The sequence below is a fragment of the Pleurodeles waltl genome, chromosome 4_1 (genome assembly GCF_031143425.1).
Source record: "Pleurodeles waltl isolate 20211129_DDA chromosome 4_1, aPleWal1.hap1.20221129, whole genome shotgun sequence".
NCBI classification, from domain to species: domain Eukaryota; kingdom Metazoa; phylum Chordata; class Amphibia; order Caudata; family Salamandridae; genus Pleurodeles; species Pleurodeles waltl.
In genome coordinates, this window is record NC_090442.1 from 319,531,544 (window position 1) to 319,603,632 (window position 72,089).

The following is a 72,089-nucleotide window of genomic DNA, read 5'->3' on the forward strand; positions in this document are numbered from 1 at the left end:
TCCCTGTGTCCATCCTCCCCCCTCCAACTTCCACTACCCAGACCCCATCCTCTCTACCTCAGCCTATCCCAAGCACACCATCAGACCAGCATGCACACACAGCAGCACACAAAAGTAGCTCAGGCAAACATAAGCACCACACATCCCACAGGCACTCACACAAGCACCATACCCATGCAGACACACACAAACATCCACTTCCTCCACTGTGTCCCCCTCCTCCACATCCTCCACCTCCCTCCCAGTCTCGTCTCCACTCACACCTGCATGCACTACATCCTCAGCCACTCCCTCCATTACCAGCATGCCCATCACCACACACCGCTCATGTGCAATCACCACCCCACTACCATTCACACGTCCCCTGTTTCCCCTCCCAGTATGTCTGTGAGCCCTCCTCCCAAAGTACACAAATGCAGGCACACACCCACTCAACCGCCATCCACCTCACAACAGCCTCCAGCCCATGCACCTTCACCCAAACTCAGCAGACGTACACCTCCTACAACCACTACCTTTTCCTCCACTCCCAAACCCCTCCATCTTCCCATCCCAGTGTGTCTAAAAACCTTTTCCTAGCTGCCATTGACCTCTTCCATACACCCCCCCAGTCCTTACCCTAGGGCCAGGATGTCCAGATCCCAGATCCCAGCCCAGCACCTCAGCCACCAAATCCTTGTCCAGTGTGGTCCCTGCAAGTCCGGGAACATCAAAGGCACCACCCATCAGGGCTGCCAGTGTGACACCTAGTGAGGCCAAGGACCACCCTAGTCCGACACCTGCCAAGGTAAAGAAGGGGCCCACATGCCGAAGGAAGAAGCCGCACCAACCACCTAGCAAGGCCTCTTCCAGTACCAAAGAGGACAGTGGCAATGTCCCAGCAGCAACTTCCAAGGTGGGGAAGGGACAAAAGGGCAAAGAGAAGTCAGCACAGGGCACGGAGCCCCAGGGTGAGGAACTGGTGTCACCCCTTATGCAAGACAGACCAGCAACCTGTACCGCGTTGAGCACCGCCGCAACAACCGCCACTTGCACCGCCACCTGCACCGTCACCTGCACGTCTGCTGCCTCTACTACAGTCACCAGTATCATCCCCAGTGGGCACCCTTCCGAGACTGCAGGAGACGGCCTGGTGTCTCCCTCCACAAGTGCAGACACCTTCACCACCGGCAGCATCTCCGCCGCAGACACCACCGCAGCCACCGCCACCTGCCCCGCAACATGCCCAGCCAGTGCCACTACAGCGGACATCAGCAGCATCCCCAGTGGGCAGCCATTCGAGGCTGCTGGAGACGACCTGGACCCTGCACACACTACATGAGGCACCACAACCAGCACTGGCACTACCAGCAGTTGGCAGGCTAAGTCCCCACAGGGTGGAGTCTGTCTCTGCCTCCATGGAGTATCATGCTACCTGTTCCCTGAAAATCTCGTGGCTCAGACACCAAGGTAAGGGAATGGAAACTGCCACACCCCAGGTGCAGCATCACTGGGTACCAAGCCCCCTCCAGAACCAGTGGAGAAAAGCATCCACAACCTCAGTCCTTGGCAGGATGAAGCACTCTGGGCACAAAGCTCCCTCAAGAACCAGTGGAGAACAGCATCCACAACCTCAGTCCTTGGCAGGATGAAGCACTCTGGGCACCACACCCCCTCCAGAACCAGTGGAGAACAACATCTACAACCTCAGTCCTTGGCAGGATGAAGCACTATGGGCTCCAAGTCCCCTCCAGAACCAGTGGAGAACAGCATCCACAACCTCAATCCTTGGCAGGATGAAGCACTCTGGGCACCAAGCCCCCTCCAGAAACAGTGGAGAAGCCACCCACTTGAGAGACTGTAGCCTTGCACTCCCCAGGGCCAAGCAGTGGGCAAACCACCCACTTGAGAGACTTGAGAGACTGTGGCCTTGCACTCCCCAGGACCAAGCAGTGGGCATACCACCCACTTGAGAGACTTGAGAGACTGTTGCTTTACACTCCCCAGGACCAAGCAGTGGGCAAACCACCCACTTGAGAGACTGTGGCCTTGCACTCCCCAAGACCAAGCAGTGGGCAAACCACTCACTTGAGAGACTGCAGTCTTGCACTCCCCAGGACCATGCAGTGGGCATGGAGCCCCCTCGAGGAGCAGTGGCGTCGTCCCATCATCTGGCTGAAGTGCCCCACTTCCACTTCCCCCTGAAGTGCCTGTGTTTTTTTCAACCTGATGCCCCTGCATTGTTCTCTCCATTTTGAGGCAGGTGTCATGTGTGGGCTTCACCCATGCTTTTTGGGACCACTGGTCCACGGACATTTAATGGAACAGTATACAGACTTATGTACTTGCTGTAAGTATTTGTATAAACTGCTCATTTCAAGTTATCTTGCCCTACCTGAATTTTCAATTATTACACTTGTTACAATCATTTAATTTGGTCCTTGCGTTCTTCCAGGGTTTATGGGGTGTACATGTAGTGTTGCTGCATGTGTTAGTGTGTATGGTGTTGTGCATGAGGGTGGGGGGGTGGCGTGTTGCGTGTGTGTGTCACTCTCTTTTTCCTCCCCCTCCCCTGTGTACTAGGTGCAGTACTCACCGTGGTCGCCGCCGCCGTCTTTGATGTTCCTGGTAAATGAGGAGGTAAACCAGCATAGGTAGGACCTGCAGCTCGGGCTCCATGGTGTCCTGGTTCTTCATTGAGTGTCGAGAGGTGAGTGGTTCAGTTCCAAAGACTGTTTCCGCCGTGCTTTTGATGACATTGGTACCGCCCCGGAAAAGCTGGCGGATTGGTGCCTTGTAATCGCCACTTTATCACCGACCACCAGTGTTGTAATGAGGGCCTTAATGTCTTACAATCAGAACGTATGAGTACAAGTGTCCAACTATGAAGTGTAATGTCCGGGTGATTTATAGATTGTGACACAGGGTTTCAGTTACAGAATCCTTAAATGTTGGGGAGGCAGATGAGAATAGAGAGGGGCAGTGAGTACCTCAACTTGCAGGGTTTGAAAGATGTTTATTGAATAGTCATATCACATACATGTGCACTTTATTTCTGTGTGCACAGTACATGATTCAACTACTTGAACTCAGAGATATTTAGCAATGAAGTGGTGGCATGCATATAGCAGATTTTTACCTAGTTGAATTTGTTGGGGGAAGTTACATTATTGACATAGTAATTTTTTTCCTGGATACCATTCGCGCCATATATATCTGATACCAAAAATGCCAAGTGTTAAAACTAGGACAACTGAAATTATGTGGCAAAAGAAGACAACTAGCATTGACTCATTTATGTGGCATGAAAAGGCAAGGGATGCAGAGAGGTGAAATATTTCACCTCATTAATGCAATGTTGACACATAAACACAGCATTATGCAACTGAAAAGTGGCCACTTAAATGTGGGTAAGGAGCTGCCACTGAGCAGCACCGAGTGTTGTACATTTTTTATTACTTATGATGCATTTGAGGGAAAACCACTTTATTGATGGTTTACATAGCAAGTGCAGTAAATCTATAATTCCACATAAATCACCATGGCCACAGAATGCGATAATTAGCTGGGGTAGAATTTAAATTACACTAGAGTAAACGGAGTAATTTGGGTAATTCTGTTACTGTTTAATGGGGAATTTCCTATAAAAATGAGATTACCCACTCAGTTTCATTAAGAGAAATTGTGGGGAAAAAATGCTTCAGTGTATATTTTGCTGCATTTAGCGATATTTTCTTAGTGCAGAATGCACCCTAGCGTCCATTTGGAATTTAGGGGTGCATTTTGAGCGAGAAAACCAGCATTAAATGCTGGGAGTAACTTGGGGGAAAATCATACTTCAAATGCATATCTAGGGAGAAGGAGCAGCGCTCACGTTTGCTATTCATGTTCTGTTGCATTTAGTGCTATTTCTCAGGGCAAAATGCATCCTTGCATCCAGTTAGGACACGAGGATGTATTTTTGGACTAAAAAAATAGTGCTAAATGCAGAATTACTTTTCTTGAATAATTCTACATAATCTTGCAGCATTTTGGGGTAATTCCTTGAGACTACGGAATTACGCTCACCATTTCCATAATAATACCACATGCTCTGGTTACAATCTAACATTATTACGCAATAATGTGGTATTAGACAGTTTACTTTGTAATTTTACGGATGGTGGCTGATGTCAAACATTGTTAAATGCCCTATCACACTCGCACTCTCTCTCTGTCACTTGTCAACACAGGATAGGAGTGATGGGATATTATAGTCAGAGAAGCGTTTTCGATGAATGTTTACCTGTTTATTGTCAACACTCCATGCGAACAATAACTGAGCTCATTCATATTGGCATTGCATTAATATGAAAGCACCGTTAATAACTCATTCTTCTGTAGTGTCTGCAAGTTTTGAGTGCTGCTTTAAGAGAGAGAAAGCATCCTATTAGCTAATGGAAGTTCAGAATGTCAGCTGTGAGTGAAAAAACATGTTCCCGGTGGGATTCAATGCATGCTTTTATGCATTTTTCTTAAAACTGAAATGACTGTGTTAAAAGATTTTAGAAAAGATTGCATTTTGCGAAACAATATGCTCTCTTTAGTAAAAGATGGTTTAGCTCTTCTTTGTATTAATAATAATTCACAAAGAAACTCGAATGTTCTGTGCAGTTTTTGAAACCTTAGTTACTCCAGTATAAATTTTGACATATAGGGCCAGATGTATCAAACCATTTTGCATTCGCAAACGGTGCGAATCGCAGAATTTGGCCGTTTGCGAATGCAAAAAGGTGGTCTGCGATGCATAAAAAAGGCATTCGCAGGCCAAAAACAAGGAATCGCAAAATTTGTGATTTTTTGCGAAGCAACATGGTTTTGTGTGTCGCATTTTGCATCTTGCAATTTGCGACATGAAATACCGAATCACTATTAGCATTTCGCAAATTGTGAGTCGGAATAACGACTTGCAAATACCGATTCGGTATTTCACGTCGGAAATTGCGTGATGCAAAATGCGACACGCAAAACCATGTCGCAATTCGATGCATAAAAAATTCACAAATTGCACATTTTCGCAGAATGGCCTTTTGCACATGCAAATTACCACGGAGTGAAACCAGGTGGTAACCAGGTGCAATCTATATAAAGAGGCCCAGAATGTCTCAGACTATTTTTTCACAATGGCTGCACTGTACGTCATGGTGAGGAGAATTTGCTATTTGTCCTATGTGTTGAGCGCTGCAGTATGGGTTGTAGCTCAGCTATCAGGTCAAGTATCATGGCTGAGTTCAACCTGTACTTATCATATATCTCCTCCTCAGCCTGGTCAAAAAGGGTAATGCACACTGAAAATGTGATCCTGTCTCCTCCTCCCTCTCCTAAAACCTGCCAAGATCCTCATTCTCCTCGCCATGACTTAGAGTGCAGCCATTGTGGAAGAGAGTCTGAGGCATTCTGGGCCTCTTACTATAGGTTGCACCTGGTTACCACCTGGTTTCCCTCTGTGGTAATTTGCATGTGCAAAAGGCCATTCTGCGAAAATTCGCAATTTGCGAATTTTTGATGCATCGAATTGCGACATGGTTTTGCGTGTCTCATTTTGCATCTCGCAATTTCAGAAGTGAAATACCGAATCGGTATTTGCGAGTCGCTATTCTGACTCGCAATTTGCGAAATGCTAATAGCGATTCAGTATTTTATGTCGCAAATTGCGAGACGCAAAATGCAACACGAAAAACCATGTCGCTTCGCAAAAAATCACAAATTTTGCGATTCCTTGTTTTTGGCCTGCGAATGCCTTTCATGCATCACAGACCACGTTTTTGCATTCGCAAACGGCCAAATTCTGCGATTCGCACCGTTTGCGAATGCAAAATGGTTTGATACATCTGGCCCAATATTTATTTGATTCTTGACATGACCCAAATTATCTCAGTTTTTGTAAAAGTAATGCTATTTGGAGATACGACTTTTAACTTAAATCTAATTGTACGAAGAGTAGTTTATTATCATCCATTAGGTTAAATGTAATGTAAATATTAGAAAGTGATATTTAAAAGGAAATCAGTCAGAATGATGCATGTTGTGTTTCTGCTATCATGATAGAGTTATTTCATTCGCAGTAAATGATTAATATCATCAGATGAGAGGTTTGCTAGCTGGTGATGTTAGCTCATAGTTCGTGTTACTCTTCTTTTTCGGGTTCTTTACTAAATGGAACTGAATTACATGGTAAGTATTGCACTGCATGCTTGTGCAATAAACATCATTGTAAACGAAGCGCATCTTTTTTATAACTAAATTAATTATATTATTGATTGAAAACATCAAAACAGTATACAGCTTAATTGCCACATGTGAACGTCGACAGTTGATACTTAGGGTCCAAGAGGCCCGATATACAATGACAGTGAGATAACCAGGCACTAGAACAAAGCAATTGAACCTCCGTAAAGGAGCATCCCCACATGTCCAATGCATAGGATGGGGAACTGCAAACCTGGGGGCACCAGAAGATTCCACATCAATATTGCATCATTTCAGTATTGAAATATTGCAATAATTGAATATTTCAGAGCCCGCCCATATCATAGACAGTGAATGTGTTGAGGGCTGGAGAAGGGCCGCTATGGGTGGGGCTGGGAAGTGACTAGTTGTCATGGGGGTGGTGAAAGGGGTAAATGATAATTCACAGGAGCAGGAGGTGGTGTCCAGGGGACACAGGACATTATCTTTCAAAAGAGAGCCCTACTCTGTATTATGTACTCATTTCATTGTATAACCCTCACCCACCAGACTCATTGATTTCACAGTGTCCAGGGTGACTGTGGGTACAAAAAAAAAAAAATATCCCAGCCTCATTGTGAAGCTTAGTGGGAAGACACTCACAGATAACCAAATAAGGGTCCTGGAAAAGGGTCTTGGTTTTGTACCCACAACAGCCCTGGTTAAGTCTAGACTACATTGTGAAATCAATGAGTCAATCTGGAAAATCAAACTAAGAGTGGTCTTTGCTGGAAAGGAAATGGATGATGATGCATGAGGATTTGCTGGATTAAGAGTTAAATCAACATTTACCCCACTGCCCTTTGCAGTCCGGGTGGAGGTACAGGCGTTTGAGAAAGCAGTGCTAAACGACATAGGGAAAATTGACCGGGCTTCATCAGAACCTTCCACAATACCACAAAAGAGGAAAGTGCAGCTGTTAAGAAACTAGTACACACCATAGACATTGGGATAAAAGCAGCCGACAAAGGATGAGCCATACTCATTCAGTTGACGAGGCATATCGCAAGGAGTGTCTCTGCCTCTTCAGTGACAAGATGAATTATGAACACCTCAAAACCAACCCTACAGATTTTCCTATAGAGAAACTCAGCAGTATGACAGAGCAAACATTAGCCAATGCATTGATTACAAAGGGCGAAAGGGATATTCTAGTCAATAAGTAACCCACTAACCTACATTTCTATACTAATCCCAAGATTCGTAAAAAATTAGAGAACGCTCGGAGATGCCACTTTGTCTCTGGCATAGGTTTGGTCTTGAAACCACTATTGCGATTTTTCAATCCATTTCTGAGACACACATTGCAAGGCACAAGCACGTATCTCAAAGATACCAAAGATGTTCTATGCCTCCTGTATGATATTGATTTTAACCCTGAATCACAATGACTGCTGGGACTTGACACAGAGAGCTTATACACTAGCCTCCCCCAGCAGGAGATACTGGATATTGTAGAGGAGGTACTATTTGAGGTGGACTGGGATTATCAGACACCAAAGAACGTAATCATGGAATGCTGCAAATGGGCCCTGACACTAACCTTTTCTGAATTTCAGGGTTCCATCTATTTACAAAGACATAGGGACTAATATGGAAAGTACCTTTGCACCGAGTGTTGCCAGCATGTATATACACCATTTAGAAACCCACAAAATGTTATGCTCTAGCAACCGTTTTTTGGACAAAATCACCATCTGGAAGAGGTGCATAGAAGATGTTCTAGTTTTCTGGATGGGGATGAAAGGACTGTTTCATCAATTGGTTGAACACACAAAGGGCCAGATGTAGGTAAGTTGGGTTTTGCAACTCGCAAATTGCGAGTCAGGGCGACTCGCAATTTGCGAGTCGCAAAACCCTATGCACAACAGTGTCCCTGACACTGTTTGCGACTCGCAAGGGGGTCGCAAATGCCCAACTCATGAATATTCATGAGGTGGGTCGCAATTTGCGACCCCCTTGAGACTCACAGCACTCACAGGGATGGTGGCCTGCTGGAGACAGCAGACCACCATGTCTGTGACTGCTTTTAAATAAAGCAGTTTTTTTTTTTTTGTAATGCAGCCCGTTTTCCTTAAAGGAAAACGAGATGCATTACAAAACTAAAAAATGAAACGTTTTTGTTTAATTTTTTTCAGAGCTCTGGAAAAATGTTTTTAATGCCATTCACAAAGGGGAAGGGGTCCCATGGGGACCCCTTCCATTTTGAGAATGGGTTAGCACCCATTTGAAATGGGTGCTAATTGCGATTGGTTTGCAACCGCTTTCGTGGTCACAAAGCAATCTGGCATTGCACTGCGACTTTCAATTAGGAAGGGGATTCCCCTTCCTAATTGCGACTCGCAAACCCGTTTTGCGATTTGGTAACCAGGTTACCGAATCGCAAAACGGGTTTTGTGCATTGCACAGTGCAGTTTGTACGTCGCAAACAGCAAAAATCGCTGTTTGCGACGTGCAAACTGTTTCCTACATCTGGAACAAAATGAGCTCCTCAAGTTTACTTACACAATGGGTAAAAAAACATGGTATTCCTTGACTTAAAATCGTTGCTGACCAAGCATTGTTAAAGACAACCACACACGAAAAAAACACAGCCAAAAATTGCCTATTGCTGTATGATGCTTTCCATCCATGTCATCTGAGGGAGAACCTCCCCTTTGGACAATTTCGTAGGCTAAGATGCAATTGCTCTGATGTAAGTGATTACAAAATACAAGCGACAATTCTAGAAACCAAATTGAAGGCCTGAATTTTCCATCAAGAGTAGTAGAAAGGGTAATGAAACTAGCCCGTAATCACAACAGGGAAGCATTGTTGGACATTGTACCACAGATAGACAAGGAAGACAGGACAATCTATATCACTACGTTCAATGTAGTATCAGATAAAGTGAGCAAGATTATCAACAAACATTGGTGAAACCTGAACAGCGGCCCCTTGAATTTACCAAAACCTATGTTCTTTCATAGATGAGGCAGAAGCTTGAGGGACTAACTGGTGCACAATGGTCTACAGAAATCCTTAACCAGTACTAGACAGACCGTGGGTACACTTCCACAAGTAACAGGTCACTATCCATGTGGGAGATGCAATGTATATTACCTGACCAAGGCCACCATAAAGATCAACTTTAACAATAATACCTAAGGGGAACCAAGGAACTTCCCCAATTGTAACACACCAAGAGTAGTGTACATGTTTGCTTGGGATGACAACCCCAAGGTGAAAACCAGATTAGGGGAAAACCATAGCAACCTCAGAGACGGTAAAGCTACAACAAAAATGTCTACCCATTAAACAAAAAACATTTGGTGTCTGATTATTATTGGGAGATCCTTGAACATGTACATGAAGTAGTCAACAGTGAGAAAAGGCTCCTGGAAAAGGAACAAAGATGGGTTTTTAAATTGAACAATCGCAAAACTGGTTTGAATGATAATATCCTCCGGAGCCAATTCGCAGAATAAGACATTCCAGTGTAACTATCTCACAGTGGAATAGTTCAGAGAATATACCTATAACATATTAATAAACTAGACAGTAGTAAAATGAGTCTTCACTACTAACTTTTTTTGTTTTATTGACCTACGCCCCCCGTTTTCAGTTCCAGTGCCAGTAAATTTCTTTCAAAATAACCCCTCCGAAAAGTGACCCCCACCAGGCCCTCACTCTCATATTCAGAGATATGATTTTATTTCAACACTTAATACCAGGCAATCAATTTTAAACTGAGTCTGTTTTTTTTTAGCAGTTTTCATTATTCCACAATGATGTCACTGTATTATCCACATCGTCTGCCTCAGGAGGGGGCTGGAAGCTCCAGGAAGAGCGTGCACTCCACTAGCGGCTCTCCCAGCCTAGCAAAACACAATCAGAGCACAACAGCGGGGTGGGAACCAGGAACTGGCTCAATTCTGCCATTTTGCAAGGGTACATGGACTAGTGTTCTGGCACTCTCACAGTGAAGTAGATCATGAGCTGCATGTGTGCCCGAGTCACCTGATACAGATAAATTCTGATGAACAGGGAAGTCAGTTAATATTCAGTATCCATTGCTGTTGAAGTAGGTTACTAAGCCGAGATGAAACCTTGGAGTAGTAAGTATGGCATAGCAGATACATCAGCACACAGGAGGACAAAGTTTTCTTCATTGACAAAGAGTGCTCCACCAGTGACTACAGGCTTGTCTTGCCGCTAACAGTTCTCTGGACCAAAGTCCATGATTACTATATGTGTGTAATAGTCTATCAGTGTCTGTAATGTCTGGTATATGTGTATTGTTTTCTAAGTGTGTGTTGCCACAGAGTGATTACTCACTGGTTTATCACTATTTCAAATAGAAGTGCCCACTAGGAAAATCTTTAGATGTGTTTAGTTTGCATGGGCTGTAATGACCTCAATGTGTTGTCCTTAAGCATTTTGGTTCAGTGTCCCACACTTTTGTAATGTAGGAGGTGTTATAATATTGGGCCTCTGGGCCTTGGCTGACCAATTTCTCCCATTGTATGTTACAGGTACAAAAGAATAATTCACCAAGTAGGTGTTTATGTTTATTTAAATATGCATAATGTGTGAAGCAACTACATTCTGCCGCCATTGCACTACCTTAAACTAGGAGTTGAATCAGGGAGTTAGATCCTTGGTCCTGAAGAAAGCCTTGGGGAATATTGGCTTGAAACATGTAGATCTAGCAGAAACTTAGATCATTACAACCACATAATCTTTCTGTGCATCTTCCATTTTTAATCATACCACTTGGAGGGCGGAATAAAAAGTAGTTTTTCTACCAGGCAGGTATTTCTTTAATTTCCCTAACAGTAACCCCTCCAAATCCTATTCATCAATAATTTTGTGTTGACCATTCAGTGCTCCCCTGTCTTACACGGGTAGTAGCATATCCCATTCTGGAGCGGAACAGGACCAACCATCTGATGAAGCATGCCACCAAGGGATAATCCTGCTGGGTAAGGACTATAAATCAAAAGCAGTGTGCTTTTCCTACCTGTAGGAGTTTCAGTACATAATATGGATTAGGGCTCTCTCCTTTTTCAATATGTAGCAAAATAGGAGGCCAAGCCCCTCTGGGTATCCCTCTTATCCCCCCCCATTCTTTTGATACAACAGTGGACAATAGACAGTAAGCAATAGGCAGTGGATAGTAGACATTAGGGGTGACAGCCTCCGTCCTCAGGAATGGAGCTTATATGACAATGAAGAGTCCCATGTGATGGGCTCTACATGACCTTTTCATACAGCGCCACTTTGCGCATCCCAGTCATCTACTCATTGCAGGTGGGTGATCACGGTGACTGCCAATGGTGCATAATACAGAGTTTTCTTAAGGCAGTGGCCAGCATTCTACGAGTATGATCCATGAGGCGTGGTATATCACCTGTGTTGTACATCATGAACAACGTCCTGGGGAGAATGTGAGGTAAGTCTATGGAGCCATTAAATGTGGAGCTGATTTGTGACCATAGCCGGATATCCAGGCAATCGTAAAGCATATGGTTAATAGTGCAATTAGGGGCAGCTCAGTGCCAGAAATAGGAATGGCGGAGTAGGCCTGAAGTCTCTCTGCCTAAATCCCCGATCAGCTCTGCCTAGTTCCTATCCTTGTACTACACTTGAAGTCATCATTGCCATTTGGTATGTAAAAGATTTAGAAGGAGCCTCGAGTCTACGTGTTGAACAATAAGCTGATATAGGCCAAACATAATCCCTTTGAAAGGGCTCATTAATTTCAGATATTGCATAATAGGAGAGTAAGGAAGGTTTCACAGTAGTGCCCTGTTAGACCTGACATGCCTTAGGGTGGTCACCCCTAACTTTTTGCCTGCCTCCCTCCACTTTTTGGACACTGTTTTTGCTGACTTTTAGACTCTTTACCACTGCTAACCAGTGCTAAAGTACATATGCTCTCTCCCTTTAAACATGGTAACTTTGGATCATACCCAATTGGACTATTTAATTTACTTATAAGTCCCTAGTAATGTGCACTGTATGTGCCTAGGGCCTGTAGATTAAATGCTACTAGTGGGCCTGCAGCACTGATTGTGCCACCCACTCAAGTAGCCCCTTTACCTTGTCTCAGGCCTGCCATTGTGTGGAGTTTCACTGCCAATTTGACTTGGCATTTAAAAGTACTTGCCAAGCATAAAACTCTCCTTTTTCTACACATAAGTCACCTCTAATGGGTGCCCTAGGTATCCCCTAGAGCAGGGTGTGGTGTGGGTAAAAGGCAGGACATGTACCTGTGTAGTTTACATGCCCTGGTAGTGTAAAACTCCTTAATTAGTTTTTACACTACTGTGAGGCCTGCTCCCTTCATAGGCTAACCTTGGGGCTGCCCTCATACATTATTGAAGTGGTAGCTGCTGATCTGAAAGGAGTAGGCAGGTCATATTTAGTATGGCCAGAATGGTAATACAAAATCCTGCTGACTGGTGAAGTTGGATTTAATATTACTATTCTAGAAATGCCACTTTTAGGAAGTGAGCATTTCTTTGCACTTAAATCTTTCTGTGCCTTACAATCCACGTCTGGCTAGGTTTAGTCGACAGCTGCTTGTGCATTCACTCAGACACACCCCAAACACAGGGTACCCAGCCTCACTTGCATACATCTGCATTTTGAATGGGTCTTCCTGGGCTGGGAGGGTGGAGGGCCTGCTCTGACACAAAGGACTGCCACACCCCCTACTGGGACCCTTGCAGACAGGACTGAACTGAAAGGGGACCTGGTGCACTTCTTAGCCACTCTTTGAAGTCTCCCCCACTTCAAAAGCACATTTGGGTATAAAACAGGGCCTCTGCCCTACCACCTCAGACACTTGCTGGAGAAGAAACCTGAACCAGAACCTGCATCCTGCCAAGAAGAACTGCCTGGCTGCTCAAAGGACTCACCTGACTGCTTTCTACAAAGGACTGCTGCCTTGCTGTTGGCCTGCTGCCTTGCTGAGCTCTTGCCTTGCTGCAGAAGTGCTCTCCAAGGGCTTGGATAGAGCTTGCCTCCTGTTCCCTGAAGTCTCAGGACCAAAAAGACTTCCATCTTTCAACTGGACTCCTTGTGCACCAAAAAATTAGACGCACAGCTTGCTCCGCAGTGAAAAATTCACCGCACGCGGATCCGGAAAGACGCCGCTCGACCCCGCAAGGAAAAGATTGGCGCGACGCCTGCAGTGCGACCGGAACTTCAACACACGGCTCTTCTGGACAACGCCGCCTGACTTCCAGAGAGGAAATCGACACGACGCCTGCCGTGAGGTAGAAAATTCCACGCACAGCTCACCGGAAAGCCGCGCACCAGGACAACAAGCCCAGGATTCCACGCACAGATCCCGGAACATCTGGGAATCCCGCGACCCACAGAGGAGACCTGTCCGCGAGCCGGAAAATGACGCACGTCTTCCCCGCGTGAAAAATAACGACGCAAGTCCGTGTGTGAAGGGGCGAAACCGACGCACACACCATTTTTCCACGCATCTCCTCTTCTGCGGCCCTTTGCGGAGATTTTCTACTCGAACCCAGGTACTTTGTGCTTGAGAGCGACTTTGTTTGCTTTTTAAAGACTTAAGACACTTCATATCACTTTTCAGTGATATCTCTACAATTTCTTATTGCATCTTTTATCGTTTTGACTTGCAAATATCTAGATAAATATTATAGATTTTTCTAAACACTGTGTGGTGTATTTTTGTGGTGCTATATTGTGTTATTGTATGACTTATTGCACAAATACTTTACACATTGCCTTCTAAGTTAAGCCTGACTGCTCAGTGCCAAGCTACCAGAGGGTGGGCACAGGATAATTTGGATTGTGTGTGACTTTCCCTGACTAGAGTGACAGTCCTTGCTTGGACGGGGGGTAACCTGACCGCCAACCAAAGACCCCATTTCTAACATGCCCCTATTACGCTGTGTAGGCAGATGCTCATCTGTAGATATTGCCATTGCTGGGACTGGAGAGGCTGAAACTCATTCCACTTAGCCTCAAACAATGTCATCTCATGAGACAACAAAAGGTCATGTAATGTGACACTTCCAGCAGCGCTCCCCACGCCCCAAAGGACAGGTTAGCCAGCAGGCTTCAGTGCTGTATTTTTCCAGAGAGTGGCATGGGAGTGAAGGTGTGCCTGGCACTGTAGGAGTTTGTGGGTCAAGTTCCGATTCCTGAACATGGTCTGGAAGATGAGATTGGATATCAGTGTTGAGAGAGTATCGCACTGGTAGAGGAAGGCCAGGCTGCAGCCGCAGTGAGCAGTGTTGCGTTCTAATTTCACCCAGAAAGGGTGTCTTTTGTTCCAGGCCAAAAAGAAAACAGCTGGCCAGATGGAGGGCCATGTAATAATGTTCCATGCAGGACAAGCCCAGAAAACTACTCTGTCTGAGGGCAATCAGTTTGGAACCATTCAGGTGGAGACTCATGTGCCCATCACAAAGGAACAAATGCCTTTGTCGATAGAACAAAGGGCAAAGGAGTGCAGCAGAAGCGGTAACACGCTTTGGACATATGTGAAGCGGGGAACAAAAATCACATTCACACTTGGAGGCATCCCCACATCGGCAGGTTGAGATAGTTCCACTTTGCATACTGTGTTGTGTCAGTTTTCCAATAAGCAGATCAAAATTACAAGTGTGGTGATCTTAAATCTGCCACACTCGAAGTGACAGTCCGGACTGCTGTGGTTGCGGCAGTTCAACTGCCACATTACAACCCTGGCAGTTAGACTGCCAGAGAACTACCACCTCCGCGAGGATCAAGGATGCCGGCGGCCTGGCAGTGGTGATTGTAATCCGGCAGGGCTGCAAGCGGCACTATCCTGCGGATTATGACTTTGCCATGAAAAGGCTGGCAGAGAACAGGTGCAGAGGGCTACGGGGGGCCCCTGCACTGCCCATTCACTCAGGATGGGCAGTGCAGGGGCCCCCATGCCTAGCACCATTGCAATGTTTACTGTCTGCTTTGCAGTCAATAAACATTGTGAGGGTGCCGGTGCAATCTGCTGGCTACAGCATTGTGCAAAGCAAAACACAAATGATGGACGGAAAGCGGAACCAATCAAACGTTCACCCCTAGTCACAGATCAGGGTTTAATCCATCGTTCTTTTGCTCACTATGCCGCCCCAGTTTAGACCCAGCCATATGCAAATCAGTCTTGACCCTGTTCCTCATGGGAACAGTACAGCCCGAACTGCCAGGCCAGGTCCTCCCTGGACCGGAAACAAGCATCCTGGGACCGGTTTCAGGGTTTCACCCTTCATCAGCCAGACTAGCTTGAATCCAGTGGCATAGTGAGCCCAGGTCCCACGTCTGGGCATAACCGGCGCACTTATGGCGGCAAAAGCAAAGTAAAATACAAATGATGGACGGAATGCGGAACCAATCAATCATTTTTGCACTGCATAGTTCATTGTAGTGACTCTATATTAACTGCTCCCAGACAGATCTACATCTACATCACAACACATCACAATGAGGGAACAAAGTATTTCGTGTGTGGTATATTACGGAATGAACATATGCTTAGGTGCTTCATGTGGCTAGTAGGGCCTGCATTGTTTTTTTTATAGATGCATAGTTACTGCCAAAATGTCTGCCCACTGTAATACAGGCCTTTCGTTGTGGAAGTGCCCACATACCGCTAGCGGTTGACGTCAGAGTGTAAGGCGGTGTTTACCGCCTTCGCACCGTCATTGGTTAAGGTGGATGCCAATGGGGAATCCTGGTGTATCATGATCTCTGCCGGCGGTGACTGTGCACACCGCCGCGGGACGTATGCAAGTTTGTCATCGATTATTCACTTGACTCCCTGATCTTGTGGGGACAGGTACTCCACTGTGTGTACTGCTGTGGCCTGCCTCTGGCAATGGATGTGGCTTGTGTTGCAGGGGAAAGGGCCCCGGCCTTCATCCAGGAGGAACTGGAGAGGCTAGCGGACGGGGTCCTGCCCCTGTATGCAAAACTGTACGGACGGCCATAGGTACAGGTGAGTCTGGATTTGGGCCGTGGTGCATGGCATGCTGCGTGCATATGGCCTGTAAGTCTGAGAGTACTCTCCGTCACATAGTGGACAATTAGCCAGCTGTACCTATCTTGCAAGTGCCTGACCTCTGTGTTCCATATCTGTGTCACCCTTTTAGGTCAGCCAAATTTGTTATAGAGTGCTGCTGCTAGGTTTGAACTCCACACACTGGGATACTGTTGTTTACTCCCCAGTTTATATGCTCTGACCTAAAACATGGTAACATTGTTTAATCCCCAATGGGCATATTAATCTTTCAAGTAAGGCCCTACTATATAATGCTGAAAAATACACAATGGCATAGAAAGTTGAATGTAACCTGTATTTAGTAGCATCTGCTGTTCCATTAACTAGGTTGACAAGGACAAAAATCATTCATGCCTGACTGTGGCACCTTTTAAATCAGTATGTAAGCATGTCAAAATAACCCTTTTTGACAGTAAGAAATCCAACTTTCAAAGATTAAGTAAGTCATCCCTCAGCAAAATAGTTTTTGCTCCTATAGTGGCTAGCCTCCAAACGCCATTTTCACTGTTCTCACATTAGCTGGTCCTATAAAGAAAGTGCTAAAGTGCTGGTAATGTGTTGATTCTGTATTTTTGGTTTGGAATAAGATAAAAAAGATAGCTAAATCACTGTTGTGATATATAACGTGAATCAAATTCAATGGTGAAGTTGGCTTTTTGATACAGGTACAGGAAAAGTAATTTTTATAAGGTAGTACTTTTCATACCTGAATCTCATACTAGCTAATTAGCATTAGTACACCTGCAGCTGGACTGTCAGTGCTGTTTTGGTGAGGTGTAAATACTGCCCTTGAGTCAGAGACAAAGGATTAGGTTTGTCATCTGACTGGTGGGATGAATGTGGCACAGCTTAACCCAAGTCAGACAGTTAAGGAGGATCCAAGAACTTCACTAACTTGAAAGCGACCAGGAGTAGACCTGTACTTTTACAGTTGAGTGATGTGGGAAGCCTGGAGAAGAGGGATCACTCTTTGCTTTCTCAGCAGAGGAGGGAGTTGGCCTCAGCACCAGTTTGGAGTGGTTGAGTTGGAGAAGACTCCTCATTGCCTTACACACATCCCTAGCTGTGCCATGTGCCGCCAGCTCTCCCTATGGGCAGACAAATTCTGTCCAGATAGATATTACTGAGAATGGGACACTATGGCATGGTGTGCAGTGAGGCAAACAGGATATGCTGCATAAATGGAAAGGATTGCCCATGGGAACTTTTTGCTCAATAGTCAGCAAGTGTCCATCCACTGACTAACTGACTAGTGAATTGAACAAAAATAGCACCTCACCGCTAGCTCCTCAGAAGACTTTCTGGATCAGATGACAGACAGAACCTGCAGTTTATAACATCTGGGGAGACCTGAAGGTCTGAATGTGCTCTCACTTATACCCAGAGCTAAGTGGACTCCAAGGGTCATGGTCATCAAAAGCTGCAAGATGAGACTTCCAGGAGTTGACGGGGAGCTTGCGATGAACCAAGCCGACATCATTGTATCGCAAGCTGGCCTGAAGAGGAAACACACTCAACGAACAGAGAAAAAGCTCCAGAAAAAAGACTAGGGGTCTGATTACGAGTTTGGCGGTCCAACCATAAGACTGCCAAATCCTTGGGAATGAGGGCGTCGTCAATCCGATGATGACATTTCTGCCCATCAGCCCTACAGTGCAGCGGCATTGGCCTTGGCTCCCTGAAAGGAGTTGAGGCCAATGCCAGTGCACACCAGCACCATCACAACATAGTTGTGGGCAGTGCCCCACAATGGTTGACCCTGACTCTGATCGCCGCCATCCCAATGGGATCCTGGTGGTGGGAGCGGTCTCCTCTGGTGGTCTGACTGCCAGGAGTGCAGCAGTTCAACTGCCACCACAGGTTTGGCTGTCCTCGGACTGCCAAACTCATAATAAAGCCCTAGGTTTGAAGGTAAAATTGTGTATCTGACTTGGGCTCCATTTCGGTTGGCCTCAAACATTGACTTTGCCCGATCAAGCACAACCAGATGTCCACGATTGATGCATTTTTCTTTTAGGTCATAAAAAGCACATTTTTACATTTTATCTTAAAAAATGGATATCTCTGTTTCCCTACATTCGATTTCTTTTCTTTTGTTGGCCTTTTAAACATAAATATATTTCCTATTTTTCTAAATTGGTGCTGGTTTTCTACTATGTGCAATGCTTAACCAATTTACTGTTTTGATGATATTAAATGCTTTACATATTTGTCTCTTAAATTAAGCCTAATTACTCGGGGGTCAAACTACTAAGGATTGATCAAGGATTAATTTATTGACCCTTGACTGGATCTTTTGTGAGATTGTGGCCTATTATTCAGTGTAGGTACCTACCTGCCCTTACTAATAATTCACTTTCCAACATGTACCATGAAGGGGGCCCATTTTTTGCGTGTTCTTATTTCTAGTTAACTTTTTATGTCACAACAATAATTTATGACATCATCATAAATATTGACACACAAGCAATGCACATAAAGAGCTCTGGAAGGTGTAAGTTTTGCACAAGGTGTATGATGATGTGTTTTGCCTACTGTTTTGTGGTAAATGTTGCCACTAAATTCCTTATCACTACCAAAGGACTGTTTTGAGCAGAAACATACCTGCCTAAAAAAAATAAGTACATGGATTGTGTCTATGTTATGAAGGACAGTTGTACCTAACAGGCCCTAGTTTATGATTGTGTCAGGTGTGATGTTCCATCACAATTGTGATGAGGTTATATTGACCCTATGACAGATGACATAGTATACAATGCACTTATGATATAGTTGATGTTCCAGACTTCACATTGGTGAGTTGGTACAACAAACAAACAATAGTGGGCATGTGATCAAAATGACTAACAACATGAGAACAATGGCAATATTTCTTAGAAAAAAACATTTTAAAATATGTTTTCACTGTAAAATTCAAGTCAGTTCAAGTTAACAGTTGCAGATTGGCACAAAGCTGTGCTCCTTTACAAATGTGCATGTAAGCCAGTCTGTTTCAACAAACATGAATTTGGTAGGAAAATATCATTAAATTAAACAGGCAGGAATGTGTACGTATTGTTGATAGAGCAACACATATACAATACACTATTTGTGTGTCTTTTATTATGTAAAGATGCTAAATCAATATTAAAGCAAAGAAGTTATTGAAGGGGACTTTTGCAGACAGATAATGTACATGGTACAAAGGTTTCCTGCTACATATCTATTTTTGTGACATGACTTCACTATTCAAAACAGCCAATCTGTACTATTCCGAGATGTTAAACAATTCCATGAGAAATCTAAAGTGTTTAAGAGAAATCATCAACAAGGAAACAATAGAAATTATGGTAATTAACAACACTGTGAGCAAATGGGTCAATAATATGCTCCCTACATGTATTGGGTAATGGTAAAGTATACCTGAGCTTAACAGTTTTGAAGAAGGTGAAACATTAAAATTAGGAAATGTTTTGTTAAAGAACCTTGTGATAATTTTTATTTGCACAGATATAATAAAAATGTTCGATGTGCCTTTTTCGCATTTTCAGTAGTAGATGAAGAAGACATTGGCCATGAAGGCAGGAGGCAGCTGGTTCCTGTGTGTTGGATGGAGAAACATTGGACACTGACGGACACAGGGGCATGGAGGGTGAAGGGACTGACACAGAGGTCACCAGCTTGATATCTTCATCGGAGGCCTCCCAAGCTACTTGTCCCTGGTGGTGACAGACCCTACAGCACTTGTTCAATCTGCATCCTTGTCTGCCACCCAGATACCCCTCTCCACCCTCACTCTTGCTCTCCCCCATTTGGCCAAACCCACCCCTCTAAAAGGGCTGGGGTCTTCTTTGCTGCAGGTACCTCCTCCCTGCTCATCCTCCATGCTGCTGACAGTGAAAAGGCTATTGACCTCTTAAGCAGCATCTCTGTAAGCCAGACAGCGATTGTTATGGCATTCAGGGGCATAGTTTCCAAATGCAACAGATGGTTGCACTCCTAGATGCCATTCGTAGTTCCATGTCCGGCATACAAAGATCTGACTACATCCCACCAACCAGCCCAAACTTGTGCCCCTACTCTGGTCCCTTCCTCATTCCAAATTACAACTCCAACCCCAATACCAAGCAAATTCACTTCTCTGTACACACCCACTCCAACAGGCACAAGCAGCACACCCACACATAAACACAAACAGACAAAGAAACACAAACATATACCCATCTAACATACATACCCTACTGACACTACACCCACAGGTACTACAACCTCCACCACACCTCCAAGCACCACCACCACACCCAAAAGTACCAACACTACACCTCCCACCACCACAGAGACAAGCACCACCATACCCACAACCATCAGCACACCCGCAGTCACCAGCACACCCACACAGACCACAACCACAACATCCACCTCAACAGCACACTCATCCAAACACACACAGTCTCAGATACACACACATGCGCATACACACCTACACACAAATCAACACCTACCAAACCCACACATTCACAGTCAATGGTGTACAAACCACCTACAAAAACACACACATCAGAACATACAATAGAAAGACATGAATCTATGATAGATACAAACACACGCACCACACCAACCATCTCAATAGCATATTCATCTAAACAAGCACACTCACAAAAAACACTAACCAAATGCAAATGCACACACTCACCTGAACACCATACACCTTCTATGAAACACACACCCAAACATACACCACATACACCAGACCCATACACCAGACCCATATGCACATGCAAAACAGACAGACACATAGGGCCAATTAAGAGTTCAGTGGATGGTTTAGCCCGACCGCTGAATTTCCAATAAGGAGGTTGCCCCCATAGTGACTGCCTCCCTGCGGGCCCATTAAGGGTTTCCCGCTAGGCCGGTGGGTGGAAACCTGAGTTTCCGCCTTCTGTCCTAGCGGGAAACACCCTACAGCATTCTCACCCGCTCGTAATCGAGCTGGTGGCAATGCTGTGGGATACAGGGTGCACCAGCTCCCTCGCAATGTTCACTGCAAAGCAAAGCAGACAGTGAACATTGCAACAGTGTTGGCAAGGGGTGCCCCTACACTGCCCATGCCAAGGGCACCCGTTCTCCACCAGCCTCTGAAATTGCTGGCGAAGAACGAAGTTGCACTCCCCAGTGCAGCGCTGCTTACAGCACTGCCCTGGTGGATTAGGACTGTCACGACTGCCATATCACTGGGACGACTAATCCTGGTGGTGCTGGCAGTCCAACCGTGGCACGACTGCCGCAGTCATAATGTGGCGTTTAGACCACCACATTTGGTGGCGGTCCATACACCACCGTGAGTCTGGTGGGTCAATAGACTGCCAGACTCGTAATGACCGCCATAGACATCATCCACTCCAGCTCTCTCTACATCCCAAACCCAATCCTCTCCCACCCCTTGTACTCCACCCACATTTACTGCTTACCTATCCGTAACCCCAAACCCATCCCACCCCACCTAAGAAGGATATTTGAGGTACCAGCCCTGCCCACTAGGTTCCCCTCACTGGGGAGGTTACCCCTTGACAGTATCATTTAGAGGCATGTTTGGGGCCAGAACCCTAACATCACTTTTTATAGACAATTATTATTTTTGGCTCAATAAAGTTATTATAAGAGAAGTATCTCATTTGTAAATAAAATCTATTTTCTTTTCACAAAGTTTGTCCTCACATAATTTTTGGATTAAAAGTAAATGATTGATGACAAAGTTATTTATGAAAATATAAGTAGCATGCACTTAATCTCATTTATGATAGTGAATAAAACAGGTTTATTTTTTACATATTTGTATACTGTGTATACATTACTGATGAACATTTATAATGGACATGTTAATTTTGCTTTCAACCATTCATTATGATAATGGACACTTACATCAAAATTAAGCATGTTTATATTTTTGTAACTTGCGAAGGCAGGAGTGTTTATTTAAAAATTGTATTAATAATAAACACATATTCACTACGCATAGAAAACTTTTGAGTTAAATAAAATATAATGATTAACAGAAAATGCACTAGACAAAGGGACATGTGACATTAATACATATATGAAATGTTTTAAGTTTAGAGGGGACATTGAATGTTCATTTCTTGTACTCACTTGTTGCATTACATAGTGAAATTACATTTTATCAGATTTCTGCTGTTCAAGTAACATGTAATGCATATGTATGTGAATTGGTAGTTTAGGGAAAATAAATAAACACAGCTGTATGGACACATTTTGAATTTGGGATAAATGTGACTTTTTGTGTAGGTGTCCATTAGCATAAAGGCAGCTTTGATGAAACTGGTAAATGTAAATAAAATATATAGGAAATTTACACTACCACATTGTAAAATTGTGTGAAACATCTAAACAGAAAATACAAAATAGAAGCAATGATACATTTTTACAGATATGTAAATATATAAAAAACTAGCCTGAGCATTAAAATTATTCATATACATTCTTACTATTACACTACTTTCAAATATAAGGACAGAAAGCAATTACTAAATCACGTAGGCTACACCTACAGCCAAGAAAGTGTATTGTCAAACAAATATGAACTGGAAATGTACTAAATATTATTCTAGTGCATGCTATGGCAGGGCAACTAAAAAAGATGTCACCACCAATGCACATCTGTCTCATGACATAGGTCTAGACTGCTGGAAAGAGGTTAAGTGTTGGGAAATGATGGAAGCATTAAGATGAGAAAAATAATGAAATGCTGCTTGAAATAGCAAATTCAGGGAGTGGATACAAAAAACACAGTTAGGAACAAAGCAGAAGGAAGGTAGACTTGAAAATAGCCACAAATGAGGGAAGAAAGGAAATGAAACTAATACAGTTAAGTAGCATTGCAAAAACACCAGCCCCCTGATTCTCTTCACAGACCAGAAAAGGGTGAACACTGACGGCCAATGATTTTTATAATATTTAAAACATTTGAAAAAAAAAAAAAAAACTCTATGAAATTTACAGCAAACATAAACTGAAAACAGTAAAGTTTAATCATACTTTTGCTAGCCCATCTGCTTTACTAAGCAGTGCATATCTACGAAGGTGTCGATTGACTTATTGGCTCCAGCCCATGAACTATGTCCAAAACGTTCTCCAATGTATATTTGTAACAGGATAACTCATTTGGGAAGTTCCTGAGAAGGTATACATGATACAAGAACAATGCTACAAAGTATAGTGGGTGGATGTGCACCATCCATTTTTCAGACATTTTCTCCATGTTAGGCATGACACTCCATCTTGGAAATACACTGATAGGATGTATAACTGATGTGCTTTTATATATCATTTCTTGTACTTTTTTGACTGCTACGCTGTTTGCTTCCACATGAATGCATGTCATTTCCTAAAGAGTGTAAATACCTAACACATTTGTATGCTTTAAAGAAAGTACAGTGGGAGATGCTAACCAGCTTGCTTGGCTCAAAGCGTCTCTTAAAATTAAAAAGGAAGCCTCAGCTAACATTTTTCAGATCCTGTCCCATTTTGTTGATATGGTTTCATTATTTCATATTCAGAGTGGCCAATATCAATTCCTAAGTATTTGAATGTATCAACTATCCATACTATTGGGAAGCGTTGTGAACTAGCTCATCTTTGTCAAGTAACAATGTAAAGAGACTGTTGTTGGCTTCATTGATGAAAAGCCATAGACGATCCCCATTTTTTTTTTTTTTACTTCTAGCATCTTGAGCATAGCACATTTTACAGAATAAACAACCAAGAAGAAATCAAATTCTCTACATTGAAACAGAGGTGGGGAAACAAGGAGAAAATGCGTAGGGTCAGTTTTCAGATTAGAGAGACAGTTGGACAAAACTGTCAATTGTAGGGGAAAATATGTTGTACTGACTCACGGGAAAAGGAGTTAGAAACAATACTCCGTGATTATTATAAATATCTAACATTAATTTAAAATTATTATTTGACATAAAATATATTTATTTAGTTTTCTATGTAATTCAAGCTGGCTAGATCGCTGCCCTGGTGTATTGTGAAGTATGGGGGAAAGTAAAAAAAAGTGTATTAAGCTTGAAATCAACTGATGAAAATATGAAATTTTAAATAATAATGTAAATTCATTTATATATTTATTGTAAATGCAGAACAAAACGAAAATAAAATGCTTCAGTGTGTGTAACTTTTTTTAATTTAAAACTTCATTATTTTGAATATATAAAATTAAATTAAAATTATGTTTCTGAACATTACATTTAGAAAACAATCATAACTAGGGTAAAAATATATATTTTATTATGTATTCAAAATGATTAAGACGGATGTATAGAATAAACTTAAATATTTTATTAATATTTAATAAAACATACACTATATTTTAAATTAAAAAAGGTTATTGAACATTTTAAACTAAAATAATGTATATTTTGTTTGATGATAATATTCTACCACTGAATTAAATGTATTTATATTTTCAGGTTATTCAAAACATAATTTAATTTACTATTAGTTACTATAGGATTACATTTTAAGTCCATATCTCAATTATTTTCTAAGGGATGGTGTTGCATTGTCAACTTTTGGCCATGTGTGGTGCTGGATTCACTCCAGCACTTAGCAAGAATACATTTGCGAATGTTTGGGGTCCTGTTTGGTCGTATTAGCTTTAGAAATGTAGTTGCTGAAAAGCAATGCACTTACTCTTTTGTGGGTGTGTGCATGTCCCTCCCTAAACACCTCGATAACTTCCCTAAACCACTCTCTATTCTTCCCAAACCCCTCCTGTTTATTAGTAACTATGCCCCTTTTTCCAGTCACTTCTCTTGGTCATTCCCAAATATATTACTAAGTAGTACACTTACATGAGTGAGGATCTTCCCATAGATATAGGCAAGGTAGGGATTAGGATTGACACTCATAGGTTTGTAAATTGAATTTTGTAACAAGCAAATGGTACTACTATATTACTATTTATACTACAAGATGCAGTTTGTGAATTGGGTCCAATGTCTCTAAGCTTGCGTATTTCAATGTAATTAGGTAGTACACTAAGGGGTTGATTTATAATTTTGTGGATGGTTAGTAATGCATCAAGGGGAACAAAGTAAATTACTGTTGTCTCAACAGAATACCCGCCTGACAAATTTAGAAATGTCTGAAGGACATTTCAACCATTCACAGGAACCGCCATCAAAGAACTTTTTATGAATGTATGTAAACTTTGCTGTATCATTCCATCAAAAATGATGGAGCCGTACATTAAAGTTGCAATACTTTTTTATTTTCAAAAACAAAACCAACGTAGGTTTTTGTTTTTGAAAATAAAAAAGCAATGTCCCCCTCACCATCGAAGTCATTTCCCATGATGGGGGGGTATTTTTAGTATTTATTGCCCCTTACTGCCAGGATTTGCCTGGCAGTAATGGGCAGGTAAAGGAGCTACATATATGCCCATCTAAAATGGGCAGGAAGACATTTAGCCAAGTCTCAGACGGTCTTTACATCACAGGTCATTGGAGAAGTGTAGCCATGTTGGTGTAATATAGTTGCAGGTGTTGACAAACTATAGTTTGGATGGACCAGTATATTGGTGGTAAGCATACTCCGTCTCTATTCCAACGGAGTATGCTTACCACAAATATATAAATCAGATCCTAAGAGTAAAATATTTGAATAACTAGACATAATTACTGCTGTAACAAATGTACTATGAATGTAAAATCTGCATTTCAACCCGCAGCTAAAGTAGTGTGAAAGTGTGTGAATGAAAAAGCCTATATTTGTTTATTAACATGAGTTCTGAAACCTTGTGGGGTATTGGCACAGGGCCTGGTCAAAGATGAGGCCCATCACCCAAACCTTAGAACATAGGGTGGGTGTCAATCTCTAGACATGCACAATGGGTTATATTCCTATGATGGCATGGAATAGGCACTCAACTCTCCCTATGCCCGGGTGACCACTGTGCAGTGCAATGTTCACCTGGAGCTGGGTACAGGGTATGGTCAAGAACCTTGCAGTCAACCTTCACTGTATATTACAGAAGGTCGTATATACCGGTGGGTGGTGAACTTCGCTCAGCCAGACAGCCCCCCATGCAAGACTTTACTGCTGCGCTTCCCCATTGATCAGATCAGATCATAAAAATTAAGTTAAGCGCTGAGTGAAGTTCAAAGTCCAATCTCTCCCAAACGCTATTTCTGAAGCTACGGAGCAAGTGCAGCCACAAACAAGGGCAATGAAAGTACATTAGGAGAAGGCATTCCTACAAAAGTGTGGACTGCTGCTGGACTATAAAAAGAATAGAGTGAAAATAGAAGGCTTCCTCCGGAGAGCCACTCCCTAGATCTGACTATACACAGCATGAAAGAGGGATTGGAGTTACACCTTTAAGGAACATTCTGCCCAAAATGTGAAATCATACTAATTCTCTGTTATAACTGGAACGTACTGACGGAAAAGCGGCAAGAGACAATGTTGTGTTTTTTCTTTTTAAACTAAAGGTTCAGTTGCAACAACCTATAACAATACAAATTAAAATACTTGTATGTTCTTTAGTTTTAAATTGTATTAACATTATTTGAAATAATAATCAAATGTTGAGGTTTGTTTACTAACGGTACATTATATATGTTCTCGTACTTATCAGAGGAATCTCTGCCATTCCAAAATAGAAGCTGTGGTTAATCTCGAGCCGTTTTTCATTTCCATGATTACATTTTTTCTTGCTTTTACTTTATGGAGTGGGAGATAGTTTGTCTGTCATTAGCACTCATCTCTTGGGTCTCCTGCTGTGCAGCTTCTCACACACCTGACAGTGAGGTACCGACGCACCTGTAGACATGGCTATAAAGCACAGTAAGAATGGTGCAGCCCTGCAGCAGGCTTATGGGAATGTAATGAATGAGAAAAACAGGACTGACTGGTGAGTGCGCTTTCTTCCCTACTGTGCACCTCCTTGTGTCTACCGACACTCTGCTCATGCACTTTTCTTATGGCCACTCCCTTGGTACTCCATTTCAGCAGATTGGGCTCAGACCGATTGCTCTGACTGTCTGCCGGCTCGGAAAGCCTTGGCCATAGTTGGTCAGATGGTGGGGAGGCATCTGAAGATATTAAAAGTTGTGGGTGGAACTCTGCAGAACCTCACAGATTTTTCACCTAACTCTGCTAGTTCCAACCCCCCATTGGAATATGGCTTGGCACAATGTCTGGCCAACATCAGGGCCAGCACTATATTTCTAAGGACTGTGCCCATGGTGATGTGACCTAGATTATGCCCATGGAAGGCTTGTTGCAGAGCCTGGTGTAGGTAAGTTAAGATGTGATAAAGCCAGTGATGTGATCGATGATGTAAATGGTAATTTCATTTGTGGAGTCATCTATGACATTTAAGAGGTCATGAGTAATACCTTTTGGTGAACTGTGATTTATTAGCTGAGTATGGGCATTAGCGCACAGTTTTCATAATTTGTAACTTTGCACCCTATACATTAAATAAATACAATGATAAACATAGGTAATGAAACATTCTTTGAAGTCACCCCCACTTCAAACACACAACTAGGGAAAAATAACTGGACCCCTTACCCTACCAACTCAGTATGCTACTGGACCTATGAAGAACTCTGCCAGTGCTGCTGCAAGGACTTCCACTCTAGACTGCTGCTCCGGAAGAACTGCTTTTATCTGTGCTGTCCTGCTGCCTGCTACCCTCTGTCCTGCTGAGTAAGGACAGGACCCATCTCAATTGAATCCAGAGTGACTCCAGGGGCATATTGGCTTGACCCTTGTTCTAATTCTTAGGGACATCAAAGACTTTTCATCATCCTACATCAGCACCTGGACTTTGTTTGCTGCAGGTCTTGCAATGCCAAGTGGTGACAATCCAGTCCTGGGACCTTGGAAGTGGATATAATGTGCTGCAACTCACAGAACCTGTGCATCAATGCCATTGCGCCGATCAGAACTGGTGCATCTCTCTCAATGCCAAATCATCGCTGCAAGGCTTGCAGACATCTCACCTCCAACTGCACTGCACATCATTTCCAGCTTCTGACGCATCACTGACTTTGCGTGGCTCAGAGCCGTCTCATCACCTACATCCAAAGGATCGATGACGATTCATCACCTCCTTTGCTCCTCGCATCTCGGCTTCAATGTCAAAGCATACAGGAACCAAGGCATTGTTTCAGTGGGCAAAGGTTGGTCCCTGTATCCCACCCATGCTCCATCATGTGTTTGCCTGAACTTTTGGAATTATACCTTGGTATAGTGTGACCAGATAGCCCTGGTTGGTGCTTTAACCTTTCAAACACTACAGTTTCATTTAATCTTTAAAAAATCCTATCTCTGGCTATTTTTATTGTGTTTTCGTTGTTTCGGGCCTATTTTGTTCATAGAAATATAATCTATTTTTCTAAATTGGTGTGGAGTCTTCTTGTGGTGTTTTCAATGTGTCATTGTTGAAGTGTTGCACAAATACTATACACACTGTCTCTAAAGGTAATCCTGCCTGCTCTGTGCCAAGGTACCAGAGGGGGAGCACAGGTTAATTTATAACATGTATCTGACCTACCTTGGCTAGGTTTGTGGTTTCTGCTTAGACACGGTGCATACCTCTGCCAACCATAAACCCAATTTCTAACTGTTCTGGTAGCTTGACACAAAAACAGTTAGCCAATAACCCTTGTAGTCACTGTGGGATCTGGGTTCAAAAGCTGTAGATTCAATCCTTCTCCCCAAGGCAAAAGGACAGCAGGCATCCCAGCAAGTCAGCACAGCAAAGCAGGAGTCCAGCAGAGTTCTCTCCAGCACAGTGGCAGGCCTTCAATAGCACAGCAGTCCTTCCTAGAAGAGCATCCGCAGGTCAAGAAATGTACTGACGAGTTAGTGTTTGAGGTCTAGTATCAATACCTAGTTGTGCCTTTGAAATGAGGTAGAAGCTTCTAGAGGTTTACATTTTATGTCCCTAGGCACCGTGCCTTTCCTGCCCTGATTCCAGATTAACTACAGGGGTATGCAGCCCTTTGTGTGGAGGCAGGACACAGTCCTTTCCGGTGGATTGGGGCTGTGCTCAGCTCCTCCCTCACATCCTGCCAATGATGGCCCACCTAGGCACTCCTAAGCTTCCTATTGTGTGTGGCTGTCTAGGAGGAATACACAAAGCTCAACTGTAAGCTATACCCAGTCATGTGACCAAGTCAAAGAATCTGTCACTAAATGGGTATAGTAAGATAATGGCAACTTTCTAAAAGTAGGCAAATTAGGATTTTAAATTTTGATTCTAGAGATACCAAACATGAACTGATTATTCCCTTCCCATTTGTAAATTACACTTATAAAATGTAGTAAGGCAAATACAATGTTATCCTATGGGAGAGATAGGTTTTGTAGTAGTGAAAGATGAATTTAAGAGGTTTTCACTACCAGGGCATGTAAAACTTAAAAGTAAATGTCCTGCTTTTTAAACACATTGTGCCCTGCCCTCTGAACTGTCTAGGGCCATTAGTAGGGGTGACTTATGTGTATTAAAAAGAAAGGTTTGGCCTTGCAAAAGGTTAATTTTGCTGGTCTGAATGGCAGTTTAAAACTGCTCACACAGGCTCTGCAATGGCAGGCTGAGACTTGTTTAAAAGGCTGCTTAAATGGGTGGCATAATCCGTACTACAGTCCCACTAGTAGTGTTTAATTTACAGGTGCAGAGCACATTTACTGCCACTTTACTAGGGGCTTATAAGTAAAATAAATATGGCAACTGGGGATAAGCCACTATTAGCATGTTTAAAGGAGAGAGCACAAGCACTTTGTGCACTTTACCTCTGCTAACCGGTGCTAGAATCCTAAGGCCAGCAGAAACAAGGTCAACAAAAATGGAGGAGGAAGGCAAAACATTTGGGGGAAGACCCCCCTAAGGCTGATAAGTCTAACACAAAGGTGTCAGTTGAAGTAGTGCCTTAATCGCAATTTCTGATTCGCAAAATGGTAGTTATCATATTTGCGATTTAGTAATAGTGATTTCTTAAAAATTGCAAATGCTATTACCGAATTGCAAATTGCAATACAGACCCCATTCGCACCTACGTGCACATATTTGCGAATTTTTTGCATTTCCCAAATTGCAAATTCCTAACTGGAATAAGCAATTTAGGAAATGCAACACCCTAGGGTGCTGGGTGCCTAAGGCCCCCTCTGCTGCACCCCAAAAAACGTTTTAGGACATATAAGGCGCACACATGCCAAATGGGCATGTGTGTGTTACATGTCAATTTTAAAAATATATTTTTAATGCATTTTTTAAATTTGCACATGATTACCACCAAGTTTTACTTGGTGGTAATTGCGATTCCTTAATGCCCAATTCGCATTAAGGAATATGTGCTTAAGAAATAGCAAATAAGGATTCCCTATTTGCGATTTCTTATTTAGAGAATCGCAATTTGCGATTCTCTAAACGGGCTCGCAACTTTAAGGAATCACTATCTTAGGGATTCCTTAAAATTGAATTGCCAATGCCTTTCTTACATACTGAAAGGCCCTTTTGCATTCGCAAATGGGCATTCCCACTGTTTGCGAATGCAAAAAGGCTTGATACATGTGGCCCTAAATACCCAGTATACACACTATATGTAATTCAGCTAAAAAGTTTAGTGACACACCAGAAACTTAATGTCACATTCTGTCCCCAGGCACATTTGTCCACAGCAAACAGTACCAACCCTCAAGGTTCCTGAGCTAGATTGCTCAGACAACAATTAGTCTCAAAAGATTAATTTCAATGATTTTTGATATACAATGGTTCACAAGATTATACATTCAGGACATATTGCATTTTTGAGACTCAATGCCACAAGGATATTGTGAATTGTATTAGGAATGAAAGTGTTCTTAATTGATTGAAAACAGCTATAATGAACTAATTTACCACTCTATACAGCATACTTGAAACTACCTGAGAATACTTCATTGAAACACAGCATTTCGAGCCAATAACAAGGCAAAGGGAGGATTGCAGAGGAAATGGAGTTAGTGGCGCACGTTGTGACATTTACTGACACATACTGGTAGAGCCATTTTAAAAGTGAAGAGTATGTAGCTGACAACTTCATGCAGATAGGAAGGTCATGCAGAGGGAACAAGTAGAGGGGCAAATCTAGATGACCCCTCAGTGAGATACTGCTTATTACACTGAGCAATTTGAAAGGACTCTTATGCAAAGAGAAGAGGATTGAGTAAGGGGTGGGGGTGATGCCTTGAGAGTTCCGGACAGGGTGTCTGAATTGCAACTCTGCACTCATGACCTGTGCAGAAATGTCTTCATAGGAACCTGGAAGGAAGAAGCTTCAGCACTGAAGGATCAGTGCACACCACCGTTTTAGAAGCACGTTCATCTTTAGTGAAGTCAATACTGAGGTATATGAACACCTGCTGTAAAATGGCTCTAGCACAGCTTATGAAGCTGGATGGGCCTTTATCCACTTAAGTTAATGGCCAGTCCCCCTCAGCACTCCCCAATGAATAACATCCTAGCCCCAACAGCACAATTGTTCGGTCCTCACAACGTTTTACATCCTCTCGCCCACCCACAATTCATATTTAAATGGTATGCTGTCACAGTACAGTTCACTCTTTAGATAACACCACTTAATGGTCATAATTGATTTTGTTCTCTGGTATATATCTTAGAAACATATATCTCAACGTGTGCATGGTTATCGAAAACTGAATACAAAACTCTATATTGTTTGTACTTTTTACTCTTTGATTATGTCTTCCATAGTGTAATGAGGAATAGCAGCTGTGCAAGGAAGGTTGGAACCCCTGTGACCCATTAACTAGATCTGTTAAGGATTTTTCATGCACGCACTCCAGTAACAAGATTGGAATATTTAAAAGAGGAACAAGCTCTTGCCGGGAAATGTCAAAGCGTGATTGACTAGATCCCAGAGATACACTACTACAGGACATAAATCAATATTTACTGCTCATGCATTCGGAATCCAAATGAGGAAAAAGCATGTTATTAAAAGCAAGGTTGCTTTGCTTGTTCAATATATTGCTATTGGTTTTTTTTCTCTTTTTTTCAAACAAATATACACTCAAAGGAGGAGCCCACACACACAATACATGCTCACCTACACTTGGAAACATATACAGATTTTTAAATATTTCTATTGATTTTATGGTATAATTAAGATGAACACATTTTAAAAAGCAAGTTGTTAACACTACAACAAAAAATAAATTGCAGCAATCACATGTACAATGACGAGTTTTTTTTTCATTTCTATCATTAGGGCGGCATTTAAGTAGGTACAAGAGCATAGGACAACAGCAAGTCAGTCTCAGAGCACAACTTAAACACTGTTACTCATCATCTTGTCTCAAAGTCCATATCTTTCTGCACCTTCATAAGTATTTCATTGAACAGTGAGTGCCTAATGACCTTCTGAGTGTATAACCTACTCTCAATTGTATTTCTCTTATTTCTCTGCTACAATGGAAGAGTGATATGACTGATGCATTCCTCAATATAGTTCCTGTACTCGCCTCGTGTATCTCGCATCTTCAAAAGCGCACAATTGATTCTTGTCCCGTTAGTTTCAGAAGAGCCATCATGCCACACCAGAGCTGCATTTTTGTATAGGACAAGTAAACTAGGGAAGCATGGTTCCTTGCCCCTTTAAAGGTAACTCCACAACAACAATCTTCCTAATCGCTTTTGAACGTGCCAAGTTAACCCAATAATAGTGACTAGTCTTGAACCCGGAGTCCAGATCCTATTATAGCATTCTTTCCACCGGAGGATTCCACCATATGTGTGCTGATTGCTGAACAGTGAACATTTGTTACAAATCATGTTAGTGCCTAGTTCAGGGAAACAGCTGGGAGTAGTACAGTACACAAGATAAATATATTTAAATGTATGTTTGTAGTTATTTAGAGATATTTTGATCGCAAGCACAATACAATCCTCATCCTGATGATACCTTAGCCCTCATCGGTGGAAGAGGCGTTTTCTCTATATGATCGTGAAATCAATCTTCACTCCCCAATTCCTTTAATTATGCGTTTTGTGTGTTTCTAATGCTTATAGTTGGTATCATTTGAATCAGGTCTTGCATCAGACAATACTGGCAATGCAGCAAGTGAAAACTAAAAAGTACCCTAGCAGCGGCTCCTTATCAGGGGCTAAGGGGTATGTAGCCCTGCATACTGTAAGGCACCACTTTCTGCCCCTTGCCTTCGCTGCTAAAGATTTAGCTGAGAAGCGTTCATGAAAACAAGAGTTTCGCGTTTTCATAAACACTGCCAGTGCACAGGTCAACCTTCTCAACCTTCTATCTAAGGACCTGACGACAGGAGGACGACTTGGGGATTAGGGGATTGGGGCAGCAGAGAGTTGTTTCAAGATGCAGCACTCTGTGTCTGGACTGCACATTTGAGGGGCGTAGTTCAACTATGATCTGCTCACACAGGCACAATCAATTTTATTTAGCAGACTTACTGCACATGCCTAGCTGTCATGGCACACATTAGTGCTCCCCTCAGGCCAGTGAGGAGCCCCACAAAGCAGCAGGAACAGGCTCACAAGCATTGTCTCAGCTTCTTATCATGCTGTACTTCCAGTCCTATCAAAAAGCTGAGGGGTGGATGGAGGAGGGTCTTCATCTTTCAAACCTGCCCTTGTTGATCTTTCTGGCTCCTCATTGGGAAACTAGGCTTGCTGGTTCTAATGCACAGTGCCTGATTCCTGCTGTGCTGATGCCATGAAGCCTCCAAGTTGCCATCTAAGGAACAAAGGTAAGCAAAAAGAGGGATGTCTAAGGGGAAACAATGCCTGGAGCGGCCCGGAAGGTGCACTTGTGAGTATGTGAGCGTGTTTGTGAGTTGCTTGACAGTGAAAGAGACTTAATTAGTGTGTGTATTAATGTGTTTGAGAGTGTCAGTGAGAGCGAAAGTGAGTGAGAAATATGACTTTGAATGTGTGTATCAATAACTGTAAGTTAGTATGCGGGAATGGGTGTAGCAGTGTGAGTGTGTTATAAGGGTTGAGTGAATGGAGATTGTGAGAGAGTGTGGGAGAGGATTGGGAGGGGAGCTATCAATGATGCAGCAGGTGCAGTTGCACTAATGCCCAGAGTCAGCGAGCGCGAAAGGATGTGTGTGTGTTTGTAAGTGAGTGAGAACTAGTGAATATGAGTACATTTGTGTGTGAATAACTGTGAGTGGGAGTGAGTATGAGTGAAAAGGTGTGATTTACAGTGAGAGAGGGGGCAGAGAGTGATTGAGAGAGGAAGTAAGTATGAGTGAGAGAATGTGAGTAAGAATGTGCTTGTTTGCATATTTATGATTGTGAGTCAGATGATGACCATGAAATATTTAATCTAATTCTGGGTTTATAGCGGCACCCAATGTAACGTGCTGCTGCTGGCATACTGGAGATAATTCTTGACATAAGAAAAAGGACCCATGGCAAAATGCAAAATGTATTTTTTGACATGGCCCCAGTGGACAAATGCTGGCACTTGCATATTGGGGGATATTCTTGGCATGGGGGCATCAGTAGCAAAATGCTTTCACTGCGACTGTGGAGGGAGAACACTCAATGCAAACTCCAGATCCTGAATTACTTAAAGAAGAAAGTCTTGACATAAAAGAACAGCTAACCTATGGCAAAATGCTGGTGCTGGTATACTGGAGATAATTATTTGCTTTAGAGATGACAGCCCCGGCATACTTGTGGTGAGGGGGTGGGTCAGGAAAGCAAACCATGATAAAATGATGCCTCTGAAATACTGAAGGTAAGTACCTAGATACTACTTGGGTGATAAGATAGCCTTACAAATCCGGAAAACATAACATATCATCACATAGCATAACAATTTTTTAAATAGAAGCAAACCATGATATGGGCAATATCAGTAGCAAAATTCTGGTACTGAATCTTGTATGCAATTATTGGTATAGGTGGTACCTATACCAAAATGCTGCCATTGGTACAATTAATTTAATTCTTAACATATGATCAACTATCAAGACAAATTTATACAAAAAATAGGGTGAACTCCTGGCAAGTATTATTTCATGCCACTCAACATTTTTAAAGATTATAATCTGACAACATGAAATAAGGGCCAGATGTATCAAACAATTTTGCATTCGCAAACAGTGAGAATCGCAAAAGTCGACCATTAGCGAATGCAAAAATGCAAGACATTCGCAATGCAATTTCAAGGAATCGCTAAAATAGAGATTCCCTGAAATTGCAACTCCATTTAGAGAAACGCAAATTGCGATTCACTGAATAGGAAATCACAAATAGGGAATTCCTATTTGCGATTTCCAAAGCACATGAATCATGCATTTCCTAAATGCAAATTGGGCATTTAGGAAATACAATTACCACCAAATCCAATTTGGTGGTAAGCTTGTGCAATTTTTAAAAATACATTATAAATGCATTTTTGAAAATGACATGTAGCACACAAATGCCTACAGGGCATGTGTGCGCTTCACATGTCCACAAATATTTTTTTGGGGTGCATCAAAGGGGGCCTTAGGCCCCCAGGAACCTGGGGTATGCATTACCTAATTTGTGAATTCCTAACTGGAATTCACTAATTAGGTAATGCAAAACCATTCGCACCTATGGGCCTACAGGCCCACAGGGATGAATGGAGTTCCATTCCCTAATTGCGATTCGGTAATAGCGATTGCGAATATTAAGAAATCGCTATTACCGACTCACAATTTGCATACATCCCATTTTGCATTTCTTAAATAGCGATTTCTTAAAATTCGCTATTTGAGAAATGCAAACCGGGAGCTTGATACATCTGGCCCCAAATAACCAAAAGATGATTATATTTATTGTTGCCCTGGCATCATGAAACCTTTCCCAACTGTAAAAGGCAAATCTATCACCTCAACTGTGGGGGAAAAAAATAGAGAAATGAAACAATCATCCTCTACTCACCACGATTTTCTTTCAAGTAAATATAAATTTCATTTTTTGCAGTCACTATTTTCCCCAGTCTCGCAAATCTAAAACACTCCAGGGAAGGAAAGACGCATTTAACAACTAGATGAGACCCTTCCATAGCTGGTGCATTCCAAGATGAAGCATAATACTTGAGAATAATTAACATAAAACTAAAATGGGATTGTGAAAACACCTTCCTGATACAATTGTGTTGTTGTGCATCTCATTTAACCTGAATATACTTGGCAGCATAGATGACTTGATTGGAAGTGAGCAGTACAGAGAACTACTGGTACTTTGTAAAGATACATAAACCAAACTAAAGGAGAACCATTATCTAAGTCAAAGGAACTCTACCAGTCATTGAGAGCAGCAGCATGATCTGTCCATCAATCATTAGTTATAGAATTTGGATCAAAGCTCGAAGAGTCCAATGAGCATAGCCATATCTCTGCTAAGTTTGAGACTAAAATATGTAATCAACTCACAGCTCCATCTAAATCCCAAGTTGCAACTTAATCAACTCTAGAACCAAGGAAAAAGAGGAAATCTGATTTGGACAAGTTTATGGTAAGCCCCATACAACCACCCAAATATCAATCACTTCAAATAGTGCAGCCAAAGTAAAGATATGGTTGTTGACAGAGGGGGTCGCTGTTCTTGTCAATTGGCACCATATGTTTCTGTTAGACTTTTCATCCTTGGCGTGGTGTCCCTTAACTTTTTGCCTCTGTTCTCCAGGTTGTTGATGTGTGCTGGACTCTGATTTTACTGTTTTTGTTACTCTGGGCACTTTACCACTGCTAACCAGTGCTAAAGTGCAAGTGCTCCTTTACAAAATGTGTATGTAATTGGCTTATCCATCATTGGCATATTTGATTTATTAGTAAGTCACTAGTACAGTGCAATAAAGGTGCCCAGGGCCTATAAATCAAATGCTACTAGTGGGCCTGCAGCACTGGTTGTGCCACCCACATAAGTAACTCTGTAATCATGTCTCAGACCTGCCATTGCAGTGTCTGTGTGTGCAGTTTTAACTGTAAATTCGACTTGGCAAGTGTACCCAGGCCTAAACCTTTTCCTACATGTAAGACACCCCTAAGGTAGGCCCTACGTAGTCCCAAGGACAGGGTGCAGTGTATGGTTAAGGTAGGACATATAGTAATGTGTTTTATATGTCCTGACAGTGAAATATTGCTAAATTTGTTTTTCACTGTTGCAAGGCCTGTCCCTCTCATAGGTTAACATGGGGGCTACCTTTCAATCTGATTAAAGTGTAGATTCCCATGGGGAGCGGATGGACATGTGGAGTTTGGGGTCTTTGAGCTCACAATTTAAAAATACATCTTTTAGTAAAGTTGATTTTAAGATTGTGTGTTTGAAAATGCCACTTTTAGAAAGTGAGCATTTTCTTGCTTATACCATTTCTGTGACTCTGCCTGTTTGTGGATTCCCTGTCTGGGTCAGTTTGACAGTTGGGCTGGTTGCACCTGCCACTAGACAGTGACACAAAGGGAGCTGGGGTGTAGCCTGCATATCCCGATGAGCCATCTGTGCAAGGAGGGAGGGGAGGAGTAGTCACTTACACCTGAAAGGGCTGTGCCTGTCCTCACACAATGCAGTCTCCCACCCCCTGGTGAGTGTCTGGGGCCTGGCCTGGGCAAGGCAGGATTTCACATTCACAAGAGACTTTACTTTGAAGTTGGCCTACTTCAAAGGAGAAATTGGGTATAAGAAGGGCACCCAAAACCACAGACTTTATATCACTTCTGGACATCAAGAGGAATCTCTGCCTGGAGAAGAGCTGAAGAGCTGAGGAGAAGTGCTGCCCTGCCTGCGACTGTGCTTTGTGGAGCTATCCTGCAGTTGCTGCGTCAGCCAGAGTAAGAGGGCAAAGACTGGACTTTGTGTGCCTTCCATCTTGTGAAGAAATCTCCAAGGGCTTGATTTAGAGCTCGCCTCCTGTTGTTGAAGTCTCAGGGACAGCAAAGACTTCTCTCTGCCAGCACCTGGAGTCTCTGGAGAGACTCCTACTCTGCCCTGTGGTGCCCATCCAGTTCCTGGGACCCTGAAAGGAGAAGCTAGCAGCATAAAGACAAGGAAATCCACGCACAGAGCACCGTGCGGGGAAAAGATTGACGCAACTCTGATTTGCGGCTGATGAAACGACACGCCGCCGGCTCCGCAGCTGAGAAACGACGCTCGCAGGAGAAGCAACTGAAGAATCGACGCACGGAGCAGGAGAAACGACACGCAGCATCACTGGCAGAGGCTGGGAGATCACAAACCGCACTGCGGGGTTTTCGGATCATCGTGCGGCAGGATTTCCGACTCAAGTACCGCTGTGCGTGGAAAAACAACGCAAGGCCTGCCCGGACCCGAGAGTGCTGATCGGATCGACGCATCCCTCTCCTCCAGAGAGAAGAAATGACGCGCCCCGACCCGGTGAAAGGAGAAACAACGCACAGTCCCGCTCGTGAGTGCCCTTTTTGACACACCCTAGCCCGTGCTGGGTTATTTTTGACACGCACCAGGTACATTTTCACGCTAGCAGCGCTAGTGTGTGTTTAAAATGACTTAAAGACTCTTTTTGATTTTTAATTGATAACTTGACTTGTGTATTGTGGATTTTTGTCATTTTGGTCTTGTTTTATTTAGATAAATATTTCCTATTTTTCTAAATTGGTGTTGTGTCATTTTGTAGTGTTTTCCTTAAGTTACTGTGTGTGTTGGTACAAATACTTTACACCTAGCACTCTGAACTTAAGCCTACTGTTCTGCCAAGCTACCAAGAGGGTAAGCAGGGGTTATCTGAGGGTGATTCTCTTTTACCCTGACTAGAGTGAGGGTCCTTGCTTGAACAGGGGGTAACCTGACTGTCAACCAAAGACCCGATTTCTAACAGTTTCAATAAAAGTGCTAATGGTCTAGTCACCCTTAAGTCATTGACAAACTTTTCCATGACACACTAACTAACACCACATGACAAATTATCTTGCAACAGCTGAAGATAATTTTTGTTGGCACCTGCTGTAAGAAATTGGATCAGTAGTTCGATGGGGGGATTCCTACTCAAGAAGCAACCACAATCCTTGTCAGGGTGAAGCACAAGCAAACCCCAAATTCACATTTGCGCAACCCTCTGGTAGCTTGGCACAGAACAGTCAGGCTGAACTTAGAGGCAATGTGTAAAGTATTTACACAGCGATTCAAATAGCAATAAAGTGAAACAGAATAAAAATCCAACACCAATTTCTACATATAGAGTGCATTTTAATAAATAAATCAAGACCAAAATAACAAAAATCCAATCAGTAGAACTGTAGATATGCAAGCTTAAAGAGTTTTTTGAAAATATCAATGAAAATCACACAGTGCCAACTATGGATAGCTTTTCGCTCTGCACCGGGACAAAGTTCAGCCCAAGCACGAAGAAGCATGGGCTGGCTACAGGGACCCAATTATGCCAGCGAATAGTATCTTAAGTTCTGGTTCCAGAGTAATGAAAGGTCCTGTGTCAAGGATTTCTTTGTGCAGCTGAGGAGATGCATTGGTTCAGAGGAGCAAGGTCCTGCATCGTCATTGAGGATCCCGTCGATGAGGGCTTTCAGTGTGAAGTTCGGCATTGAGGTTGTGTTGTGCCGCAAAGGAGATGCATTGGTTATATGGGATCTATAGATGGGTTGGCAAGCCGCCTTCAAGCCCACTTCCAAGAGTCCAAGACTGGGGAGGCACCACATGACTAGGTAGGACTCACCAATGGCAGACTGAATGTACTGGGTTCAAGGCTCCAGGGGCCTCCTGTCCCTGATGATCTAGTCAGTAGGCCAGCCAACTAGCCTTTGGAGTCACTCTAGAGTGCTGGGTTCAACAGATGCAAGCCCAGTCCTTTTCACTCAGACAAGAGAGCGGCAGGCAGCTATTCAGCACAGCTGGGTAGCAGTCCTTCAGAGCAGCAGTTCAGCAAAGTGGCAGCCCTTTCAGCAGCACAGCACTCCTTCGTCCTGGCAGAGTATCCACAGATCCAGAAGTGTACTGCAGAGTTAGTGTTTGGTGTCCAATATTTATAACCGGGCCTTCCTTTGAAGTGAGAGAATGTTCCATATATTTACCTTCAAAGTCACTGAGCATCCTGCCTTCCTTGCCCTGGCTCTAGACTAACTACAAGGGGTATGCAGCCCTTTATGTGAAAGCAGGATACAGTCTATTAAAGTGTACGTAGGGCTGTGCCTCCCTCCCATCCCGCCCTCCCATCCCGCCAGCGATGGCCCATCGAGGCACACCTAAGCTCTCTATTGTGTGTGGATGTCTAGCAGGACTACACAAAGCACAACTGTCAGCTAAATTGTGTATAAGCCAATTCTACAATGTTTAGAGGAGAGAGCACAAACACTTTAGTAGTGGTTAGCTATGGTAAAGTGTGCAGAGTTCTAACACCAACAACTTGAAGTCAGCAAAACAGGTGGATTGAAGACAAACATTTAAGGGGGAAAATCATGACAAGGAAGCCAGATCTAACACCTGCAATTAGGGAAGCTTAGGTCTTGGTTGCAGTCAACTTACTCAACACCATGTCCTCCTTCATCCTATTGCACGAAGTGAACATGCCTACTCATGTAGGAGGGCCTTGGTTGGACCTTGTCTTTTTGTCTGAAATACAGGAAGAACTAGGTCGCTTCTCTCTGTTGGAGAGACTGATAACTCTTCGATCCCTTATGCATCAACTGTTCACTTCCTAAGCTGTCAGCCTTAACATTCCTTGAGCCACAAATCAATGTTTTGTCAAAATTAAACACAGTTAGCCCTAGCAGTGCTCCACTCAGGCTGCATCTCCTTAAACAGTGAGTGAAATAGAGACACCGTTCTTACCAAAGCTGGAGAATTGTATTAAGGATGACCCTAGCCTAAGGGGACCCTAGTAAACCTACTGAGGTAAAACTACTCTTTTAATTAAAGGCTGCTTCATGTAGGAGACAAAACAGGAGAAGCTCCACACTTGACAAGTTGAAAGTAAATGGAGGGCTACCTAGTATGACTCAGTGTACGCTTCAATTAATACATGCAAACAGCCCTTATTGAAGCCAGAAGCCAGTTCTTGTGCGATCATCTCTTGGAAATCAACAGCTCATCCTACCAACTATTTCCCATGATCCGGTAAATCCTTCAAGCCCCCAAGCCTCTTGGATGTTTTGCCAGTCAGATCCAGTCACAAAAAATTGCTGGCTTTCATATAGAGTGGTCCAACTTCAAATTGCAAATCCAGACAAGGTGGTTACAGTTCTATCCTCCATAGAAATCAGGTTATCCTGATGACTTCTGCCAACCAGTGGTGGGTCAAGCCCTAGCTTCTGTATTGTCAGCCACAATTAAAAACATCTAATCTAGATGCTTCTGACATCAACAATAACAGATAACAAATATACCAACCTGTAGTATTATCTTAGAATGTTTGGTAGCTAAACAACTGTTTGGGGTTCTGGAAGATGGCAAAGTGGTGGATAACTGGCAGATGAGCTTTTTCCCAGGGAGAGGCACACAGCTTCACTAGAATCAAATACAGATCAACTCAGGGCCATTCTAGACAAAGATGATGAAGTTGGAGTGAAGCTTTCTCATATCTCCGCTATTTTCACTGGGTGCTGTAGACAAGGCTTTGCATATTCAGATTTCAAGAGTGTGGTACTGAAGTGAATTAGGTCCTTTTTGATAGGATGCTCTTAAATATTGAGGTTCATCAAGTGTCAATCAATTACATAATTTTTCAAGGCTCTTCCTCTCACCAATGTTAATTGAACTTTAAACTCTCTCACACATAAGCAGCTCATTTGAATGCCAGGTATTTCATATGAAGATGGCACACATATAATGTTCTTGCTGAACCTTCAAGCTCCAGACTCTGCAAACAACTTGCATGATTGTCTTATGGCCGAATATCAGTTGATAGACCACAATTTATTATTGCTCAATATCAACAAGTTGGAGCTCCTACTTCTGGGTAGATAGAAACTGTGTTGGAGCTATAGTTTCTGGCCTTCATCCAAGGGTAAATCATTGACAGTTGTGGTAAACATTAAGGGCCAGATGTAGGAAAAAGCCAAATTGCGACTTGCAATTTGCGAGTCCGTGCGACTCGAAAATTGCGACTTGCAATTTGCGAGTCCCTGCGACTCGAAAATTGCAACTGACAATTTGGTATGCAGAAAGGTGTCTCAGACACCGTCTGCAACTCGCAATGGGGTCGCAAAGACCCACCTCATTATTATTAATGAGGTGGGTCACATTTTGCGACCCCATTGCAAGTATGGGCACTCACGGGCATGGTGGCCTGCTGGAGTCAGCAGACCACCATGTCCGTGACTGCTTTTTAATAAAGCAGGTTTTTTTTCTATCTGCAGCCCGAGCTGCACTTAGAAAAAAAAAAAAAACCTTTTGTTTCCGTATTTTTCAGAGCAGGCAGTGCGCCTCGCAAACGGCATTTTTAGCTGTTTGCGAGGCGCAAACCCTTTGCTACATCTGGCCCTAAATCACTAGGCATGGCTATTGGTGAAAAAATGTCTTTCAACTCTCATATCTCCTCTGTTATTACCACCTGCTTTGCCTTACTGAAGGTGCTTAAGAGAATTGTACCTCTCCTCCCAAGTGAATCCTGCCTGACTGTAGGATTTTGTTTCATTGTGATTAGGTTGGACTATGTAGTTTCCTGTACTTAAGTGCTCCGGTAGCCCCACATGCAGGCTCCAGTACATCAACAATTAACAGTAACGTAGGTCTGCAAACTAAATAAATATGACAATGTGTCAGCTTCAAGGAGAAGTCTTCACTGATTATCAGTGGACTAAATGATAAGGTTTATGATTCTATCCCTGACTCATAAAATCTCATATGATGATGGGTACTGACAATGATCTGAAGCACTAGTGTCCACAAATATCCTTAAGATCTTCTAGTCAATCTCTTCTATGTGGAAGCACTATCACTATTGATGCCAGAACAACCTTTAGATATGCTTTTAGGTTGTATTTGAATTGGTAGCAAATAGAGCTTGCCAATTGTATTTTTTAATAATTTGATTTTGAGTCAGAGGCATTGTGTGCTCAGAAATCACTAGATATTTTTGCATGGAAGATTGAGCTCAAGGAAAATGCTATGTTAAACAACCCACAAAGGTAAGTACCTTTATAATAGGTTTCACTTAAAAAATACTTCCTCATCTGGATTCAAGAGGGCTTACAAAAACATTTATTATAATTTTAACACCATTATTTTGACTTTTGGGAATATGGAAATGATGAAGATGTTACACAACTATACTTGAAAGTCTCCTGTACCTCTAATATCTAATGCCTGAAACACTACCTGATATCACCCAGAGTTGCATGTCCAGCACCAACCTGACGCCCAACTCAACCAAGACAGAATTTCTGTTATATACCAAGAACTGTAAACAGTATGATCCTGTCTCAATGTAATAAACCTTGAAGGCACTGAAACTGCAACTGTCCCCGAATGCCAAGTCATTTGGATTCACCATGAACACCATCCTCACTTACAAGAGACTCATTGCCAAAAAACACAAAGATGGTTTGGTAGCAGTTCTTTTTTCTAAAGAAAGTGAAACCGTTTCTTCTTTCTATACTTCAAGCCCTTGTCACTCCATAAAGAGAGATAGGCAGCGGGGACCTGTGTGCCCTTAAGTAGCACCTCCGGACGTGGTGGTGACGTAGCAGCCCTCCTGGCTGCAAAGGTAGTGCTGGAAATTGCAGTCCAGCCCTAGGCAGAAAGAAACTATTTTAGGTTTGGTACCAGCCAGAAGAATATTTCAATTTTTAATTCTTATTAAGAACCCAGTTAAATGGTGAATTGGACTTGGTGTAAATATGTAAATACTTTTAGAAGGGTACCATTTCCCTTGCTTAAGCTCCTTGAGCCTAATATGTGTTAGCCTTTCATCTGCTGCCCTGTCAGTGATTCAACCTAATGAGATGTGAAGATGTGAATAATGGGCTGGATATAGGGAATTGTTTTTCTTCCCCTTGCAGGAAGACCAGTTAAAGTGGGCCCAGGAACTTCACTGACTTGTAAAGGTGCCTGCCCTTTCACAAATAAATGTAAGGTTATACCTGAAGAAGGCAGCCCTTTGTTCTTCAAGCCAGGCTGGCACCAAACCCATCTGGAAGAGGGCTGCCCAAGAACCTGTTTTGAGTGACCACAGACGGGGTAATTGCTCATTTCCGTGACAAAATCTGATTGTGCACATAGGCTTTGCACCAGAGAATAAGGATTCCTGCAATTGGATTTTGGAAGTAAAGTGCGCTGTGGGATTGTTTACAGTACAGCAAACAGGAACTGCAGCAAAAGTGAGAAGGATTGCCCCTGGGAAACATGTGTCCATTGGTTAGGGAGGGGCCAGGAGTTACCCCCATCCCATACATAGTGGCAACCATAAATATCGACCCTCAAGGCACCTTCTCAGAGGATTCTCTGGACTTGTGGAAAAACAGTAGTTGGGATGTGCCTGCTGTTTGATAGCTGTGGGGAGACCTGAAGGGCTTGACTTGCTACCACTTGAACCCAGGACAAAGAACTGAACTTGACTGTTAGGAGGTTGTCCTCATGTGTGGCTACAGTGACACAACAATTGGCAGGAAGCCTTTAACTTGAAGTGCCCAACTGACCAGTAGCAACTGAACCTTGACTTGACCCTGCTGGTGGTCAAAGCTGGGGTGAGTCTTGACCACCAAGTGCTGTTCCTGATGTCCTGGCAACCTTGGCTATGCCTAACTGACCTTTTTCTAACAACCCTGAAACCTGGGAGGGATTTAAACAAATTTGGACTCCCAGACACCCAGAGGGCCAGGTCCAACCACCAAAGTCAATCTGCCCAAAGTGCTACTTACTGGGCTGAAGAAACAGACTCCTCCTGCTGGGAGATTCTACACAGTGGCAACTCTATGTCAGCAGGGCCTTAGCGAGAAAGTATGCACCTCATGCAATTCATCACCGGATGCAGCCAGCAACTTTATCCCACCGCAGGGTTCTGAGCTCTGAAAAAGAAACTAAGGGCCTGATTTAGGTCTTAGTGGATGGGCTACTCTGTCACAATGGTGACAAATATCCTGTTTGCTGAAATCTGAATCCCATGGATGTAAAGTGATTTATATTTTGGCGGATGGAATATCCATCACTGTGTGACAGAGTAACTCGTCCACCAAGAACTAAATCAGGCCCTAAATCCTAACATAGAAATCTTGACCAGAAAAAGGCATCAAAAGTATGTATCAGTAAATCAAGGGCATCCTTGGGTGCAAAATTTGAGTTATTCCTGTTCTTAACCTTTCCTACCAAAACCAACAGCTGGACCTCATCCAATTGTTGTGTGACTTCAAGGGCAATTTCTTGAAAACAGCCTGCAACCTTGCCCCGCTGCAGTATTTCGACCTTGATTTCAGAGACTAAGAATAAAGGTAAAATCTATGGCTGGCATGAGCCTGGTTTGACTATCTACCTATGCTCCACTGCGGTCAGCCTGGAATTGCATCTCTTTTCCAGTCTTTCACAACTATAGACTATAATTGACGCATAATGTTTTTCGTTTTTTCTCAATTTTGTAAAATTCATATCTACAGTTTCCCTTATTGGATTTGTGTTGTGTTGGTATTACTTTGTTTATTACCTTTTACTCAATATTTCTAGATTTGAGTGGGATTTTTATTGAGTTGTATTTCTAACTTTTTAACTATTTTGTTACTTCTAAATGCTTAACACCTTTTCTTTACATTAGGCATTTCTGCTCTGTGCCAAAGGTATTAGAGATTGAGCTCAGGTCTAAATTACTGAAACCTAACTGGCCTAATAGGTTAGTGACTTTCTTACTTGTGGTTGACTTCCATCCAATTTCATCCACACGAATTAATAATACACTTTCTTATAATGCAGATGTACATATGACAATCAGGATACTTCAGGAGGGGTCCCACATACTCATTACATCATTATTAGAATCTCCAACATTTAACAACCATCCACACAGTAACCAGCTTCCAGATTCCATAGAACAAGCTGCACACCTGATTGACAGTGGCATATTAAAACAAGTGCTCTATTGATCCAGAAACCAGCATATGAACGCTGCAGATAATACCAAACTCTTCACCAAAAATCTAATGCCTCAAAGACTACCTCCAGCTACAGATCTGGATGGCCAGCATCTAGCTGAATATCAACCCAACTGAGATATAATGTTGTTACTTGCTAATAACAACAAGCAACAACTAGTCTAAACCTGTAACAAGGACATGAACCCTGATGACTTTGAACCCAAACTTTAATCTATTGTCATATCACAGGGATTGACTGTGGACAATAATGTTATTCTGAAGGAACACACTGCCAAGAAACCAAAGATGAACTAGTACAAGCTCCATATTCTAAAGAAAGTAAAACAGTTTTCCCAAAAAGCAACAGATCACAGTCAGAACAGATGGTGAGAATACTCTACTGTATAGACTCCCAATGCTACACTTGTGCCCCTTGTGGGCATCATACATGCAGCAGTATCACTTCATCCCCATCCTGATCGAAGCCCATTCACCCCATGTATTGGCCAACACTATCCTGAGTCCCAACTGCCTCATTTGCAAAGCCGTCACAACCAGCAACCTCACCTACCTGACTGAAAAGCTCCCCATTTCTGGTGGCTTTCCGCTCACCCTCCGGCAGGACATCATAAGACTAGATTAAAAACAATTGTAAAAAACATAACAGACAAGGCAACAGACCTTTTCCATATATGCACACACGCCCCAGGCTATCATGACTGTAATCATCAGGATGGCCCTAATCCGGCCTCAATTTACGAAACAGCAGAAAATGCACCTCTCTAAAGAACAAAGCACGATGAAGTAATAATCCACTTCTGATCCCAGAAGTCAGCAATTCCTCACTCATTTTTTGACTGTATTTAATTTCTTTAACCCTATACAAAAAAGTGCTTTCTTTTGGCTAGGTCTCCACCATACAAATACCACATACATACATATACAAACCTACACACACACATCATTCATAACAAATTTGTGTTTAATAAGCACATTTGGTATCAGTCATACGTACATGAAACCAATATTCCCTATCAGGCTCAGCCGTGGACACCAACAGTGAACTGCCAAATGAGTGCTGGCCATGTATCCCCAGCCTCTGCATTAAGCCATGATAAAGTCTGAGGAAATACTGTAATGGCATATCAAACATCCCCTTTTGCACCATAAAGGGCCATGTGTTAGATTTTCATATACACCATCATACAGTGAAGGATTTTTCTACAATTCAAGAAATGCTTGACACTATACTGTGACTAAGACTCATGATCTTATAATATAGATGTGTTATGTGTATTTATATAGTGCACAATTCCCCTATGAGAAATGGGGGAAGAGACAGGTGTTCAGTTTTCTTTTTAAATATATTGATGCTTTCATTTTTAAAATTCTATTGAGCCATAGAGTAAATGGTATTCTAGGATCCCAATAACATTCTCTTCTATTTGCACACAATAGAATTACGTATTTTGAACCATTCCACTTCTTGTGTATATTACATTCTGATTTTGTTACCTTGTGTTACAGTGTGTATTGTCACATTATCAGACTTGTTAGTTCCTCATATTAGTTTCTTTATTATCAACTGTTCACCTCTTTAAACTTAATACAACAGAAACAGTTTGTCACTGGCATTGGTCCACATCACTTAGCCTAATAATCCGCTAGTCCCTATTTTAACACCGCCCACACACATTTTCTACTTTAATGAATAGTGCCCTGATTTAGCTTTTATTGACTATCTTATATTAAGGTATCATTAGGATGTTCAATGGCATCATAAACTCACCACATATGTCTGCTATTAGATACTTTCTAGCACTTTCTAGCACTTCTATGATCTTCTTTCTACATTATTCACCTTTTGCCTTTGGCCCATTCAAAGACATCCCTTCTCCAGCCCTCTATTGATGGTGCTACATCCACTTTAGGATGAGTGGCAATGCACCTATTAGCAAGAGTGAGAGGGCTATTGCTAGCTCTTTTTTTTAGCTAAGATTATGAATGAGATTCAATATCCCTAATCAAGATCATATTCAATGAGGCAACCACCTTGCCTCAAAAAACGGGTTAAAGCCCTACAAATCCAAACCATATGTAAAAGGTTTGCATCTTGTGCCCCACATCTCGTACGTCAGGTCAACTTGTCATAGAATTAAAATCAATGTTTGGGTGTTAAGTATGAAGTGTAATGGTAGTAGAGTATGGTATATTTTAACCAAGCATTCTCCCACTGTCAATGAACCGGCCTCATTCCAGTGTTGGGGATGATTTGCTGGAGTGTGAGCCCAAGTCTGAATCAATTTGCACAAAAAGGACAATCAGAGCATATGTAGGAATAGTCCTGGTTTTAGCTGCACATTTCTACTAGCATCTAATTAGCAAGTTTTATCTTGCGTCCCAATAGGAGGGTGATAAGATGTCTAGAATGATTAATGCTTCCCACTACAGCTATTTAAAAAACATTAAGGCCCTCATTACAACCCTGGCAGTCGGTGTTAAAGTGGCGGTAATACCGCAAACAGGTTGGTGGAAAAAAAATGGGATTACAACCGTGGCGGAAACCGCCAACATAGACAGCCACTTTAACACTCCGACCGCCACGGTGGTAGAAACAAACATCGCGGCGGTCACTGCCAACAGACAGGCGGGTGACAAAGTAACGCCCACCCTTTTACAAGAGGCCTATCCACCGCCTTTTCCGGGGCGGAACCAACGCTATCAAAAGCACGGCGGAAACAGTACACAGAAGGGAAAACACTCACCAAACGACACCCAACGAGGAACCAGGACGCTATGGAGCCCAAACTTCATGTGTTACCCATGTTGGTTTACCCCCTCTTCTATGAGGAGGACAAACGACGGCGGCGGCAACCATGGTGAGTACTGCGCCTACAACACAGGGGAGTGGGAAGAGGAAACAGAGTGACACACACACGCAACACCCCCACCCTCACCACCACACACAACAGACACACAAATACATGCAGCAACATTACATATACACCGCCCACCCCCTGGAAAAATGCAAGGACAAAAGGAAATGATTGTAACCACTGTAATCAAGAAAAATCCAGTATTCAAAAGTCAAAATTCAGTATATACAAATATGTACACCAAGTACACAAGTCTGGATAGTGTACTAATCATTGACCGTGGACCACTGGGCCCAAAATGCATGGGCGAGGCCCACACATGATACCTGACTCGAATAGGAGAGAACACTGCAGGGGCATCAGATAGCAAAACTACAGGCACCTCAGGGGGAAGGGAAGGGGGGCACCTCAGCCAGATGAGTCCACAACGCCAGATCCACGAGGGGCCTCCATGGCCACTGTGCCATCCTGGGAGTGCAAAACCACAGTCTCACAAGTCTCTACAGTGGGTGGATTGCCCACTGTGCCATCCTGGGGAGTGCAAAGCCACAGTGTCACGAGTCTCTACAGTGGGTGGATTGGCCACTGTGCCATCCTGGGGAGTGCAAAGCCACAGTCTCACAAGTGGATTACAGACTCATCTGGTTTCTGGAGGAGGCATGGTGCCCAGAGTGCTTCGTGCAGCCCTGCCCGACACAGATGCGGGCCTGCCCCTTCTGCCAATGGGCCAGCGGTGCTTGAGACGCCGGTGCCCAGCGGAGCGGTGCAGAGACGGCGGTGCCCAGCGGAGCGGTGCTTGAGTTGAAGGGCCCAGCGGAGCGGTGCAGAGACGGCGGTACCCAGCGGAGCGGTGCTTGAGTTGAAGGGCCCAGCGGAGCGGTGCTTGAGTTGAAGGGCCCAGCGGAGCGGTGCTTGAGATGAAGGGCCCAGCGGAGCGGTGCTTGAGATGAAGGGCCCAGCGGAGCGGTGCTTGACATGAAGGGCCCAGCGGAGCGGTGCAGAGACGGCGGTGCCCAGCTGAGCGGTGCTTGAGATGAAGGGCCCAGCGGAGCGGTGCTTGACATGAAGGGCCTAGTGGAGCGGTGCAGAGACGGCGGTGCCCAGCGGAGCGGTGCTTGAGATGAAGGGCCCAGCGGAGCGGTGCAGAGACGGCGGTGCCCAGCGGAGCGGTGCTCGAGTTGAAGGGCCCAGCGGAGCGGTGCTTGAGATGAAGGGCCCAGCGGAGCGGTGCTTGACATGAAGGGCCCAGAGGAGCGGTGCAGAGACGGGGGTGCCCAGCGGAGCGGTGCTTGAGATGAAGGGCGGAGCGGTGCAGAGACGGCGGTGCCCAGCGGAGCAGTGCTTGAGTTGAAGGGCCCAGCGGAGCGGTGCTTGAGATGAAGGGCCCAGCGGAGCGGTGCTTGACATAAAGGGCCCAGCGGAGCACAGCGGAGTAGTGGTTGAGATGAAGGGCCCAGCGGAGCGGTGCAGAGACGGCGGTGCCCAGCGGAGCGGTGCTTGAGTTGAAGGGCCCAGCGGAGCAGTGCCTGAGATGAAGGGCCCAGCGGAGCTGTGCTTGAGTTGAAGGGCCCAGCGGAGCGGTGCTTGACATGAAGAGCCCAGCGGAGCGGTGCTTGAGTTGAAGGGCCCAGCGGAGCGGTGCTTGAGATGAAGGGCCCAGCGGAGCGGTGCTTGACATGAAGGGCCCAGCGGAGCAGTGCTTGACATGAAGGGCCCAGCGGAGCGGTGCTTGAGTTGAAGGGCCCAGCTGAGCGGTGCCTGAGATGAAGGGCCCAGCGGAGCGGTGCTTGACATGAAGGGCCCAGCGGAGCGGTGCCTGAGATGAAGGGCCCAGCGGAGCGGTGCTTGACATGAAGGGCCCAGCGGAGCTGTGCAGAGACGGCGGTGCCCAGCGGAGCGGTGCTTGAGATGAAGGGCCCAGCGGAGCGGTGCTTGAGTTGAAGGGCCCAGTGGAGCGGTGCTTGACATGAAGGGCCCAGCAGAGCGGTGCTTGAGTTGAAGGGCCCAGCGGAGCGGTGCAGAGACGGCGGTACCCAGTGGAGCGGTGCTTGAGTTGAAGGGCCCAGCGGAGCGGTGCTTGAGTTGAAGGGCCCAGCGGAGCGGTGCTTGAGTTGAAGGGCCCAGTGGAGCGGTGCTTGAGATGAAGGGCCCAGCGGAGCGGTGCTTGACATGAAGGGCCCAGCGGAGCGGTGCAGAGACGGCGGTGCCCAGCGGAGCGGTGCTTGAGATGAAGGGCCCAGCGGAGCGGTGCTTGACATGAAGGGCCCTGTTCAGCGGTGCTTGAGACGGCGGTGCCCTGTTCAGCGGTTCTTGACTTGAAGGGCCCTGTTCAGCGGTTCTTGACTTGAAGGGCCCTGTTCAGCGGTGCTTGACTTGAAGGGCCCTGTTCAGCGTTGCTTGACTTGAAGGGCCCTTTTCAGCGGTGCTTGAGACGGCGGTGCCCTGTTCAGCGGTTCTTGAGACGGCGGTGCCCTGATCAGCGGTTCTTGAGACGGCGGTGCCCTGTTCAGCGGTTCTTGACTTGAATGGCCCTGTTCAGCGGTACTTGACTTGAAGGGCCCTGTTCAGTGGTGCTTGACTTGAAGGGCCCTGTTCAGCGGTGCTTGACTTGAAGGGCCCTGTTCAGCGGTGCTTGATTTGAAGGGCCCTGTTCAGCGGTTCTTGAGACGGCGGTGCCTTGTTCAGCGGTTCTTGAGACGGCGGTGCCCTGTTCAGCGGTTCTTGAGACGGCGGTGCCCTGTTCCGCGGTTCTTGACTTGAAGGGCCCTGTTCAGCGGTTCTTGACTTGAAGGGCCCTGTTCAGCGGTTCTTGAGACGGCGGTGCCCTGTTCAGCGGTTCTTGAGACGGCGTTGCCCTGTTCAGCGGTTCTTGACTTGAAGGGCCCTGTTCAGCGGTTCTTGACTTGAAGGGCCCTGTTCAGCGGTTCTTGAGACGGCGGTGCCCTGTTCAGCGGTTCTTGAGACGGCGGTGCCCTGTTCAGCGGTTCTTGACTTGAAGGGCCCTGTTCAGCGGTTCTTGACTTGAAGGGCTCTGTTCAGCGGTGCTTGACTTGAAGGGCCCTGTTCAGCGGTGCTTGACTTGAAGGGCCCTGTTCAGCGGTGCTTGACTTGAAGGGACCTGTTCAGCGGTGCTTGACTTGAAGGGCCCTGTTCAGCGGTGTTTGACTTGAAGGGCCCTGTTCAGCGGTGCTTGACATGTGTGTCCAGGTCACCAGATCTGGCCATTACATGGATTTCACTCGCCACCTGACTTGTGGCTGCCGGGCCCTTCGTGCACATCTGTCTTCTCGCTTGCGGGGCCCTCCTGTGCTGCCGTCCCGGGCCCGTGTGTGTCCTCCTGCACACCTGAAATGGGGCTGGTGGGGCCCTCCTGGGCAGCTCGCCTGCTGCCCGACTTGTCGGGCGTGCTGCCCTTGCCACCCTTCCCTGCTCGTCTGTGGCCCTTTCCTCCCTTTGCGGTGTGCCAGGTGGCACCCCACTCCCTGACGGTGCCAGGGTAGTGCTTTTGGAGCCTGCTGTCTTTGGCCTGTCGCGCCGGGCACTGGCTTTCTTGGCTTTTTTTTCAGGGGGTGGGCTGGCCGTCTCTTTACTCCTAGCCGAAGTAGCTGGCCTTGAAGGTGGTGGACTCCAAAATCCTTGGACTATTGTCTTTGTAGGTCCAGGTTTTGTGGTGGCTGAGGTGCTGATTGGAGTCTTATGAGATAGAGGGGGTGGGTCAGTTGTTGGAAAGAGGTCAAGGTTGGAAAGGAAAATCAATTTAGAAAGACAGGGACGGGTAGTTGGAGTGGGTATGGGAGTGGAGGAAGAGGATGTGGTTGTAGGAGAGTGAAGTCTGGTGTCTTTGGGTGCAGGTGCTTGTGCTGGAGGCTGTCGTGAGGTGGATGGCTGTTGGGTGGGTGGCTGCCTGTGTTTGTGTGGTTTGGAAGAGGGGGTGACAGACACACTGGGAGAGGACACAGGGGACGTGTAAATGGTAGTGGGGGTGGTGACTGCACGTGTGCGGAGTGTTCTGGTGGGTGTGCTGGTGATGGACGTAGTGGCTGAAGATGTGGTGCATGCAAGTGTGAGTGGAGACGTCACAGGGAGGGAGGAGGGAGACGAGGAGGAGGGGGACACAGAGGAGGCAGTGGCTGTTGGCGTGTCTGCATGTGGATGTTGCTTGGGTGAATGCTTGTGTGATGTGTGGTGCTTATGTCTAGATGAGCTTCCCTTGGGTGTTGAGGTGTGTGCAGGCTGGTCTGTAGGTGTGTCTGGGCTAGGCAGAGGTACAGGGGAGAGGGACTGGGTTGAGGAAGTTGGAGGAGGGAGGCAGGAGACAGGGACAATGGCTGCCGTCAGTGCTGAGGCCAGAGCGTTGAACGATCGCTGATGGGCAGCCTGACCCGAATGAATGCCCTCCAGGTATGCATTACTCCGGTGAACCTCCCTTTCTACACCCTGGATGGCATTCAAAAGGGTAGACTGCCCAACAATGAGCGTCCTCAGGAGGTCAATAACCTCCTCACTGAGGGCAGCAAGGGTAACTGGGGCAGGGCCTGAGGTGCCTGGGGCGAAGGAGATGCCCACCTTCCTGGGTGAGCGGGAACGGGGCGAAGGCTGAGGGGCTGCTGGGAGGGCGGAGCTGGTGCGCTGGGTGGCGGCTGTACCTGTTGTTGCGGTGGGCACGGATGTTGCCGCCACCACAAAGGAGCTCCCTTCCGAGGACGTGTCTGTGTCGCTGGTGTCACCACGTGTCCCCGCTGTGGAGCTCCCATCACCCTCCGTCTCACTGGTGAAATCAGAGTCAGTTGCATGGCCCTCCATGGCCATGTGAGATGCAGCTCCCTCGTGCTCCGATGCCACTTCTCCTCGGCCTGATGATGCTAATGCACACATGAACAGGAAGACCACCAAAAAAGGGGGGGGGGGTGGAGACACAAAGACATGTTGAGTGCATGCATTGGCGACACCGTTGGCGGAGAGGACAGACACAGAAGCCCCCTGCACTACGCCGCGCACTTGGGGTACACTACTCAATCCGTGGGACATGGCCTACAAGCCTATGGACGACAAATCCACACATAGGTGACACAGGGCCATGAATAGCTGTACTAGGCAACCTACAGAGGTGGGGGGCGGGGCACAGGGCCATGCCTAACGGAGGGGCCTAGCCTACAGAAATCACCCTGGCCTAGGGATACCCACAGCCCTCCTCCCCCACCCAGACACCTCCAATTTGCGCAAAATCAGCAGAATGCGCTTGTACTCACCACCTTGTGTCTGCTGTGATGTCCTCACGCGCCCATCCAAAACGGGGTAGGCCACCGCCAGGATCCGGGACATCAGGGGGGTCAAGGTACGACTGGCACCCCTCCTACGTTGGGAGGCCATCCCCAGCAGAGCCTCTGCGGTCTTCCTGCTCCTGCGGTGGATGTCCTCCCACCTCTTCCAGCAGTGGGTGCCCCATCTGTTGTGGACCCCAGGGTCCGGACGTCCTTGGCGATGGCACGCCAAATGTCGATTTTCTGATGGGCGCTGACCTATGAGACATGTACAGGGGGAGAAAATAAAAAATCATCACCTTCTACATGCTCGATGTGAGTGGCCCCCCATCCCCACCCTTTCCATGTGGCACATGCTCTCATCTGTCGTTTGATGCATGCCTCATTCGCTCCCCTCCCCACCATCTTTCATTCACCCCACTCAACCCACCATTGGCCACAAAGCATGGTCCCAGTGTACTTACCTGTTGGTCTGGAGGACCGTAGAGTAGCGCATACTGGGGGAGGACCCCATCCGCGAGTTTCTCCAATTCTTCAGAAGAGAGGGCAGGGGCCCTTTCCCCAGTCGCAGCAGCCATTGTCTCTTCCAGACCGAGGTCACACCAGCACTTGCAGTATAGGTCCTCTCCTGTGGATGATCAGGTATCGAGTGATTAAGCAGATAGAAAATGGTGGTCACGCCCGCGGCGGTGCGTACCGCGGCGAGGCGTACCGCGACCGCCGGCGCACATTGTCATTGGCTCCTGAAACCCATAGGGTTCAATGTTAACCAATGCGGCTTTGCGCCGCGGTCTTCGACCGCCTACCGCCACGGTGTGCCACGCCAGCCCATTGACCTCACATCCCACTGTCGCACTTCACAGGTCAGGCAGCCGCCATTTCAAGGGCCCCCATATCTTAATTTCTACTGCGTCACACATGCCTAGGCCTTGCATCAACACTCATACAAGCCATTCAATGCATTGAGAATCGTGTACTGTGCAAGCTGTGGGAACGTACCTGTGGGTTGATTGACTCTGTGCTCCATGTTGTCCTTCCTAGGCACCGTCCGCTGGGACTTGCGAGCAGATGGAGGAATCTTCCCGTGTACAGACCGCTGGTGGACCTGTCGACAATGGAAGAAAGACATGTCATACTGACATACAGGCTTGACAGAGCCACTATACAGGAACTGTGTGCCCAGCTGGAGCCAGACCTGATGTCACCCATCCGCCAACCCACAGGGATCCCCCCTCTAGTGCAGGTTCTGTCAGTACTCCATTTTTTGGCAAGTGGGTCATTTCAAACAACATTGGCCATTTCATCAGGGATGTCTCAGCCTATGTTTTCCAAGGTGTTGTCCAGAGTGTTGTCTGCCCTGCTGAAATACATGCGGAGCTACATTGTTTTCCCTGAGGTGGGCGATTTGGCTACAGTGAAGGGTGATTTCTATGCGCTTGGACATATTCCCAACATCATTGGTGCAATTGATGGGACACATGTTGCTTTGGTCCCCCCCAGCACGAGTGAACAGGTGTACAGGAAAAGTTATCATTCCATGAATGTCCAGGTGGTCTGTTTGGCTGACCAGTACATCTCCCATGTAAATGCCAAGTTCCCTGGGTCAGTGCATGACGCGCACATCATGCGAAATAGCAGCATCCCTTACGTGATGGAACTACTTCAGAGACACCGTGTGTGGCTTATTGGTGACTCTGGTTACCCCAACCTGTCATGGCTACTGACCCCAGTGAGGAATCCCAGGACAAGGGCAGAGGAACGGTACAATGAGGCCCATGGGCGTACTAGGAGGGTGATCGAGCGGACCTTCGGCCTCCTGAAGGCCAGGTTTAGGTGCCTCCATATGACAGGTGGATCCCTAATATACTCACCAAAGAAGGTGTGCCATATCATCGTGGCCTGCTGTATGCTTCACAACCTGGCTTTGCGACGCCAGGTGCCTTTCCTGCAGGAGGATGGTCCATATGGTGATGTTGTGGCAGCTGTGGAGCCTGCAGAGAGTGAAGAGGAGGAAGACGAAGAGGATGACACAGACAACAGGGACACAGTAATACAGCAGTATTTTCAATGACATACAGGTAAGAATCAACACCGGCATTTTACATTTTCTTAAAGTCTCCTGCCTCTCTACTGTCTGAGTTTCCCCCCAGTGTATGTTAACTGAGTTGTGACTTTCCCTTCCAATTTCAGAGATGTGGGCCCCACTCCGTGACCTCTGCTTTGTTTCCCCATGGACTACAGCTGTGTGACAGTGGTATGTTGTCATCACAATGTAACTGGACATTTTGGCACGGTTCTGTGTAATACATTTGTTCAAAAATACAGGCAGACTCCAGATTAGATTTATGCAATAAGTGTGTTTATTAAAGTGCTCAATTTTGGGTAATAGTTGCAATTCGGTGATGGGTGATGGGTGATGGTGGAGGAATGTCCTTGGCAGAGTCCAGATTTTCAGTCTCACAGGTGCACTGTCCTGTGGAAGGTGGAGCTGGGGCAGTTTAAGGTTGGACAGGGTGACAATGTGGGACAGTGGGATGACAATCAGGGGGTATCCTTTCCTGGCGGGGGTATTGGCATCCTACTCTGTCTTCTTCCTAGATCTCAGGCCCCGCTTGCGGGGTGGTTCTCCTTCTGCAGGGGGTGGGGTTCTGGTGGCCTGTTGTTCTTGTGTCGGGGCCTCCTGTCCACTAGCGCCGGCGGAGGTGGTAGCCTGTTCTTGGTCCATGCTAGTGACAGGGGCCCTTTGTGGTGCCACATGGTCCCGCAATGTGCTGACAATCTGATTGAGAGCCACAACGATGGTGCCCATTGCGGAACTGATGTTTCTGAGTTCTTCCCTGAACCCCATAAACTGTTCCTCCTGCAGTACCTGGATCTCCTGGAACCTGGCCAGGACCGTCGCCATCGTCTCCTGGGAGCAGTGGTATGCTCCTATGATGGAGGATAGGGCCTCGTGGAGAGTGGGTTCCCTGGGCCGGTCCCCCCCCTGTCGCACAGTAGCCCTCCCAGTTCCCCTGTTTCCCTGGGCCTCTGTCCCCTGGACCGTGTGCCCACTACCACTGCCCCCAGGTCCCTGTTGTTGTTGGGGTGGTGGGTTAACCTGGGTGCCCTGTAGTGGTGGACACACCGCTGATTGATGTGTCCTGGAGACAGAGGCATGGGCCCGCTGGGTGGGTGCTGTGCTGGTGTTCCCAGAGGGGGGTAGGTCTGCTGTGGCCTGTGGCTGTCTGAGGGGAACCGACTGTCCCGAGGTCCCCGATGGGCCGAGCTGGTCATCTGGGTCCAGGGAGACAGAGCTGCTGTCATCACTGTGGGCCTCTTCTGGGGGTGGAATGGACATTCCTGGGCCATCCTGGGCGGTGTTGTGGCGTTCGGGTCCTGCAGGGGTATAAGAGTATGGTTATTGCTTCTGTGTGTGCCATAGCGTGCAATGGGTGGCTGCCCGTGTACCCCAGTGCTGGCATTCCCTTGTGGGGGCTGTTGTGATGGTGGTTTGGGGGGGGATGGGTATGTGCAGTGGGCATGCTTAGGTGATGGGTGTCCATGGTTTGTGGTCGCATGCAGGGCTTGGTGTTGGGATGGGTGGGTTGTGATGGTGAGACATTAGCAAGGAGGATGTGTGATGGGGGTGGGTGGGGAGGTTGTGGGTATGATTTGGCATGCCAGTGGGTGGGGGGGATGAAGTAGTTGAGATTAGACTTACCAGAGTCCATTCCCGATTTCGTGGATGCTGACCCACAGCGTTGACCCTGTCCACTATTCTTTGCCATAGCTCCATCTTCCTGGCAATGGTGGTGTGCTGCACCTGTGTCCTGAAGAGCTGGGGCTCTACCCGAACTATTTCCTCCACCATGACCCTGAGTTCAGCGTCTGAAAACCTGCGGTGTCTTTGGGGTGCCATGGGGTGGTGTGGATGAGGTGTGGGGTGGTGTTTGTGGTGATGAGTGTGGTGAGTGTGGTGGTGTGTGGTGTTTTGTGCGTCGATGTTGTGTGAGTGATGCTGTAATGTGCCTGTGAATGCTCTGTACTAGCTGGTGGTGTCTCTCTCTGGCCTTAGTCAATAAATCGTGGTCATAGGGGTTTGTGGGTGATGTGGGTGTGTGTTTTATATTGTGTTGGGTGTGTGGGAGAGGTGTTTGTATGTGTATCAGGTGTGTGTATTTCAAAATGTCCAATGTGGCAGTGTTTTGGAGCTGTGTGTGTATTTTGACCGCGGCGGTGTGTACTGCCAATGGAATAACGCGGTTGAAAGACCGCCGCGTGGATTCGTGGGTCGGAATGGAATGGGCGTATTTCTGTAGGCGTGACGGTGGAGGTTTGGTCATTGCCAGTTTTTCGCTGGCCGTTCGTGTGGCGGACTTTTGTGGATGTCGGGTTTTTGGCGGTTTGCCTGTTGTGGGTCAGAATGACCGTGGCGGTTTCCCGCGGCCGCTGCGGTGTTATGGCGGTGTTCTGACCGGCAGTAAGCGCCTTTTACCGCCGAGGTCAGAATGACCCCCTGTGTGTTTGGCAGACCAGTACATCTCCCATGTCAATGCCAAGTATCCTGGCTCTGTGCATGACGCTTACACTTTGAGGAATAGCAGCATCCCTTATCTGATGGGCCAACTCCAGAGGCACCGTGTGTGGCTAATAGGTGAGGTCAAGGTCCCAATACGGTTGACATAGGTGTCTGGGTATCGGGTTGTCCCTAAGGGTTAGTGCATGTCTAACAGTTGTCTCTCGACATTTACAGGTGACTCTGGTTACCCCAACCTGTCATGGCTACTGATCCCAGTGAGGGATCCCAGGACAAGGGCAGAGGAACGGTACAATGAGGCACATGGGCAAACTAGGAGGGTGATCGTACACACCTTCGGCCTCCTGAAGGCCAGATTCCGGTGCCTCCATCAGACAGGTGGATCCCTCTACTACTCACCGAAGAAGGTGTGCCAGATAATCCTGGCCTGCTGTATGCTTCATAACCTGGCTTTACGATGCCAGGTGCCTTTTCTGCAGGAAGATGTGCCAGATCGTGGTCTTGTGGCAGCTGTGGAGCCTGTGGACAGTGAAAAAGAGGAGGGAGAAGAAGAGGATATCGACAACCAAAACAACATCATCAGGCAATACTTCCAGTGAGACACAGGTAAGAAGATGCCACTGCTTTCGACATCTCATTCTATTGTTGGAACTAGCATAAGTGTGTCATTTTCTTGGCAATGTTCTCTGTCTTGTTCCTGGATCTCAGGGACCATTTGCGGAGTGGTTCTCCATCTGCAGGGGGTGGGGTGCTGGTGTCCTGTTGTTCCTGGGGCGGTGCCTCCTGTCCACTAGCGCCAGCGGAAGTGGAGGGCTGTTCATCGTCCAGGCTAGTGTCAGGGGCCCCTTGTTGTGCCACTGTGTCCCTCCTGGTTTTGACAAGGTGTTAATGGACTTCAAGTCCTCCCTGATCCCAAGGTAGTGTTCCTCCTGCAGCCGCTGGGTCTCCTGAAACTTGGCCAGTACTGTTGCCATCGTCTCCTGGGAATGATGGTAAGCACCCATGATGTTGGAGAGTGCCTTGTGGAGAGTGGGTTCCCTGGTCCTGTCCTCCCCCTGTCGCACAGCAGTCCTCCCAGTGTCCTTGCTGATTTTCTTGGGGGTGAGGTGTGCCCTGGGGTCCCTGTAGTGGTAGACACACTGCTGATTGATGTGTCCTGGGGACAGAGGTATGGGTATGCTGGGTGGGTGCTGTGGTGGTGTTTCCTGAGGAGGGAGGCTCTGTGGTGGTGTGTGACTGTGGCTTGGTAACTGACTGTCCAGAGGTCCCTGGTGGTCCAGGTTGGTCATCCAGATCCAGGTGACCAGAGTTGCTGTCATCACTGTGGGCCTCTTCTGTTAGGGGACTGGATAGTGCTGGCACCTCTTCGCTGCTGAGATTGGCTGGGGTACCTGTGGGGATGTAAATGTAGTGTTATTGTTTCTGTGTGTGACACATTGTGCACTGGTGGCTTGACCTCTTTGGTTGTATTTGCCCTGGCAGCTTTAACTTGTGTAAGTTGGTATGTGGTGGGCTAGCTGACTCTCTCTAATGTGCATGCTTTGGTGATAGGTGTCTATGCAGGGCTGTGAATGGTGTCCATGCATTGGTATGGCATGCAGGGCTTGGATTGGGATGAGTGGGATGTGGTGGTGGGGTACGTGGGAGGTGGTGGAGTGATGGGAGTGAGGGTGGGGGTATGTGATAGCATGCAGTTAGGGGGTGATAGCAATAAAGAGTTGACTTACCAGAGCCCAGTCATCCTGCTACTCTGGCCAGGCCCTCAGGATGATTATTGGAGTAACCTTTGGCTAACATCCTGAGCATTTGCATATTGATGGGGGTTTTGGCTAGCCGAAATCCTGCCTAGTCCTTGGGCTCCCCCTGCCGTGCCCCACTCCCACTAGTATTTTTTCTTTCTCTCCTTCTTGTCTGACCGGTGTTTATTGCATTTGTAACCTGCAGCTGGGTGATCTCCACCACAGGTGGAATAGATGTGCCTAAATTTGCATCCCGCTCCACACGTGAATTCATCAGTTTTGAACTTCTAACATGTTGGTGGTGTCCCCCTGTTCCCAGGCCCTGTCAGCTGTGCCCCGCTTTAAACCTCTGCACGCCTTAGCCTTTTTTCCCCTTAAGTGGAAGGTCTAAAAGGGCTGCTCGCCCTTTCCAGTCCACGATCTGACTACTAACATCTTATGTATGTAACTAGACACATCTTTCTCATTCCACTCCATTTTGGGGTGAGCCTGCATTTCTAATCTGAAACTTTTATCATATACCAACCAGGCATCTCCTGGGAATTGTCTGTGTGCCTCATGTATCTTTGACTTATACAGCCAGTGGTCCGCGGCACAGTGGGGAACTTTTTCCACTATGACACATGCCTTAATTCTAAATGCATACAACCAATTGTAAAAATTCCTTTTTTTCCTAACCTTCTTCCTTTCCCGCCTGTCCTCTTCCTTCTTGTTGCATGTGGTGAGATCTAACTCTTCCAGTTGTATCTTGAGGAGAGTGAATATGTCGATAAATTATTTCCTCCATATTCTCTCTTTCACTATCGGTGGGATAGCATTAGCCAAACCAGCCCCTTCGTGGTCATTGCGGGGGCCAATGACGGTCTTGGAAATGCCTCAGGGGCCTGTTGCTTTGCCACTGGGAGTTTTTCGAGGGGACCTTACACCTGACACTTGTCCTCATGCCGGTGTGGGTGACCCAGCACTCTCCTGCTCGGACCTGTCCCTATGTCCTTCTGACCCCCTCCTACCAGTGGGTCTCGCATCTTCTACTCTCCCCACTTCAGACTCCTGACTCAACGTTGCACTGCTTTTACTGAAAAGCAAGGGGGTGAAAGACTTTAAACATTCTTTAACTATTGCGCTAATATGCTCATCCTCCGATGACTTCTTTTAGGTTCCAGCTGCTGTGTCCCGCTGTCGCCGTGATGGCTGCAGGCGGTGGGCTTGCTCCTTGCCCCTAACTGGTAGCCCTCTTTGGGGCTTTGCAATTGACCCTTTGCTGCTTCTTTGGTTTCTAACCTAGCGCACTTTCCCCCTGTCTCAGGCAGATGACATGGTGGACACTTCTTTTTATATGGCTGCCATCTGGCCACCAACCTGTCAAACCGGTCCTTGCGTGTCCAAGACAGGCGTTGTGACGCCGGCCCTCGATGCCCCCTTTGGGGGCTGCCTCTGCAATTCTCCCCTTGAACTCTTCTTTTTTCAAGTGTATTTCCATGACTACCTAAACTTGCTGTGTGTGGAGGTGGGATCACCAGAAGCAAGTAACCCACAGTAGGGATAATTTTCTGTTCTGCCATGTTAAAGTTCATCTCAAACAACCTGCTTTAATTCTCAGTGTGTCCCCTTTCACCTATCTCCTTACTTGGACTTGAGTGAACAGTACGAGATCATACAGAATATTAGTACTCTCTCGTGACTGGGCTTGATCATGGATGTCATTTGGGGGTCACCAGTGGTCACAACTGTGACCCCTGACTTGCCCATTACAACCCCTGGCACTGCCTTTGCGACCACTTGCCTCAGAAGTGGCAATATCAGTTCCAAAAACAGAGTGTCTACTTGTAATTTTGCACATCAGTTGTGGTTGCGCTCTCTTTGTATTCTGTAAATTTTTTATTACACTAACAACAAATAATATTGTAATACATTTTTCACCATTAATGTAATAGATATAGAGGCCCTTAGCTGGAATATGACATGGCAGTGTGGTAAGTAAAAATTGCTTTTAAATGTATGTTGTGTGTGTGCTTCCAGTGAGAGTGTGTTTGTGTGAGAGAGATTGTGTCGAAGTGTGAATGTGTGTTTGTGTAAGCATGTGTGTGTGAGTCAAAGTGAAGGTAAAAGGATGTGTAATGTCACTTCTGCTACCCCTGGCATTTTGATGAATTGACGTGCATGACTTGCTAGGGGAGCAGGTGGGGCCTGAATGAGGAGGCTCAATTCTACCTCATACAGCTTAAGGACCAATGATTACAGGTCTGATGGTGGTCTCCTCCGCTCTACAGCACCAAAATCTGACTTAATTGTTCCAGTGCCTATTAAGTAGAGTAGAACAAAATGATGTCAAGGGTTTGCTTCACAATCTGAATTGCTTAAAAATCCATCAGGGGTCAAATGGAGAGGGGGACAAGACATCTAAAATTAGAACACCTTCTAACCAGGGATTATGAAAAATCAAATAAACAACCTTTACTTCATGTTTTTCAACAGCATTGGCTCAGAAAACAGAAGCCCCATCATAAGGTCAGGACCTTGTGCACTCAAATACAAGCAGTAAGTAAGGAAACGTACAAAACAGTATAATATGCATGACTGCTCAAATATAGTTAACTAGAGATTAACATCCAAACTATCAGATCATTATTTAAATTCCACTAGGGAAATAAGTAACCACTCATATATTGGAAATTCACTGGATGACCCTGTTTTAATTGAGTACTTGGACATATTAACTTCACCTCAGCCCCTATTCACAAATATTGGGCCACATGGCCACAGGACAAAGTCCAAGGTGCCCCTTGTCACCTGCCTCAATACAGAGAGAACACTGCAGAGGCATCAGTTGGCAAATAGTCAGGCACCTCAGGAGAAGGGGGGGCACCTCAGCTGGAAGTGGAAATAAGACCACTGATTCTGGAGGGGGCAACATGCCATGTGCTTGCTCCTGGGGAGTGATAGGCCACAGTCTCTCGAGTGTGTGTCTTCAACACAGGTTCACTAGGGGGCAACATGCCCTGTGCTTTGTCCTATGGAGTGAAAGGCCACAGTCTCTCGAGTGGGTGTCTTCCCCACTGGTTCTGAAGGGGGCAACATGCCCTGTGCTTGGTCCTGGGGAGTGAAAGGCCACAGTCTCTCGAGTGAGTGTCTTCCCCACTGGTTCCGGAGGGGCCAACATGCCCTGTGCTTTGTCCTGGGGAGTGTGCACTGTGGTGGTGGTGGTGGGAGTTTCCTGCACAGTCCCTGCACCCTCAGATGGCTGCACTGTGGTGGTGCTGGTGGGAGGCTCCTGCACAGCCCATGCACCTTGCAATGGCTGCACAACCACGGTTGGTTGTGGGGGCTCTGTGACAGCTGCTGGGCCAGGCTCCTTCCCCTTCTTGCCTGCTGGTGCAGGCTCCTTCTCCTTCTTGCCTGCTGGTGCAGGCTCCTTGCCCTTCTTGCCTGCTGGTTCAGGCTCCTTCCCCTTTTGGGTGGCAGGTGCAGGATCCTTCCCCTTCTTGCCTGCTATTGCAGGCTCCTTGCCCTTCTTGCCTGCTGGTGCAGGCTCCTTCCCCTTTTGGATGGCAGGTGCAGGCTCCTTCCCCTTTCGGCTGGCTGGTGCAGGCTCCTTCCCCTTCAGTATATGTGGCCTGGAATCTTTTCCACCACGAGTAGGTGCGGATGGAACTGGGCCCATGGACTGTGTGGCTGAGTTGCTTGGCTGGGTTCTTGATACCCTGGCCAGACATACAGGACAAGGGGCAGAGGAGTAGGTAAGAGTTCAATGGTGGAAAGGAAAAGCTTTTTAGGGACACTGGGGCGGGAAGAGGGAGGTGTAATGGGAGTGGAGGATGTGGGAGTGGTATTTGGAGGTTTCTGTCTGCTGAATTTTGGTGCAGGTGCATGGGCTATATGCTTTTATGAGGTGGATGGCTGTTGGGTGTCTGAGTGCTTGCGTTTGTGTACCTTAGGAAGGGGGGGACAGACACAGTGGGAGAGAACACAGGGGACGTGTGCATGGATTTTGTGGAGGTGTCTGCCAGTGAGGTGTGTGTTCTGCTTGAGGTGATGATGCAGGTAGTGGATGATGATGTAGTGCATGCAGGTGTGAGTGTGGACGTAACTAGGTGGGAAGTGGAGGAGGAGGAAGAGAGGGAGACAGTGGACATAGGGGATGTTGTTGTGTCTGCAAGTAGATGGTGTTTGAAGTGTGGTGCTTGTGTTTGCATGTGACACTCTTGGGTGTTGTCCTGTGTGCATGCTCGTCTGGCTGTGTGCTTGGGATGGGTTGGGGTTGAGGGGAATGGGACTGGGAAGTGGTAGTTGGAGGGGGGACAGTGGAAACAGGGACAATGGCTGCCATCAGAGAGGAGGCCAGAGTCTGGATCGATCTCTGTTGGGCCACCAATCCAGTGTGAATGCCTTCCAGGAATGCATTAAGATTGTTGCATCTGAGCTGCCAGCCATTGGATGGCATTCACAATGGTTGACTGCCCTACAGAGATGTACCTCAGGAGGTCAATAGCCTCCTCACTCAGGGCAGCAGGGCTCACTGGGGCAGGGCCTAAGGTGGCTGGGGTGAAGGAGATGCCCACCCTCCTGGGTGAGTGGGCATGGGCAAATCGCGGAAGGGCTGCTGGGAGGGTGGTGGTGATACGGTATGGCGGCTGTACCACACATTCACCTCCTGAATACCACCCCAACACCTGTGAGTTGTAATGATAGCCACTGTACTCACCCCCTTGTGGCTGCTGTGATGCCCTCAAGCGCCCATCCAGCTCTGGACCGCCAGTATGGACGCCATCAGGGGGTCAGGGTCCGACGGGCACCCCTTCCTCATTGGGAGTCCATCCCCAGCTGGGCCCACCGTCTCAGGTCCTCCCACCGTTTGCGACAGTGGGTGCTCTGCCTGCCATAGACCCCGAGGGTCCACATGGTCTTGGCGATGGCAATCCATATACCCTTCTTTTGATGGGCGCTGACCTGCAGAGGAAATACCCACAGGAAAACACAATTAGACAAACATTCCAGCCAATTACACATATGGCCCACCATACCCGTTTCCATCACCATTAACACACACATAGCCCAGCACACAACATGTACACTGTAAAAAGGGACATCCACCCACCCCCTTACACGAGACCTTCACACATACAACTCCAAGCATTCATGTCACATGCATCGTGCCCACAGTGTACTCACCTGTTGGTCTGGAGGCCCATACAGCAGTCCGTACTGGGGTAGGACCCCATCCACCAGTCTCTCCAACTCCTCCGAAGTGAAGGCTGGGACCCTTTCCCCGGTCACACGGGCTATGGTAGGTTCCAAACACAGGTCACAACAGCACATGCAGTGTAGGTCCTCTCCTATAGAAGGTCAGGTAGCAAGTGAGGAATATGATAGAAAATGGCGGTCAGATCCGCGGCAGTGCATACCGTCACTGCCGGCATAGATTCCCATTGACCACTGTACCCCATAGGGCCCAATTTTAACCAATGAGGAATTGCACAGCGGTTCCCGACCGCCTCCCGCCACGGCGCACATCGTCAACTGAATTACCTCACTTCCACCTGTCCATCCACACAGGACAGGCGGACGCCATTTCAGTGGGGGGCAGCCATATGGGATTATGCTGCCTCACAGGAGAAATAGGCACATATTGGACAAATCGCACTGACCCATTACATGTTTATAGAATGCAAACTACTGTTGTTGCTCCAATGTTAAGTTTGTGACAGTCTCCTCACTCTTGTGTCCCTTACATACCTACTGCTGCGAATGAATAGGAGATGGAGACATACTCCAGTGTACAGGCCCCTGGTGGGCTTGGCTACACTGGAGCACAGCCACATTATCCTCACCTATAGACTTGGCAGGGCCACAATCACAGAGCTGTGCGCCCAATTGGAGCCTGACCTGGTATCTGCTATCCGTCACCCCACTGGGATCCCCCCTCTTGTCCAAGTGCTATCTGTACTCCATTTCTTGGCAATTGGTTCTTTCCAAGTGACAGTGGGCTTGGCAGCAGGAATGTCACAGCCAATGTTCTCAATAGTGCTGACAAGAGTGTTATCTGCCCTGATACAACACATGTGCAGCTACATTGTTTTCCCCCAGGTTGAGGATTTGGCCACAGTGAAGGCCGAGTTTTATGCAATGGGACATATTCCCAACATAATTGGGGCGATTGATGGTACACATATTGCATTTGTACGCCACTCTAAAATGAACAGGTGTACAGGAATTCTAACAGTTACCACTCCATGAATGTTCAGATGGTGTGCTCGGTGGACCAGTACATCTCCCACGTCAATGCTAAGTATCCTGGGTCAGTGCATGATGCATTTGTCCTAAGGAATAGCAGCATCCCAAATGTGATGACCCACCTACAGAGGCACAGGGTGTGGCTAATAGGTGAGCCCTGGTTCCCAACCAGTATATGTTGGTGTATGCCTGTGGTGTTGGCCATATAGGATAGTGTGTGGCTAAATGTTGTCCCTCAATGTGACTCTGGTTACCCAAACCTATCATGGCTGCTGACTCCTGTGAAGAATGCCAGGACAAGGGCAGAAGAATGTTATAATGAGGCACATGGGTGAACCAGAAGGACAATTGAGAGAACCTTTAGCCTCCTAAATGCCAGGTTCCGGTGCCTCCATCTAACAGGTGTTGCCATATAGTCGTGGCATGCTGTATGTTGCACAACCTGGCCCTCAGACGCCATGTCCCTTTTCTGCAGGAGGAAAATGCCGGAGATGCCCCTGTGGCAGTTGTAGGCCCTGTTGGCAGTGAGGATGAGGAGGCAGTGGATGAGGATGAGTACAACAGAACCTCTGTGATCCGTCGATACTTCCAATGACACACAGGTAAGACAGTGTAACTTTATATTTCAATGACCTTGGTTGTAATCTGAGTGGCAATGGCGTGCTGACATTTTCTACTTCTATGCCCTATGCCCACTTACTGTTCCCTCTGGGAATTAATTTTGCAGATGTTGGTATTTTGCAAGTACTCCTCGTGCGATCACTACAGCCAACTACAGGTCATTAATTTATGCTAATTCTATATACAGTTCATTTGCAATGTTTTTACCTGTTTAAAAAAATACATATTTGACACGTGACATACTCCAAAAGTATTTTTTTCAAAGGGTGTTTATTGAAGTGCTAACATATAGGGGGAAAGTGCAGTGGGATAGGGTGATGATGGAGGAAAGTCCAGGGTATTGTTTCAGTCTGCTAGTAGCACAGGTGCATTGTCCTAGGGGACATAGAAAGGGGAGCAATGGCAGTTCAAGGTTGACAGGGACACAAGGGGGACAATCAGGAGAGTCTCATTTCCTGGTGGGGGTCTTGGCATGTGTCTCTGACTTCTGTCTGGATCACAGGGAATGTTTGCGGGGTGGTTCACTTTCTGCAGGGGGAGGGGTGCTGGTGGCATGTGAGTCATGTGGTGTGGCCTCCTGGGCACTAGCGGCAGCAGAAGTGGAAGGCTGTTCAGATGCTTGACTAGTGGCAGGGGCCCGCTGGTGTGAGACTGCCTCCCTCATAATGTTGGCCATGTCTGCCAGCACCCCTGCTATGGAGATCTGGGTGTTGTTGATGGCCTGCAAGCCCTCCCTGATTCCCTGGTACTGTCCCTCCTGCAGCCACCTGTTCTCCTGCACGTTGTCTAGGATCTGGCCCATCGTGTCCTGGGATTGTTGGTAGGCTCCCAGGATCTCTGTGGGCCTCTTCTCTTGGGGGACTGGATAATTCTGGCACCTCCTCTCGAGTGACATTGGTTGGGGTACCTGTGGGGATGTAAATGATGTGTCATGGTTGATCTGTTTGACATATTGTACATCCCTGACTTCCCCTCTATGGTTGGATTTGCTCTGCCAGCTTTCACTTTTGTATGTTAGTGTATGGTGGGGTTGTTAGTTCTCTATGTTGTGCATGCTTTAGTGATGAGTGTCCATGCAGGGCTGTGAGGGATGTCCATGCATTGGTACAACATGCAGGGGTTGGCACTGGGATAAGTGAGATGTGATGGTGGAGTGTGTGGGATGTAGTGGAGTGATGGGAGTGAGGGTGAGGGTATGGGATCACATGCAGGTAGGGGGGTGATAATAGTAGAGAGTTGACTTACCAGAGTCCAGTCCTCCTCCGATCAGGTATTGACAAGACTTGCTCCTCCCATGCTGTTAGTTGTGGGGGTCCACCGCCAGTTTCCTGTACAACGAGCTGCTATGGAATGTACCTTCCCCCGTAAGTCATTCCACCTCTTCCTGATGTCATTCCTAGTTCTCGGGTGCTGTCCCAAAGCGTTGACCCTGTCCACAATTTTCCGCCATAGCTCCATCTTCCTGGCTATTGATATCTGCTGCACCTGTGCTCCAAATAGCTGTGGCTCTACCCTGACAATTTCCTCCAATATGACCCTTACCTCCTCTGGGAAATGGGGGTGTCTTTGTGGTGCCATGGGTGTTATGTGAGGTGTATTGGTGAGGGTGTGTTGGGTAATGTGTTGGGGTGTGTGATGTGGAGTGGTGTATAGATGTGAGTAGTTTGTGGCTCTCGTCTCAGTGGTCTTGGTGCCTCTCTGGTGCCAATGATTTGTAATCGTAAAGGGTTGAGGGTAATGCGGGTGTGTGTTTAATAGTGGTGGGGGTGTGTGGGTGTGGTGTGTGTATGGGTGTCAGGTGTGTTTTGTTTGAATTGTCCAATGTGGTGTTGTTTTGTATATGGGTGTCCATTGTGAGCGCAGCGTATGTACCGCCATCGGTTTACCGCCATTTAATATCCGATGTGATGATTCGTGGTCATAATGTGATGGGTGTTGTTCTGTTGGTATATCAGTGAGAGTTTTTTATACCACCACTTTATCATTGACCTTTGGACTGGCGGATTTGTGTATGTGGCTGAATTCTGTCGGATTGGTGTGTGTGTGTCATAATATAGTGAACGGCTATCCGCCGCTGCCGTGGTACGTTTGCAGCTGTCAGCGTGGCAGTAAGCGGGATTTACCGCCAATGTCATAATGAGGGCCACAGTCTCTTTATGAGTTTGGCGGTCCTACAGTGGGGCCGCCAAACTCATGGGGAGGACGCCACCACCATGGTGGTGACGTTCTCCTCAAGAGTATTACAAGCCCAGTGGGAATATTGTAAAACACGGTTCCCGCTAGGCTGCTGAATGGGAACAGTGCTATAATATCTGCCAATATCATAACACTCCAGCACCCTTGGAATGCACACTGTCTACAGTGTGCATTCCGACGGTTTGGGCAGGATAGCCCCTGCACTGCCCATACAATGGGCAATGGCAGTGCAGGGGTCCCAATGCGGCCCCCAGCACTGGCTTTTTGTCAGCCTTTCCATGGTGGGGTCACTGCCATGGAAAGGCTGGTGAAAGCTGAGTTGTAATCAGCCAGGCAGTGCTGAGTTCAGAGCCGCCCTGACTGAGTACAACTCAGGCCGCCATCACCACTTCGAGAACCATGTTCCTGGCGGAGACAGTGGTTTTTAGTTGGGTCCACCAGCCAGGGTTGTAATACGGCAGTCGGACCACTGGAATCTTCAGGCCGCCACACTTGTAATGAGTGCCTTAGACTCTGACAAAGATCTTCTGTCAACCTATCCAGTACTCACTGCAACTAATGTAATAATAGGTTAGAAAACATATAATTGATGTTAATTAACCAATCAATATCAATGGAAAATAAAACTGTGCTATTGAAAGAACTCTAAAAAAAAATACTGTATTTCGACAGCATTAACTCAACAAGCCCTGTTGAAGGGGATCTGATGGACGCATTAGCCCTAAAACTACAATAGACCTTCCACATTGACGATATAGTTGTCTGTCACAACAACTGCTGCATAAAATCACAGGTCTATTGAAGGGCAATCTGTCAGACCTATCTCAAGCTCTGTCTCAAATCAAGCCCACCTACGGATACTTGCAGGTTACAAAACTGCAGATCTTTGGAAGCCAGCGACCCACTGACAATAAAGACTCAGCACAAAAAAATAATGTCAAAGAGAACAGATTGATACGCCTTAACCACACCATTGGAACAAATAGCAAAAACAAACTAAGTTCCCCGTTAAATACAGAGGCCCAATAAGCAGTGGGATGTGTAGGCAGAAAGAAATTAAACTCCAACTCAGTGAATCAGTCATATATTTTCCAACCCAGTAAGAAACGAATAAAAACATTGTGTAAATTAAACAGAAACAGTGCAAAACAAGCTACTGAGCTAAATCATCCTCACCAAAAGAATGTGTGAAGGACCTACACAGTCTTTGAGACTAAAAAGAAAAAAGACGCCATAAGGGCAAGCACAATCAGGATAAACAAAATAATCCCAATACCCAGCCTTTACAGAGAAAATGGCGAAGGTTCCCCATGCTGTTCGATCAGTACAACAGACCACATGGGTTAACACAAAAATCCAAATTAAAAGGGGTCTACCCTAATGCCCCCACTATACCTGGATAGGATTAAAGTGTTAAACAAAATCTTGTGGTCAAATAGTAGGAAAGATATAATTCTTAGTCTTGAACAATTAAACTATAATTCAATCATTGGAAATGCAATTTGATTACAAAGAATATTTTAGTTCATTATTTCACCCAACATAAAGATAGTAAAAAAACAATGTAAAACATATAATACATGTAAGTCAACATTTAAACACATGAAGAACATAAATAAAATTAAGATATCTGGTCCTTCGTCCATCTCCCCTAATTGAGAAACATGTGGTCATCTCAATTATTTACAACATAAATCCACATCTGAAGAGATGACTGCCATGTCTTACACATCCCTGTAGCCTCCTTATTTATATCCATTATTTCACAAGAGATGTGTTCCCATTTCCTTCTAGAGCATCTTTTTATATTCCTCGCAATCTTTCTTGTAACACAAAAGGTCGACGCATTTCGGCCCCTTCAATTACGGGCCTCATCAGGTCAAACGGAGGGAGAAGCACCTGTATGCGTTGTAGTGAAAATTCTTGCTGGACCTGCCATATTTAAAGCTATGTCTTATAGGTTGCGTGCAGATTCATTTACCCACTGATTCATCTTACACCTGCACTCCCTTAAGAAAATATAGAAATGTGTCTGTTATCTGATGATTCTGAGTTTAGCTGTGTTCTACAGTGACCCAAGTGTGACATAAAAAGCATGTGACCGATCACTGACACCAGCAGTTGTTTATTGCTGACAAGTAAACACAGCCTTCAAACAACAGAGGGACAAAAAAATGTGTCAAGAAGACACAAAGATAATTTTCTGGACTTTGATGGTAAAGGTGCGCTTCCTAAGCTTCCTAAGTTAGACGACGCCTGGTACTGTTTAATAAG